Here is a 72,089-nt window from a genome sequence, read left to right on the forward strand (position 1 = left end):
TCAGGTCTAAATAACTGCCAGGCCCCAAAGCTGTGCTCTGTTGAGTGGAGTTCACCAAATACACAGACTATACAGACGTGTGTATGGAATCCATCATCTGGTCCTCCATCGTTCCAACTCCTGTAACAATCCTGCTGGGTCTAGTGAGCTTCTGAGGATGCCTCTCTGAGGCCTCTCCAGTACGACGGGATCTGCTTTTCACAGTTAGTAAGGGACTGGAGCCCAATGTTCATGTGTGTCACCTCCATGCTGAAAGTGTTCAAAATGGTACCAGGGCACAAGTGGGATTAAGCAAGCTTGACCCCTCTTCCCACAACTCCCTTGGCCATCTCAGAGGTATCCCAATATCTGCTATGAAAATTGTCCAGAATGCAGCAAGCCTAGAAGCAGTGCAAGGCATCCTGGGAGATCTACCTAGACTGCACACTGCTGTGTGAACACATGCTTTCTAGTGTGACAGGGGCTACACCAATGCAAGCACTACAGTGTGGACATACACAATCAGCGTATCTAAACAGGTATAATTAAACTGATTTAAAATACAACTGTGCAACTTTTTAATATAGACATGATGTTCGTCAGTGATCTAAGGACTAAAAAAAGAAAGTGTAATTTTGAGCCACAAGCATATGCCATAGATTTACTGTGGTGGGAAGCACCTCTTAGAGAGTTTTCTTTTGTTTTTCTCCAGCCATCCCAGGTTCCTTGAATATTTTCTCATCTCTTTGGAAGATACACTGTGTACTTCGCACCTTGTGTAAGAGCTGCCACCACTTCTCCCAATGTTTCCCTAAAAACTGAGTCCCAGCCAAAAGAAAGTGTTTCAACACAAGGTTACTCAAAGTTGTTACGGGCTGTTCTTTCCTCTGTTTGTTTTACAATCTCTTTGCACAGGGAAAAGTCAACATGCAGGAAATCCCACGTCTACTGGGTGGGAGCAGAGTGGATGGGGAAAGGCATGTGGGGAAGTATATAAGCCAGCAGCGCCACACAACAGCAATGAAACAGATCGCCCTGTGCTTCAGCTGTAAATCAGGTATGTGAGATATTTTATTCCTTGCTTAAACTAGCAGCATGAATAGAATGTGAAACTGAGCATTAGGCTCAGTCAGACTCCAATTTCATGTAACTCATTTTAAGCTAATCTGTGTTTGTGACCCCAGCCTGTGTTCCCTGGTTTTACTGAAGTTTGATTTCCCTCTAACTCTTCTCTAGAGCGGGGTTCACAAGTATGTTATTTAGCACCCACAACATGCTTGGTGCTGTACAGTGTGTATTAATAGATGAAGACTAATGCCAGGTTTTTTTAAAAGGTATTTAAGCACCTAAATATGCAGATAGACACCTAGTGCGACACCTGCTCTTTAGGCACCTAAATCCCTTTAAGAAATCTGGTCCATAGTCCCTGTTCCAAGGAGTTTTACAGACAAAACAGTTCCAGCTAACATTTTAGTTGTGTGTGGCCCCAAAGCTAAGCAATTAATTAAATGTGGCAATTTTTCAGAGATTCTGAGCCACTCCCAACTAATGCTGAATTCAGTAAGTGCTGTGCTCTGGGCGCTCAGCACCTTAGAAACTCACCCCACATGTATCAAAGTGCATTAATATGGACTTGGAGATCAACATTTTTAAAACACATTTTAAAATACAGGCCCTTATGCACTGGCTGAGGAAAATGATGATACAAAATGAATGGCTCTCAGAATGTATGTAAATATTTTAGTTGTTTTGGTGGATTCCCATTGAAAAACTGAGCAGGAGGAGTGAGTTTTTCAGAGGGATCAGACTGACAAGACAGTGATTTTTCTAGTACTTCCAGGGTAACAGTGTCCAAATTCAAAACTCTTCCACCCTTCCCAGACTTAGTCCTTCACAACCTCTTTGCCCCTTTCCTAAGCTCTGCAAAGTTCTTCCTCACTTTATTCCAAACTGCTGCCTTCCAGAACTTTCCCCATAGAAACCAAGATCCTTTCAAGCCACTGACCCTCACTACTTATTCTCTGGAGTTTTTCTTCTCCCAGGCCTCTTTAAGAAGTCTCCTCCCCCCAGCTGCCCTCTCCCTTCAGGGATAGTCCCAGGATACCAGATCTTTCCTATAGACACTTCCATGGTTTCTTTCCCCCAGAAAGAAAACTCCCACCTACCTGTCTCCTGAGTCTCCTCTCCCTAGTGCCCTACAGTCCTTTCTTTATAGGAACCATCCAGTTTGGTTCTACCCAGCAGGATCCACTCCAGAATTACCTGTCTCCCAGCTCCAGGTGCCACAGTATGGGCTAGTCGGGCTCCTCAGCTCCCCTTAAACCATCACTTGTAATGTGGAGTTTATAAACCCCATCACAGGGCAGTTAAAAAGAGGCTGAATAACTGCAGGGGATGTTTAGAGAATATCTGTGATTTTATTATGAGGGCCTGATCGTGCAAACCATTACTCAGCTCAGCATCCTTAATTGACAAAGTTCCACCAGTCTAGACCAGCCTTTTGATAATTTTCAAAATGGAGCACTTCCTCTTGTGTGACTTTAGCATGTCCTGTGTCCAAATACAAGAGTGCTTCATCATGGGTAGATTGTGGAACAATTCAGGCAATGTATCCTAGGGTCCCTCTAGGTTTAACCACCACCAGGACTGAATTGCATTGGCTCAGCTCTGTTATTCTGTGTGACAGACTGAGGTGGACTAAACCAACAGTGCCCTGTGCACTGCAAGAATGGCATCTACTCAGGTACCGAACCTCCAATGCCCTGGGGACAAAGCCCTTATAACCGTTATTTCCTTAAAACACAAGACAAATATGAACTAAAGCGTAGGATATTCAGCAGAACTTTCCCTCATCATGCCTCGTTATGTCCCTTTATGCTCCCTACAAAGTTACCTCCATGGTGTTTACACCTTCAGTTGTCTAAAGATTGTTACCATGTTCCTCACCCAGCCTTTGTCATCTCTAATCCCAGCTCTGTGTACTTAGCTCTTTTGAGCTTTCCTCAGTGGTCAGTCCCTCAGCCCCTAGTGGTTTTTGTGGGTCTTCTCTGAATTACTGGTACTGACTCAGATATCTTTCTGAATCTAAGGTGAACACAGGGTTCCAGAATGGCAGGCCAGAGCTGTCTAGTAAAGGAGTCCCACCTCCCTGCTCTGAGATGTGCTGACTCTCCATATGCAGCCCACTAATTATACTGCCTTTTTTAAAAAAAGAAAATTGCTCGTTCTCTTCCCCAGGTGTCTGTTTAAAGCCTTTCTACACAAAATGAGGAACCTGATTGTGTGTGTGCTCGCCCTAGCGCTGATGGCACAAGGTGAGTCCCCCGCTTGTAAAGCCTCAGTTGCTTCTCACCATCCTTCATGTTTTCCTAACTGACCCTTTTGTTCAATAAGAAACCTTAGAAAGGAAAAGTTAGACAAAGGTAGTTCTACACTTTCGGCGGGGTGTAGGGTACAGACACTGAACGCCCAGCTAGCTCAGCTATAAACAGCAGTGCAGGCAGTGAGACACTGCTTATGTGAGTAGAGTGCTCTACACACCTGAACCCTAGGGTGTGTACACTGCACAGCTCTCTCCTCGCCCAAGCCATGCCTCCCTCATCTGCACTGCCATTTTTAGACTTTATTGTCCCACTGCCTCCCGGCTGTGGAGCTTTTCCCTACCGCAGGGAAAGGCTCTGCTAGTGGGAAATGGCTCTTGTGCGGGGGATGCAGTGGGGAAAGGCTCCCGCAGCAAGGAGGTGCCAGAGCTTTTCCTCACTGCCTCCCTCCTGCCAGAGCTTTTCACTGCTGCCTGTAGCTATGCATACCCCACATGCTACCGCAAGTACAGACAAGCATAGACAAAGTCAGAGACTGATCCACCCTCCTCCTGCCCACCAAGTCTGCATGTTTCCATAGCTAGAGATCTATCTATGCTATTTATAATCACCCCATTATCATAGTATCTGATCACCTCACAATCCTTAATGATTTTACCTAAACAACACCCTTAGGAGGCAGGTAGTGCTATTATCCCCATTGTACAGATGGGGAACTGAGGCACAGAGTCGCTAAGTGACTTGCCTAAGGTCACTACAGTCTGTGACACACCAGGGAAATTAACCCACATCTCAAGTTCCAAGCTCGCACCCTACTTGCTGGGCCATCCTTCTGTTCACTCTACCCTGCCCCCACAAAGAAAAGTTGGTGGGGAGGCCTTGCATTTCAATCACTCCTAGGTGAAAGAAGGCACCTTAGCCATTGTCCTGTTGACCCTCCTTGTTTTGTCTCCTGTCTCCTTCAGCTGTTGTGTCTCTGGAGTGTTATCATTGCCCTAATGGAGGAAGATGCTTCACCACTCAGAAATGCAGGGATGACCAGGATCAATGTATTACCATGTTCTTTCCTCTCTCTGGTAAGGAGGATAGATGCAGGGGAACAGGCTGGGATCACAGACACATCAGATTAAAGTGATATGGAGCTAAGTGTACAGCAGCCATGATGGATCAGGCCTAAGTTTTTGACCAAGCTCCCCAGCCATGGGTGAGTGTGGGAGGGGCCTGAAGAGAATTAACTTTGAGTGTCCAGCCCAACCCTTCCCATTGTACCCATAAGGAGAGCTGCTAGATAAATACTATGGTACCATGAGAGGCAATGAGGTATGAAGATGGGAAACTGAGAGACAAAGCAAAAAGGGAAGAGGGAAAATAAATAGGGAGAAGTAGCAAGGAAATGGATAAGGAGGAAGGGAAGAAAAGAGGAACAGAGGAAGGGGTGAGAAGAAAGAAGAATGGTTGAGAAGCAGAAGGTGAAGAAGAGGAAATAAGTTGTGGCCTCACCCAAGTATGCCAAATCACAAAATTCCTGGAGTTATTCCATCTCCCCACCCCCCTCTCTTCCTGTCTCCTAGCTAAATACGCTAAGCGATGCTCCTCAACGTATGAGTGTGAAGTCATGAAGGCCATGGGGGGGTCTGCAGTGAAGGCCATTTGCTGCGGGTCAAACCGGTGCAACCGATAGACAGGAGCTCCTGTACTCTCAAGATCAACACCAGCAGGATGTCCCTCTCCCCCTGCAGTGTGACTGGAAATCCTCACTGAGGGGCCTTGCTGAAATCTCTCTCTCTCTCTCTCTTTCACACACACACACACACACACACACACACACACACACACACACACACACACACACACACACACACACACACACACTTCTTATTTTAGAGAAGAACACTCGTTTGCCATGGATGTTTTCAGCAGCTGTACTAGTAACTCCATGGAAAGCACTAATAATAAAGGATATTACAGTGGTTGCTTTGGCTTTATGTCCATTTACTAACATTTTTACAACATAACAATCTTTCTCATTTAACTGGTGCTCATAAAGATGAGGGCTGATAATGCAGGTTACAGACAGGTGGTGCAAGCTTTCCCCATACACAGCGCTGTCAATTCTGATATGTAGCACACCTGTCATTCCCCTCCTGGATTCGCTTGTATTTCTGTCATCTCAACCCTGCGCCACAGCATCTCCTGCTATTCAGTCCTCAATAACTTGCATACCCTCCCCCCCCACAGAACTTCTTATTCCCTTCAAGACCTGCCTTGCAGCCCCCCTGCTATTCCAGTGCTGGGCTCCCCACACAGCTCTGTCAATGCCCCTCAGTCGTTCCCTACAGACATTGCAGGCTACTGCACATCACCCACCCACTCCTGTAATAGGCTCATGACCTTTGGCTGAGGTACTGAAGTTCTCAATTCTTGATTTCAAAACACTTCAAGTTACAGAGAATCCATTTACTCTAGTTCAAACTAGCAAGTGACCCATGCCCCACGCTGCAGAGCAACGTGAATAACCCTCAGAGTCTCTGCCAACCTGACCTAGGGGATGACCTCATATGGCAATAAGTTAGACCAGGAGCATGTGGATGAGACCAACTATCCAGACACTTGCGAAAGAATTCTCTGTTATAACTCAGAGCTCTCCCAATCTAGTATCTCTGTTGCAGATATTTGCTAATAGCAGTCCCAGATGGACCATACGTCACTGTAGGCAATCTCAAACCATCCCCTACGGAAACAAGCTGGAATTTTTGCCCCCACTTCTCCCCTTGGGAAGATTGTGCCAGAACTTCAATCTGATGGTTAGAAAACTTCATCTGAACCTGGTTTGTGCCACCAAAATCAGGTCACCTTCTGAGGGAACATTAAGACCTTGGGGCCTCATCTGGATGTCAGAGGTTTCAGGACATTAAAGACACTGTCTGCTCATGAAACTGCTCATTCTATAGGGCTGGGTTGGTTCATTTGGTGGCTGCCCACCAGGGCTGGCAGGTGATTGTGATGGAGCTTAGTCCTGGGCATGGCCCAGCCCCTCCAAAATGTCGTGTTCAGTGAGAAGATCAGGGTTCATAATCTTAGCTGGATCTACATTTCACTCACATTGAAGTGGGATCCCATTGGGACAGGAAGCTTTGGTCAGCTATGGGAAAGGGGGACACTTCGGGGGTCTGTCCTCCTGTTATGTGTCTCATCCCTTTGTTTGTGTCCCAGTGAGAAAAACTCTGGTATCAAACAGAGGAAAGAGAAGAACCAGATCATAGCTCATTTTAGTGGTCACTACATCTCAGGTAGTTGCAACTTCTGACTTTACCTTTTTATTGTGTTGAAGGAGCTGAACACCCAAGCGGGCCCATAGCAGGCAGGGTGGGTGTGTTGCAGGAGGAGATGTGGGCAGTATCTGTACAGGGAGTAGAGAGAGAGCAGGTAGGGAGCATTCAAGAGCAGTGGGTTGCAGTGGCTACGTCTCTGGTACATTTCATTCCATAACTGAGCTCTGAAGCTTTTGCCTAGAGCCCTGCACACACACATACACCCATATGGACATAATACAGGACTGACTCCTTAACCAGCAGTATTTTGTGGAGCAGTAGACAATCCTCCAGGAATCAGGCCTTTCCTATGACGATCAGATCATTTGCCCACCAGGCTGAACTGGGGCCTCCTCCAGTCACATGCTGCTCAAGCCCCCACAGCCTCTCACCAGGTTTCTTGTAACTAAGGAGGAATGGTCCTTACAGGATTTGTGGGGATATTTACATTTTGGCTGAATCCACAATGATCTGAAACCCCAGAGCAAACAGGCCTTAACTAAAAAAAACAAAAACAAACAAATAAAAAAAACCTCAAGCTAACTAACTTGAGCTAAATCCTCTAGTAAAGCCTCATGGACAGGGCTGGCTCTGGCTTTTTTGCCGCCCCACCCCCCCGGGCGGGGAGCGCGGCAGGGGAGGGTGCTGAGCCCGGCCACGGGCCGGCTCTCCCCGACCGGCCGGAGCGCCGGGAGGCCGGGGGGAGGGCGGAGAGCCCGGCCGGGGCTCCACTCTCCCCGGCGGCCAGAGCGCTGTGGGGAGGGCGGCGAGTCCGCCGCAGCTCCGCTCTCCCCAGCGGCCAGAGCGCCGGGAGGAGGGCAGAGAGCCCGGCCGGGGCTCCGCTCTCGGGCCGGAGCGCCGCGCCGTGCCGCCCCCCTCCAGGTGCCGCCCCAAGCACATGCTTGGTGGGCTGGTGCCTGGAGCCGGCCCTGCTCATGGAGGAAGCATTTGTAATCAGGGCCGGCTCTAGGCACCAGCAAAACAAGCTGGTGCTTGGGGCGGCACATTTTTAGGGGTGGCATGGCTGGCGCCAGAATGCCGCCCCTAAAAATGTGCCCCGGCCGCCCTAGCTCACCTCCGCTGCTGCTGCCGCTCGCGCGCCGTGGCGCGCGAAACAGCTGATTCGCGCGCCACAGCCGCTCGGGGTCTCTCCCTCCCTCCCAGGCTCTCAAACCTTCCCTCCCTCCCTCCTAGGCTTGAGAGCCTGGGGGGAGGAGGCAGGGCTGGGGATTTGGGGAAGGGGCGGAGTTGAGGCGGGGCCGGGGGTGGGGTAATTAAAAAACGGGGGGTGGGGGCGGCCAAAATTGTTTTTGCTTTGGGCGGCAAAAATCCTAGAGCCGGCCCTGTTTGTAATAACGATTCACAAGGATGTTACCCTCAGGACCCCCTTCAGCACTCCTCAACTCAAATTTCTCAAAACAAACCATCTGGGCCTCATCAGCATAGGCTTTGGAAACAGGATGGGGGGAGAATATCCACCATCCACTAAAACCTCAATAGCTTCTAATCCCCTTTCCTCTGCTTAGCTCTCTGTTCCTGTTTAAATAGGTCAGTCCTGGGGTGGAGCAGGGAGCCCCACTGATTATAGCAGGGTTGTCCTTGGTGTGAGTTCCTGGCTGACCCTTAAAGGAATAGTCACTCCTTCACAATCCTCAGTCTATAATGAAAAATGTCTACCAATCACTTTATGCAAAAATCACAACAACTAATAGTGAAACATCTCTTTCAAGCATTAAATAAACTATCTAAAATATTACAACAAAACCAAAGATATATACTGCATTCCCGAATCTGTAACTGGACCTGGAGGTGATAAGTATAGCTTTATGGGCAAGGAAGGTATTTTCCTTGAAGCTTCGCATGCAATCTGACTCAGGCTCACGGGGCTCAGACTGCAGGGCTGTTGAACTGCAATGTAGACTTCTGAGCTCAGGCCGGAACCTGGGCTCAATGACCCTGTGAGGTGGGAGCGTCCCAGAGCTCGGGCTGCGGCCAGAGCCTGAATGTCTACATCACAATTAAACAGCCTCTTAGCCTGAGACTTACAAGCCTCAGTCAGCTGGAATGGGCCAGCGGGTGCGGGTTTTTAATTGCAGTGTAGACATACCCTCAGCATCCTAGCTCCCCAGGGGAAGTAAAGCAACAGTGAATCAGATTCAGGTGGTTATTTGATACACAACAGCTCCCTCCAGGGGCCTGAGAGAAGAAATGGACTTAGTGCAGGTGAGACATTCTGAAGGAGCTGCTTGTTGGGTTTTCATTGGGACAGCTGGGCACAGGGTGACCACTTATGTCAGTTTGCCTGATGTGACAAATATGCTCAACACGATACAGCCGTTGGGTTTGCAGGCTCTGAAAATTCTTTGGAGATCTTCCCATAAACTAAGCTTCTTCAATTGCCTCTTCCAATGAACTGTGGTCTCTTCTCTTCTTACAAGGCAATATTTGTTCATTCACGACCAACAGTTGTTGACACTCTTGCTGTGCCCTTTTGCTATCCATCCTCAGCACGTTGGGTACAAGATGAATGAGCCTGTGGAGCACCACATGTCATAGGAGAAGGAGAACGCCCTCTTTTTCCACTAACCCCTCTCCTTTTCATTAAACCTATTTATCATACTTATATGGCCCTCACTACCGTCTCTGAATCGTTAATGTATTTGTCCTGTCAATATCTCTGTAAGATAGGGAAGGTGTGGTATCCTCATTGGACAGGTGGGGAACGGAGGCACAGGGAACCTAAGTGACGTATGCACGGTTACACAGGAAGTCTGTGACCGAGGAGAATTGAACCTGATTGCCCAAGATACTGTCCCTAACTACTCCTGAACCATCCTTCCTCTCTACATTACACAGAAGGCTGAATTCTCTTCATTCAGGCATGGTGAGGCTCATACTGTGTTTGCTTTGCAACTTTAGAGGCTATATTTACTTGTGTCTAACACTTGCTCTGTCCCACCTCGTGACCAAAGACACACATGCAAACCTGTCTGAAGTGCCTGGCTCTCCCCTGGGATCCTGCCCACAGCCAGGGCAATGCTTTTTGTGTTGCCTCTGCAATGCTGGCTCTGCCCTGCTTTACATGACCTGTGGCTAAGCAGCGAGACTGTCACTGGTTTCTAAGCGAGGAACGCTTGCTGTTTCAGGTGACACCGTCATTTGATGATGTAGCCGTGTATTTCTCCGGCGCTGTGTGGGCTGTTCTGGCCAATGGCAGGGGGAGCTCTGTGGAGAGGTCATGAGGGAGAATTATGAGAATCATATCTTGGGGGTCAAATTTTGGTTACTCTCATTTTACTGGAGATTCTACAGTTCCCTCCAGTGCGGGGCTCAGGGACTGGGAAGATCCCTGAGGTTGTTGGTGGATCAAGCCTGTTAGCCTCCAGAACCTGTGTGTAAGAAGCCATCCTCTCCCCCTTTGTACAGAGATCCAGTGCTAAAACTTACAGGAAGGGATCAGGAAGAGTTTCCTAAAGGAGCAGAAAACTATTCATTTGTGCTTGTGCTCACAAGCCGTGCACATGCTGGTAATCCAGAAATGGGGGGAAATGGCCCATCCCCACATGCGGGTGGGGAATGCTGACTCTCCTGCTTGGAGAATACTACAGTTCCCACCCCAGTACTCCTGTTACCCACAGCATCGCACTGGGAGCTCATGTTCAGTTGATTATCCATCACAATCCCCAAGTCCTTTTCAAAGTCACTGCTTTCCAGGACAGAGTCCTCCACCTGTCAGTATGGCCTGTATTCTTTCTTCCTAGATGGATAACTTTGCATTTGGCTACAATAAAAAATGCACTTTGTTTGAATGGGCCCAGTTTACAAAGCAATCCAGATCGCTCTGTATGACTGTCCTGTCCTCACATTATTTATCACTGTGTCCATTTTTGTCATCTGCAAACTTTAGTATTAATGATCTCACCATTACTTCCAGATCACCAATGAAAATGTTGAACCCTGGATTGCTTTGATCTGCCAAAGTTAATGAAAAGAATCACTAGCTTTTAAAAAATTAAGAGGGAAATTTGCAATTTAGTCTACTTGTATCTCAGAATACCTTGTCAAGGTTTTGTGGCTCTACAACCTTCTTTTCCTACTTTGTTTAAAACAAAATTATCTTCCTGTTTGTATGAAAGACCCTTTCTATCATGCATCGTGAAATCTGTCCGTAGGTATCATAATTCCTACGGCTGGAGTGCAGCTAGGACTGGACAGCCTCCTCTCCCCAAATGCTGATGAGGTCCAGCAGCTCGGCATTGCTCCAAGCGGGGGATCGCCTGGTGCGTGGAGCAAGCATGGTCACCTGGAAAGATGTGCTGAGACCACTGCACATATCACCGAGCAAACAGGAAGGGGATTTCAAATTTGCAAAGGCATCTATGGGGTGGGGATGACGGTTGGTCACCTGAGGGCAGGGCAGTAGAGTTCAAACCAATGACCAGAGAGGCGAGAATAGGCATTATGGGACACCGCCCAGAGACCAACTGCAGTGCAGTAATCGCCACGGTGTCTACACTGGCACCGCAGCGCTGTAGCCCTGGTACAGAAAGCCGTACGCATCTCATCGAGGTGGTTTTTTTATAGTGCTGCAACTGCGCAGTTTCTGCACACTAAGTGGCTTGGCAGTGTGTGCATCTCAGGAGTTACAATGCTCAAAGCTGCTTTAGTGCTCAGAAACTTGCCAGTGTAGACGGGGCCTTATTTGTAACTTGATCCATAACTGAGCCTCATAGACACTCAGAAAATATAAGTAGGTGGTTACAAAAAATCATAAGTATGACTTTTAGAATAATGGAGCTCCCCCCCCCTTTTTTTTTTTTAAGGATGGGAATTTAATGTGGTCTTGACAGTCCTAGGGAATTTTATCTGCAGAGCAGTTGCATCATGGAAAGTGACAATGCAGACTTTCTCAGTCAATGTGCATCAGTCTTGACCTGGATGGCCAACTTTAGGTGGAGGGCCTCGCTAGCGGTCTAGCTGGGACTGCAACATTGGGGCCAGCTTGTGCCAGTCATAAAACGGTGGGGCTGGAAAGGACTTTGAGAGATCATCTAGTCTATCTCCATCATGCTGAGGCAGTATTAGAACATCCCTGATCAATGTTTGCCTAGCCTATTCATAAACTTCAGTAACAGGAATTCCACAACTTCCCTAGGTAACCTGCTCCAGTTGGTTTCCTCATTCCAGACATTCTGGTCACATTTCCCATTCCACTCACAGACTTTATGTAGCCTCTAACAAGCAGCAGTGACCACATGTTGATGGATTTTTTTTCTTCCTCTTGATGCTGTGTTGTGGCTTTGGTCTTCTTAGCTGTCAGATTGTTGCAGGCTGACCTGTAGAAATGTTGGCTTGAGGGTGTGATGAGAAGAACAAGCAGAACCAAGAGTGTATAAGAAAACATAAGAGTAAGAGAATAAGGCAAGTCTATACTAAAACCTTTTGCTGGTATAGTAATGTTGGTTAGTGGTGCAATTTATTTACAACAACATTTCTATACCAGCAGAAGTCCTAGTGTAAATGCAGATTTACCAGCAAAAAAATCTTTGATGTAGCTTTATAAAGTATGTCCACAGCAGCAAGGTGTGTATTATAGCTATACCATCAAGCCTTTACTAATGTAGATTAGGCCTAAAAGTGCACGGCTCAATTCAGAGGCATTTGTACTCTTTCTACAGTCTCACTGAAGTAGAAGATACACTTCTTTCATGGGCTTTGCCAGATAAAAATATCAGCCACTGTCACCTCTCACTGGCACAACACCTTCATAAGTTGGTCTTGGTAGTGTCTTCAGTTTATGAAGATGCTATTTGCTATGTAGAAAGGTTGTAATTTGCACACGTAGCAGGGTGTAATTTATGGTTATATTGCTTTTGCCTTTGTAGTGGGAAATCCACACAATGTCTTTAATATTAGATTTTTAACTTTATTTTATTCAGTTCATTTTCTGAGATTCTTTGAGTTCCATCAAGGTTTAATATTGAAGTCCTGTTTCAAATGAGTCCGTGGTATGCCCACTGAATACTGTGTGCAGATGTGGTCGCCCCATCTCAAAAAATATATATTGGAATTGGAAAAGGTTCAGAAAAGGGCAACAAAAATGATTAGGGGTATAGAACGGTTTCCATATGAGGAGAGATTAATAAGACTGTGACTTTTCAGCTTGGAAAAGAGGCAACTAAAGGGGGATATGATAGAGGTCTATAAAATCATGAGTGGTATAGAGAAAGTAAATAAGGAAGTGTTATTTACTCCTTCTCATAATACAAGAACACAAGAATACAAGGGGCCACCAAATGAAATTAATAGGTATCAGGTTTAAAACAAACACAAGAAAGTATTTTTTCATGCAATGCACTGTCAACCTCTGGAACTCCTTACCAGAGGGTGTTGTGAAGGCCAATATTATAACGGGGTTCAAAAGGGAGCTAGATAGATTCATGGAAGACAGGTCCATCAATGGCTATTAGCCAGGATGGGCAGGAATGGTGTCCCTAGCCTCTGTTTGCCAGAAGCTGGGATTGGTTTATCACTTGATGATAACCTGTCTGTTTATTCCCTTTGGGGCACCAGCCATTGGCCACTGTCAGAGGACAGGATACTGGGCTTGATGGACCTTTGGTCTGACACAGTATGGCTGTTCTTATGTTCAAACACTCCTATTTCCTATACAAAAGTCTTTCAGCCCTTAAACTAGCCTTTTTGCAATTTAAGTGATTTAGTCTTTAAACTTAAATGGTCATCAAATACAGTAGTGCATTTTCTTCTTAGCAAATCTTGGAGAGGCTCATCTTGTCTTTCTGAGTTTGGCAAGGGCTTCCTGAAGCACTGCCAGATATTTACTTAATTCCCTAATTAATATCAATATTTTTATATTCAAACAGCTTCTTATATTGTAACCGGTCATAGAATCAAATGACCTTGCTGTAATTGTACATTAAGCATCTTATTATTCATATAAAAATGGCATCAGGAACCTATTACATGGATTCTTGCATTTAGATACAAAACATTTACAAATAAATATCGCATAGGAAACTTATGCCACTATAAGCAGTTGAGAGACAACAAAGGTTTTCACATTTAAGAGAAAACGTGACTTAGAAGTAAGCAATATCTCCTGTAAAATGTTTCCCACCTATAAATGAAGAATTTAGAGTGCTTATAAAAGATCAGTTTCAATAGGGCTATATATAAAATTCCTTGTGGGTTTAAACAAGAGAGTTTTTTTCTTGCAAAGAGATGGCATAAAGAGACCCTAGCTCTCATAACACACCCTAAAGATCACTCTTCTTTGGAATATCGTGAATAAAGAATAGCCTTATAGTTTAGAAAGACTGTAAAATAATTTAACTATCTTACAGAGTTTGTCCTCTTGAGATAAAGATCATACCTGTACCAGGATGGTGTCTTGTACAAGGAGGATGCATCCTGTACTTTGATAAGGTGCTCTTATTGGTTGGTTTCCTTTTGATTGCATAGTTCCTAGATTTACAACCTACCAGGTCTCATATATTTACAACTTGCAGTTAAAGATTTCTATCAAACACTCTATACAAAGCATGAATCACAATAACTAACATTCATTTACATCTTTTAAAACTAGTATAGAAGAAAATTAAAGCAAAATGGAAGTTGTAAAGCTACATTCCATAGTCAGTGAACACACTTAGAGGTAATAAATATGGCTTTATGGTTATTCTCACATATTTGGTGCACATCACTAGTTGACACAAAGCAGAGGTTTCTTGAACATTTTGTTTAATTGAATAAGCACCAAAGTCATAAGCACATGAACTATCATGTTGTTCAAGCATCATGTATATGAAAGTAACTGGTAAGTATCTGCTAAAACCCAGTAAAGGCAATCTAGTAGTAACCTAACATTATTTTTGCATCCATACGGAGATTTATCCCCTGCACCATGGAAATGGAAATCTGGTCACTGCTGCAGTATGGATGTGCTGAAATCTAATTTGTTGTACTGGGGCGATGGCATGGAGGCAATTCACCACTGGAGCACCCTCTTGAGCCAGGACATGACATTGCAAGGATTCTTCCACTCTTGCACCCCCTTTTGTCTGCCATTCTTGGCTACCTTACTATCCTTTTCTGCTCAGTCCTAGAATGCTGACTCCAGGCTGCTCCCCTGGAGCCCCTCTGAGAAGTCTACTTTTCACTTGCTGAAGTTCCCTGTCCTTTGTGACTACTCCCAGGCTTTGCAAGTTGCTCTTTGCTCCTTCTAAATGAGCACTACCTCCCAGGGGTTTCTCCCTGGAGGCCCTCTTCCCTAACAGGTTCTACTGCCACCCCTCCCAGGAACTTCCCTGCTTCCTACTGTAGGGCCTCCCGTAGGAGCCTAACCTGTTTCCTATCACAGCTTCCCCTTGACATTGATTTCACATGCCTTTTTAGTATGAGTTCCAGGTGTCTGCCATGCTAACACCTGACCTTTAGCCCCGTTCCCTCTGGCTGCAAGGCAGTTAATTATGGCACAGGTATAGCTGGGCCCATTTCTCCTTAAAGGGGCCAGTCACCCTGTGACAGGTGAGATGAGTGTTGAAACATGGTGCTATACAAACATGATTCCAGGCATATAAGCAGACCCACAAGCTTTGTGTACCCTAGGAAAATTATCCATTGCTGACAAGGGGATACAACTGACCAGGATAACTGCAGAAAAGGCCAAACAGCTTTCAGCAACTATGGTTCAACCAGATTTTAAACATGGTTTCTGATATGCTGAATGCAACTTGTCCTTGGCTATGCTGGCAATTAAACCACATGCAGCATCAATTTAGTTGTCCCTATGACTAACAGCTGGTGTCAACAAGTAACTTTTCCTCATGTAAACAAGGCCTGGGCATCCAGGGCCGGCTCTGGCTTTTTTGCCGCCCCAGGCAAAAAAGCCTCCCGCCACCCCGCCCCCCCCAGGGGAGGGCGGCGAGCCCCGCTGGGGAGAGCGGAGCCCCGGCGGCCAGAGTGCCGGGGGGAGGGCAGCGAGCCCGGCCGGGGCTCTGCTCTCCGCGGCGGCCAGAGGCTGCGCCGGGGGGAGGGCGGAGAGCCCCGCCGGGGCTCCGCTCTCCGCGGCGGCCAGAGCGCCGGGGGGAGGGCGGCGAGCCCGGCCGGGGCTCCGCTCTCCGCGGCGGCCAGAGGCTGCGCCGGGGGGAGGGCGGCGAGCCCGGCCGGGGCTCCGCTCTCGGGCCAGAGCGCCACGCCGCCCCCCTCCAGGTGCCGCCCCAAGCACCAGCTTGGTGGGCTGGTGCCTGGAGCCGGCCTTGTGGGCATCTGTCTACAGTCCTGGAACCATGTTTCCTTAGTGCAGACAAGGTTTCAGGTCCAGGGAAGAGCTGTTTTGCTGAACCTGTGAAGTACTAGTCTGATTGGCTGGTCACATATGCCACTATCAGTGATCTGTTCCCTGATTTTGTTTCCAGGCCAAGGATGTAATTTTTCCATTGTGCAACTATCCTTTCATACCTTTATCATTTAAATAACCTAACACCACCAGGGTAAGGATCCTAAGGAGGCAAATGCAGTACAAACTCAAACTTGGCATGAACTAGACTGCCTGCCATTAAATGAAGATATTGATATAATAGTCATTAGGCATCTCAGAAATTTGGTGGAATGAGGATAATCTATGGAATGTGGTAATACCAGGGTACAAAATATATTGGAATGAGAGCCTAGGTCATGCTGGTGAGGGAGTGGCTCTGTATGTGAAAGACAGCACAGAGTCAAATAAAGTAAAAATTTTAAATGACTCAAATTGTACCAGAGAATCTCTACAGATAGAATTTCCATGCTTGAACAATAAGAGTATAGCATTAGGCATATACTACTGACCACCTCACCAGGATGGTGACAATGACTGTGAAATGCTCAGGGAAATTAGAGAGGTTACAAAAGCAGAAAACACAATAATAATCGGGGAATTCAACTATCCTCATATTGACTGGGTACCTGTCACCTCAGGATGGGATGCAGAGATAAAATTTCTAAACACATTAAATGACTGCTTCTTGGAGCAGCTAGTCCTGGAACCCCCAAGGAGAGAGGCAATTCTTGATTTAGTCCTAAGTGGAGCACAGAATCTGGTCCAAGAGGTGAATATAACTGAACCACTTGGTAATAGTGAACATATTATAATTAAATTTAACAACCTGGGGAGAGGGCGGGGGGCCAGAAATGCGAAAGAAACTCACCACATTTAACTTCTGTTGAAATTTTAATTTTTACAGGTGTTCACAGTGACAAACATTTGCACAGGGCAAACAAATACCAGCAATAAGAGTCAAGTATCAGTGGGTAGCCATGTTAGTCTGTATCCACAAAAAACAACAAGGAGTCTGGTGGCACCTTAAAGACTAACAGATTTATTTGGGCATAAGCTTTTGTGGGTAAAAAACCCACTTCTTCAGATGCATGGAGTGAAAATTACAGATGCAGGCATTATATACTGACACATGAAGAGAAGGGAGTTACCTCACAAGTGGAGAACCAGTGTTCACAGGGCCAATTCAATCAGGGTGGATGTAGTCCACTCCCAATAATAGATGAGGAGGTGTCAATTCCAGGAGAGGCAAAGCTGCTTCTGTAATGAGCCAGCCACTCCCAGGCCCTATTCAAGAATAAATGGACACAAATCGGGCATCAGGAATGGTAACATACAAAAGCCAGTAGGTGAACATTTCAATCTCCCTGGACATTCTATAACAGATTTAAAAGTCACTATTCTTGAACAAAAAAACTTCAGAAACAGACTTCAAAGAGAAACAGCAGAACTAAAATTCATTTGCAAATTTAACACCATTAATTTGGGCTTTGCCTCTCCTGGAATTGACACCTCCTCATCTATTATTGGGAGTGGACCACATCCACCCTGACTGAATTGGCCCTGTCAACACTGGTTCTCCACCTGTGAGGTACTCCCTTCTCTTCATGTGTCATTATATAATGGCTGCATCTGTAACTTTCACTCCATGCATCTGAAGAAGTGGGTTTTTCACCCACAAAAGCTTATGCCCAAATAAATCTGTTAGTCTTTAAGGTGCCACCGGACTCCTTGTTGTTTAGGCAATAAGAGTAATTATTACAAGAGCAATTACAGCTGATCCTATCAAATAACAAACCTAAAGCAGAAAATGAAGCAGTGATGAGCTGTCCATCTGACTCTCACCAACAAATCCAATTAGCCTCAAATCAACCCTGTGTATCAGGGGTGAGGGAACATGGAATCAACTTATTTAAACAAAGACATTTACTCATCACCATAACCAAAGAGAGGCAGGTAGCATGTGGCGAACAAACCTCTATTAAACTGTCCTTTACTGGAAATGCTTACTCTGTATTCCTGAAAAATTTACTGATGGGACAGTGTAGTGTTCAGCTTGTAAAACTGAAGAGAAAATGGGTATGAAGACTGTGTAGGAAAATCCTGTTCCAAGAAATGCTTGGAAAACACCTACAATCTGGAGCAATCCATTGGTCAATTCCAAAGGCTAACAACATTTTCTGCTTCCGTTCTCAGAAGTATTTTTATGAGCCCCAAGGATAAGTCTTTTCTGACAGGGATGGTTTGGAAGTATCTACAGAACAGGGGTAACTCCTCTGAAGGCAGGCAAATCACCCCAGCCTTCACTTCAAATTGGCTGCAGGCTTTTGACAAGGAGCTCCCAGAAGCCAACAAGTCACCGCTCCATTGCATTGCTGGTTAACAGATTAGATGAGTGTATAAAGATCAAGCTGAAAGCAGGGTGATTTCTCATCCACTGAAGGCCCCCTGAATATAAAAGGCAGGGTACAGATATCGTGTATAGTTCTCAACCAAGATCTTCAAAAATAAGAGGCCAGTGCAAGTAGTTTATTGATTTCAATGGGAGCTCAACATTTTTGAAAATCAGGCCACTTATTTACAAGGCTGACGTTGTAAAAAAAAAAAAAAAAAAAAAAACCTTGGTTCTGATTTTGACAGGTACTGAACACCCAGCTTTCCAAGTGAAGTCAATGGGAGCTGTAGGTCCTGGTCACCTCTGAATAACACATCCTTTATAACAGTGGTTCTCAAACTTTTGTACTGGTGACCCCTTTCACATAGCAAGCCTCTGAGTGCGACCGCCTCCCCCTTATACATTAAAAACACTTTTTAATATATTTAATAACATTATAAATGCTGGATGCAAAGCAGGGTTTGTGGTGGAGGCTGACAGCTTGCGACCCCCCCATATAATAACCTTGCAACCCCCAGTGTGAGAACCCCTGCTTTATAACATCTCTGTTTGCATTTCCTTAGTTTCCCTTCTACCACAGAATCTTCAAGCTCCCCCCGAGTGGTCTACACAAGATCAATTTTCATCCAGTCTTCGGTTCCAGTTTGTCCTCACTGACTGCCAACTTAAATACACACAACGATAACTACCTATGGTACATGTGTCCGTCACCCTCCTGTTTATGTGCCCATATCCTCCCATAATTCAGAGCATACATTCTTCCATACCAATAATGTGCTCCCCAAAATGTTATAGTCTCTACCTGAGATAATCTCTATCGTGTAATGTTCTAGCAACAGAAGTCTTGCTCTTCTTTGGAAACCTCTGAAGAATATGTTTTCCTGGTGATCCCAATTTCCCTGCTTCCTAGAGTCAATACCAAGTCATCTGTTGGTTGAGATAAATAAGCTATCTCAGAGCACTTCTCTTGCCCCAATCTTTAACTGTGTGTTGAACATTCCATTTTTGTCCAGTGCAGTTCTGCATTACAAGTCTGTAAGGCGAAGACGGATTGTCCTTTACAATTTCAAGGCATCTCTTAGTTTTCTTGTTCATCACGGATGATCCCTGCAAAACGAAAGAAGCATGAGACAAGATGCAGTCTGCATTTCGGAACTGAGTGCCCAGGCAGTAAACAATTCTCTTGATTTCTGTAATATGTCAGGTCAGTGAAAATGTTCTCTGCACACAGACAGAATATATTTTTGTCACTGCATCTAGCTTGACTGTGGTCATAAGTGGGAAAGAAAGTTTCTCGGTTTGACTGAGTGAACCAAACTGTGCAGCTTCAGAAGGTGGAAAGTTATTACTCTGGAGTAAAGTTAGCATCAGGCTGCCAGCTAGTAATAAATTAGTAACAGAAAGAATACTTTGGTCTCATTTCAGTTGTTGGATTAGTGTGCAGGTGCTGGGTGGGGTCCGTGGCCTGTTCTATACAGGAGGTCACATTAGATGATCTAGGCGCCCTTCTGCGTTTTAAAATCTATGACTCTGTAAGTCGGCAAAGAAGAGGACAAACCAGTGAGACACAGCAGAATGATAAAGTTATTCAAGTATTCAAAGACTAGACAATATTTACAGATGTGATCCCTATAAATTAATCAGAGATACAAAAACAAGTCTTTTCTGGTAAACAGAAGAGTCTCCATATGTGCTGACAAAGAGAGATCAGTAAGTTACAGGGAAATCTGTAAAGCCTATTCAAATACAGTTACCTTCTTTAGAGTTCAAATAAATCACAGGATATATCTTTAGGCTGGCACTAATGCACATGTTGCACAAGGACAACCCTAACATCAAAGGGAACTCACTCAAGGCAGCTGGTTTTTCCCAAGTCAATACTAGAATGTGAAATGTTTTGTGTAGGGTGGGGTAATTTAAAGAGGTGAAATCATAATGATATCAATACGCTGCCAAAGCTTTACACTTTAGTATAGTTTTCCTTTTAAATACGGTTGGTCCACCCAGCTTCAATGGGCCCCACTACAAAACTCAGTTTTTTGTGTTTCACAGCATAGCCTTATATATGACTTATATGAATGATAGGTTTGCTTTTAAAATGAATGATAGGTTTGCTTTCAAAGGTATCTGTTCTCTGCTTTAAATTGTCTCCAGACATGTGGTCACAAGCCAGATTAAGGACAAAAGAAATCTGTCAGAACCCCACCCTTCACGCCAAATCAGTAATATTTCTGAAGTGGGTGATCCACAATGTTTCAAAACATTTTGCCCTGGGGGCAGGCTAACTTGAGGGGGGGGGAGAGGATGGCAACTAGGGGATACTTGGTTGAGAATTCTGGTTTTTATACCACCCCACCACAGTAGTATCTGAGTATCTTAGACCAGATCCCAAAGAAGCAGAGGGAGGCCCTGTGCCCAGACCTTGAGTCGGTCTATCTAATGATTTGATGCCAGCTATCACTGCGGTGTTTAAGTACTGCACAAAATTGAGGAACTCAGATCTCAAATCAAAAGGTATTTTTCTGGGGCAGAGGAGTATGGCTTTGTTTGGGTCGAACTGTTTTGCCTTTGTAAAGATTGTCTGTCCTGGGCGAAGGCTTTATCAGATCACTTTGTACTGAACAGACATCAGCCCACTCTGATCTCTTCTGACAAGTAGTTCCACAGCCAAGCTCCTGCTGCTGAGAATGGCCTGATCCCAGTGCATGATGGCCAGAATCCGTGTTGTTGCTAAGGAGGCTGGGTGGCTTGTTGGGAGAGTGGAGGATAAAACGGAGTTTGAGGTATCCAGGTCCTGATCCATTAGGTGTGGAGTATCTGCTGTTCCCAGGGACATCAGCTTGGCTCCTTGAATTGCATGTGCAAATCCTACAGCTGGGGCTTCCCCATATGAAAATTTGTCCTCGTGTGTATAAAGCATTTTAGGCTCTTTCAGGATGAAACATGCCATTGAAATGTAGGGACATGGAAATTCACCTACCTGCTTAAAATCCCAATGCATGTTCAGTCCCTTTTTCACAGCCTCATTACATTGCTCTATAAATGGCAGGTCTCCTGTGCCAGGGTCAGTTAGGCACCGATCTACTGCAGTCTGTCGAGATCGTAGGCCTCCTATATACATTTCTCCAGTGCTGAGATAAAACAAGTGCTGAAAGGCAATGTTACATTGGAGTAGGTGAGCTAGGACACTGACGAAATCCCAAAGGAGGATACCAGACATTTGTGAAACTGACTAACATTAGATACATGGGGCCAAATTCATTGATATCATTGAAGTTCAACCAGGATGAATTTGACCCACTAGAGCTATGACATCAGTCTTGTTCTCCTCTGTTCATAAAAAACAGGTCGATTATTACGGTGGAACTGTAATCACTAGTGTCCCTCCTAGTGACAGAACAAGAAGTGAAGAGTGAGGAGTTCAGTCTGCATCCCATTCAATCCTTCACCTCTCTGCTGGAACCACCATCAGCAAGAACAATGGTTGTCAATATGTGTGTGGGGAGGGAAGGTGGTAAGTGAGGTCACCTCCCCATAAAAATGGAACCAACTTAATGTACTTAGACCATGATGGTATCTGCCTTGGCCTGCAATGAGCAGGAGGTCAGATAGATGAGCATGATGGTCTCTTCTGACCTTAAAGTCTATGAGACTACTGCCATTCATTTTTGATTTGGGATTTTACTTGTTTACTTACAAAATAAAATTAATCTTCCCTGCATGACAGCACATGAAGAACAATTTTCAGGAGTCTATTTCATTGTCTAGCAAAGAATCCAAAGCAAAGGCTAACAAACGATTTCTGGTTGCAGTTAAATAGCTTGTTTTTAATACCTGTGATGAGTAAGCATGACAGCCATACATTATTGGAGTGTTTCCAGGGACAGGGCCATGATCTATGCAGATGTTCTCATTCAGAGTGTTTTTCATCTACAGAGATAAAACAGGCATATTAATGCATGGAATAACTACCACATCTTCCTGTTCCCACCACTGTTTTTGTAAGCTCTGCTGAGAGCTATGCTGGTTTGCAGTTTTGCTTCAGAGCTCTGAAGTAACAGGAGAACACAGGATGGATTTAGAAAAAGAAACCGCAAAACAACTTTTCAGAGTTGACTTCATCTCAGAAAACATGAGAAGCAAATCTAAAGGCTTTTCTAGTGTCTGTACATCAGAGAAACAATGGGGCTTGGTCAGGGCCGGCTCTGGCTTTTTGGCCGCCCCAAGCAAAAAAAAAAAAAAACTGCGGCGCGGCCGGAGCCAGGGTGCAGGGGGACTCCCTGCGCTGCAGACGTGCCCCAGCTAGCGGGGGGGGAGGGGGAGGGAGCGGGGGAGATAGAGAGAGAAGGGGGGCGGCCAGGGCTTCAGCGGGGCGCTACCATGTGGCCCCGACCGGTGCGCCGCCTGACGGGAGGCTCCGCGCCGCTCCGGTCATCTGGGAGGGAAGGACGCGGACTGCCCTGCCGGGCTTGCTGCAGGGCGCTCCCATCCTCCGCGTCGCCGCCCCCTACAGGGCGGCCGGAGCGGCACAACAAACAAACAAAAAAACAAACAAACAAACAAAAAAAAGCGGCCGTGCTGCCCTAGGATTGGGCGGAATGCTGCCTCGAACAATCTGCCGCCCCAAGCACCAGCTTGCTCGGCTGGTGCCTGGAGCCGGCCCTGGGCTTGGTCTACACTACAAAATTTAGCTATAAGTACAAAAATATCACATCCACTGGCCAATGTAGCTATGCCAGCAAACTGCCCCCTCCCCCCACGTGTAGACGCAACTATGCTGACCGAACAGTGCTTAGCTTAGCTAATGTCACTGAGGGAAGTGTTTTATGTACACTGGTGGAAGAATTCATTCTATTAACATATGGTGCATCTCCACTAGGGGTTCTGGCAAAGGCTTTATAGTGTAGACAACTCCTCAGGTTGGGGAACCCTACTATAACACAATTGTTCACTGATACAGTATAATCACAGAGCAGTCCCATAAAAAACACATCACTACAAGTATCACCAATAGAAAAGGCTGAATTTTTTCCATTGAAACTTTTTGGAAATGTCTTTTTAACCAAAACAAAAAATTCTCATTTGATTGAATCTTTAAAAACAATTGTGTTCTGTTTCATTGTGCGCAAAACAAAGGCTTGCATGTATCTGAGTTTGCACACGTTTGAGTTTGCACTTGGCACAACCTGCGTGTGCCCAGTTCAGCCAGAGGAGTTTTGAAAATGTGGTCCATTGTTTTTAAATTGACAATTGTTTCTTTCACATTCTGTATATTTTACTCTTCTTTAGCTATAATTTTTCCCTCTATCATGATCTTCATGATTATTGTTCCAGTCCAAATTTAAAAAGCAACTTAACAACTCTGAAATGAGTGACCAGAAGATACTGTCCTCCCTTGATTTATAGCTGTACAGCAGGCAAGGATTACTTTGTTGAACTTTTCATTTCTGTGATGCGTCTCCATAATATTCTATTGAACATTGCAGACAATTATAGGGAGAGATTTCATCCATTGTTGTTCCCTGCTCTATGAGCATTCTTATGTTGCACAAAAATGTGTCCTTCTAAATACCTTCCTATGCTATTTTATGTTTATGCTGGTAGACATGCAGTGGGCACAGTTTAGATATGCAACAGGTACAGAAAGTTTTACAAAAAGATGGCACACACTTTAAATATCTCTAAAACCTCTACTAAAACCAATACTATCGTTATAATATGACCAATTTACAAGAGCAACCCGGGTTAGACTGATCAGGAACACAGAAGAAATTGCCTTCAACAACCTTTATAATATTGGAGATATCTAACTGTTGCATCTATTCAGTAGACATGCACAGTACTTACTGTTCCGTAGCCAACAACAGTGGTCAAAGGTATTAAATTAGGATAAACGTTCTTTATGTACCAGTCAAAGCTTTTACAGTTCAGTTTCTTTCTTAGCTCCTTTCTGGAAGAAACATCTCCATAGTCTATTCCAGGATTCTGAAAAACCACCACATTGTTCAGACATTAATTTTAAAAGTGACCTGCAAAAATGGAGGGAAAATTGACTTATACCTCCCCCTTTTTGTTGCTTCTTCATAATATATAAAGAATATCTAAAATCTGCTCTTAAAAAATCCCTGATTACTTTTACATTAGAAATTCAGATTGTGTTTTGCCTGTCTATGAAATCACAGATACAATGGAGATTAAGAACTGATTCATTGGAATAACAAGTGCTTTTTTATTCAGGTATTTTGTTTTCATTAACATCTAGTTAACTAAACCACTGGCAAAAAAAATCTCCTTTTTTTAAAAACTCAAAACACCACTCCAGGTAAGGTCAATACACCTTTGATCTACAACTTCTTCCATTAAAAAATGACTTGACATTCCTGATATCTTTAAATGGGAGGAAATAAAAATTAAAAACAGCATGCAGAGCTTCTTACATCAAGAAAGAAAGAAAATAGGCACACAAAACCTCCCCCCACCACCACCTTTGCCAGGTCACCTTTAAAGGAAAATGGCAGTGTACAAAAATGTGATCTGTTACTAGTTATGAAGAACAATAAATCACTACGCATTTTAAATGTGTGCAATAGAACCGAAAGTATCTCAAAGTATCAAAGAGGAAGCTGCCATTTTGCCATGCTCATGAGGTGTGCAGAGCTTTGTTGAACTCTATGAGATTTACAAATCTAGCCAATCTTGAAGAATGTATACACCGCACTGGGATTTGCTAACATAACGATGTACAAGAAATTCCAGTTTGCATTATATATGGTATTAATTGGCATAACTTACAATGATATGTAGAGAGACTATAGTTGAAGGCATGAGCACAACAATGGAGGAAAGTTAAGGTTGAGCTTTCAACCCTCTCTCTGAATTTCCTTAATTCTGAGTGCTTGATTTCCCAACATGAATGTTTCTCAGCCTGCAGAGCATGCTGTAAGGCCCACTCTTTCTTTATCCCTGGCCTGTGAGAAATGGGTGTCGGATAGTGGGGATGTGGGACTCTGCAGCATTTTGGGCATGGCGGTCAATTAGTGTAGGGTGTTGCTGGGTCATTTGATTAAAAGTAACTGACTTGCCTATTATTTATTAGAGCATTTTTAAAAGATATTCAAGGATGCCCAGTTCATTTGCTCTATTATCACAACTTGCAAAAATCCAAACAACATACTTTTTATTTTAAAAAAGTTAGAAATTATTACATTGTTTGGGGCAGAACCCATCTTTTTGTTCTATGTAGAGTGCCTAGCACAATGGGGTCCTGGTCCATGACTCAGGCCCCTAGGCACTATAATAATAATAGTCACGTTTTTAAAGGGACAAATCTCACAAACACCTGTTTGCTACGTCTGGCCTCATTGTGATTTCTTGGCTACTTAGACCACTATTAGTCATTTGCTCCCATACGAATGACCATCTCAATTTAAAGAAACCAATTCTAAACAACCAAGCAAGCATATACACCTCAATAGGAAGATTCCATGCGAAATAAACCATGTATTTATAGTCGTCCATCCACACTTCGGCCACTCTCAGGGCATTGCGTCTCATAGCAACACTCAAGTCCAGCACATAGGGTTTGTGCGCTCTTTCCAGGTGAGCAACTCTTGCACAAGGCAAAACTTCTATCTGACCCCCACACTGCCAGACCTGTATGGATGAAGCAGGAGTTCCAGTGAATACGCATTTGGAGTTGGCTTTTTTCACCAGCGGTTAACACGATTTTGTTCTACATAAGTGACTAAAAATTGCACCTCCTTACTCAACAGATCTGCTCACTCTCAGTATCTGAATGAGTTCTCCTGACTTTAGTGATTAAGGGAAATTTTCAGTACTTCTCTATTAGGATCTGCAGAGCCAACACAGGTACAGGAGAGTGAGGTGGAGGCTATTTAGTCTTTTGCATCATTATTAATTTCCAGTTACAGGACTAAGCAGTTACTCCCGTGTAAATCCTTTGCATGAGGTTATACAGGTGTCACAAAGAGCAGAACTGGCCCTACAGAATCTTAATTATGATTAAGGTTGCAGGAGAAGGAAAGAGACCAGTCTGACTCTCATACCCCAGGCTGTTTACAGGGCTGGCACCTAGAAACCCCCTCTCCCCCATCAATCTGCTTACAAACTGAGCGCATTTGATACAAGAAATCATTGAGGGACAATGCAAAAGGAGCCCTACAATGTTATTTTTGAAGTCACTTCTCTGAGCAGAAATGTATTTAATGGGCCTGATTCTCCATTCCCCTGCATTTTGTGCAGTCAGATATACCAGCACAGAGAAGAGGTATCATGGTACCATTCTGATATGGTGATGCTTTACACCCACCTTGCACTGGTGTAAATGAATATACATGTATCAGGGCAATGAAGAATGAGGCCTCCGTGTATTTTAATGTATTAAAAGTGGAAAGGAGTTCATCCCCTGTCAATCCCACCTTTTCCCTAGGTGGATCCTGAGTACTCTGAATCTACCATATTTATTCCTCCCACACTTCACGCATGAGTCCTTGAGATGCAGTCACCACCCTTCTAGCCACAGAAAACTACCTAGGATTCTCTTCACAGGATATCAATGCTGTCACTTCAGTCACTGCAGTAGTTGCTGTTGAATAAGACAAAATACATTCTAGATACTGAATGGCCCCTATTGCCGTAGTAACGGTCGGCACCTCACAATCTCTAATGTATATATCCTCACCAGGCCCGCCGACAGCTATTCCGGGCCCCAGGGCAGAACAGTCAATGGGCCCCCAGGCATGCACAAGCCGCGTCCGCACAGACATGGTCTGCTTGACATTTAGGTGGTGCTCTTCCAGCACAGCCAGGGCTTCCACATGCCCGCCTGGTAGGGTTGCCAACTGTCTAATTGCACAAACCCAAAGATGCTTGCCCTGCCCCCCAGCCCACCCCTTCCCTGAGACCACACCCCTGCCCTGCCCCTTCTCCAAGGCCCCGCCCCTGCTTGCTCCATCCCCCCTCCCTCTGTCGCTCACTCCCCGCAACCCTCACTCACTTTCACCAGGCTGGGGCAAGGGGTTGGGGTATAGGAGGGGGTGCAGGGGTCAGACTCTGGGAGGGAGTTTGGGTGCAGGGGGGGTGAGGGGTCGGGCTCTGGGAGGGAGTTTGGGTGCAGGAGGGAAGGGGTGTGGGCTCTGGGAGGGGGTTTGGGTGCAGGGGGGTGAGGGTCAGACTCTGGAAGGGAGTTTGGGTGCAGGAGGGGGTGCGGGGTCAGGCTCTGGGAGGGAGTTTGGGTGCTGGCTGTAGGCTGGGGCAGGGGGTTGGGGTGCAGGAGCAGGTCAGCACTTACCTTGGGCGGCTACCGAAAGCAACTGGCACACCCCTCTGGCAGCAGTTCCTAGGCGGGGGGGCCTGGGGGTCTCCGCAAGCTGCTGCCTGCAGGCACTGCTCCTGCAGTTCCCATTGGCTGCAGTTCTCAGTCAATGGGAGCTGCGGAGTCAGCGCTCGGATGGGATTAGCGCACAGAGACCCCCTCCCCAGGGGCCGCTAGGACGTGCCGGCCGCTTCCCGGAGCAGCGCGGAGTGAGGGCGGGCAGGAAGCCTGCCTTAGCCCCACTGTGCTGCTGGCGGTGGCAGCAGCCAGGGGGCCCCAGGCCCTTTTAAATCACCCGGGCCCCTGGGCAATTGCCACTTTTGTTGTCCTCCCCCCCCCCCCCCCCGTCGGAGGGCCTGATCCTCACAAAATCTCTGAAAGGCAAGGCATTGCTGGTATCCCTAGTTTACAGATGGGGAACTGAGTCAAAGAGAGGCTAAGGGACTTGCCCAAGGTCACACAGGAAGTCTGCGGCAGAGCAGGGAATTAACCTGAGGTCTCCCAAATCCCAGGCTAGCAAACTGACTGGACCATCCTTCTTCTAGTTTAATCACTATATGCAACATGTTCCCACTGCTGCGGCTAAACCTTAATTAGCCATCATCAAATGGTTTACAAATCCTTTATCAGTATTTATCTGAGAAGAGGAGACACCAAATATGAGGAAAGGGACAATTTTCTTTGGCGGCTCGCAGCTTGAAGGGAAATAAATGTGTCTGAAATTCTATCAGTGAAAAACCTACATGCTGCAACAGGTAGTGCTGGTGATTTAAGACTCAACTGTCTTCCCTTTAAATCAGTACTGAGGCAACATGGCTGCGGCAAGGCGTTAGTGAGCACTGTGCAGTTGTAAGTGCTGAATTTTAAATGAAAGGTAAAACCAAGAGCCTGACCTCTGTGTCTTCAAAGATCCCCCTGGCACTTTGGGCTGAGGTGGTAGCCCTGGGGTCCTAGCTAAATTCCTACCTGAGTAATTACCTTCTGCCTTTCTAAATCCTCCCCGCCCCCAGCAGTGTAAAGTTTATACGGGATTCCAGCTGCTATCTCACGCTCAGGAACTGGGTCCAGAGCAGGGTCATTTCCTCCTTTGGTTTCATCTCATGTACTACATCATGTTACCTGAAGAGAGGCTTCTGAGGTTTACTGATGAACATTGGGGGGGGGTCCCCTTCTGGGGTGTTGCCTTTCTAATGCCTTGGCCCCTTCTTACAGCACTTCCTATGTTGAATCAGACTGGTGTCCTACTGGGTCAATATATAATGCTCCTGAGGAGTACACTGCAAGACCTTGTACCCCATAGTATCACTCTCCAATTGGTTATTTCACAAGATGGATTTCCCTCCTGCCTCCAGCTTGTAAACTTCATGAAGTTTACATTTGTTAGCTTAGCTTGTACATTTATCTATGTTATCAATGGACATAAAACTATACAATCTTAGCAATGTTCTTTATGACTTACTGTGGCAGGGAAGACAACAGGCTGAGTACACTTTGTGTGAAATTCTTCCCTTCCTGGTTCCCACCATTTACTGAGCTGTGCCCATTGTCACGGGCATACATGTCTTAGTATCCTCATAGAGTCTGCCAGTGCTATTACCGTGCTTTGTCGACAATAAACCTGGCCTGGCGCCTTCATACCTTAACAGATCTTGTGGTCATTCGGCGGTGCGTTCAAGGTCTGCTGTGCCAGCTGTCTGTGCAGAGCTGGGACAGCACACAGGAAAAACACACACAGGCAGCCGAATATCTAACCACAATAGCTGCTAGGTGCTCAGCACTTTTGAAAATCTGCCCATTTCATTTCAGTACTGAAATGGGAGCTGAACTCTTTTGAAAAACTGAGCCCAATTGTCTGTGTTGAGCACTTAGAAATCTGGCCCTGAGTTCTTTTGAAAATCAGGTCCCCACACTTACATTATTTATTTTATAAGAGAAGCAGAATTAAACGTACCCGCAGGCCAAGTTCCACATTTTCCCCTCCGTATATATGCATTCCGCCATCCAGTACCCCAATCTCACCCAGAAAAACTCTATGTGCAGCAAGTATCCCCATAATAGAAGGACTCCTGGGAAAGAGAATAGATACAGTTGGAGAGAAGAAATAACTATGAAATAAACAGGAAGAGGAATAAACAATCATTTGAGAATTAATTATGCTCTTTTGAATTTCCTGTTCAGTGAGAGACTGAGTATTGGGCTCATTTGGGACAATTCTTATTTTGTTTGTGCTAGTTTGGGGGTCCCTAATAAATTGCTCTTTAGCTAGATTTGGTTTCTTCCCATCCCATTTCTACCACCACCCTGTATTTACAGTGGACATTTCCATAAATGCATTTAGTGCCAAATTCTGCCCATCCTTATCTATCTAGGTATTTACCCAATTACCAGTGTCTGAGTGTGTAATAAATTTATTCAGGGTGGAGTTATGTTAGCACCATGCAAATACAGGATGCATTAATCCTTTCTGTTGAATATGGACGTTAAATGCCTCATAATAGTTTATTTATTTTGCATACCTTGTACATAATGACTTTCATCTCCAAAATCCACTACTTTAACAAGGGAATGTTCACACCACCATATGTGAAGTAGGTAGGGTTGCCAGGTGTCCGGTTTTTGACCGGAATGCCCGGTCGAAAAGGGACCCTGGCGGCTCTGGTCAGCACTGCCAATCAGGCTGTTAAAAGTCTGGTCAGTGGTGCTGAGGGGCTAAGGCAGGTTAGTCCCTACCTGCCCTAGCACGGCGCTGCGCCCCGGAAGTGGCCAGCAGGTCCGGCCGCTAAGCAGGGGGGCCACGGGGCTCCGTGCACTGTCCCCGCCCTAAGCACTGGCTCCTCACTCCCATTGTCCGGGAACCATGGACAATGGGAGCTGGAGGAGGCGGTGCCTGTGGGCGAGACCAGTGCACTGAGCCTCCTGCCCCTCCCCTCCCCCACCGGGTGCAGCATGGTGCCAGGACAGATAGGGAGCCTGCCTTAGACCCACAGCGCCACTGACTGGGAGCTGCCTGAGGTAAGCTTGCGCCCCAACCCTAAGCCCCAACCCGCTGCCCCAGCCAAGACCCCCCCCAACCCAGAGCCCCTTCCTGCACCCCAAACCCCTCATCCCCGGCCCCACCCCAAAGCCCGCACCCCCAGCTGGAGCCCTCACCCACTCTTGCACCTCAACTCCCCACCCCAGCTTGGAGACCCCTCCCACACCCTGAACCCCTCATTTCTGGCACCACCCCAGAGCCCACGCCCCCAGTTAGAGCCCTCACCCCCTCGTGCACCCCAACCCCCTGTCTCAGCTCAGTGAAAGTGAGTGAGGGTGGGGGAGAGAAGTCACCGAGGGAGGGGGAATGTAGTAAGTGGGAGGGTGGGGCCTTGGGGAAGGGGCGGGGCTAGGGTGTTCGGTTTTGTGCGGTGAGAACAGGGGTTCTCAAACTGGGGGTCGGGACCCCTCAGGGGGTTGCAAGGCTATTACATGGGGGGTCACGAACTGTCAGCCTCTACCCCACACCCCGCTTTGCCTTCAGCATTTATAATGGTGTTAAATATATTTAAAAGTGTTTTTAATGTATAAGGGGGGGTCACACTCAGAGGCTTGCTATGTGAAAGGGGTCAGCAGTATAAAAGTATGAGAACCACTGGGTTAGAAAGTTGGCAACCCTAGAGGTAGGTGTGAAGGACTTGGAAGATGCCTGTCATATCTCATGAATGATCTATATCTTTGTTATGATATTGTTTGCTACATGGTTATAAGGGGCTAGATCCCAGGAAAGGCCCAGATAAAAGTTCCTCAGCAAACACCAAGAGCTATTAACTATGATGTTACCTCAGAGCAACCCAGTAAGTTAAATTTGGTCAAAACAGTTTATATATGAGAGACACAGGGACTGTGGAGAAGCAGACTGAACCCCAGCCCCAGAAGTGGGGGTGTTTGGGTAAGCCAGACCTATCTAAGTTGTAGGTAAGACAGTTATGCATGTAGACTGTTGTGTCAAAATCCTTTTCTTGTTACGCTGTGTTACTGCTGTTAAGATTAAACAATTTTTTTGTGTTGAAAAGGCTGTTTCACATCGCTCTAGTAATATACTGGTCACAGCTTCCCAAGGGAAGAATTGCAGGCCTTGAACCCAGTCGGGTCTGCTGAGGAGTCAGTGGGTCTGCAGAGGCCTGTAATCTGGTACTCCTGTCAGAGTGGGGAAATTGTGAGATTCCACCACAAGGAGGTAAAGAAAAGGCACAGGGCCTGTCACTTGGAGAGGTTGCACTCAGGCAGACATAGGGTATGTCTACACTGCAATTAAAAACCCATGGCTGGCCTGTGCTGGCTGGCCCATGCCAGCTGATCTAGGCTAAGGGGCTTGGGCTCAGGGGCTGTTTAATTGTGGTGTAGATGTTCAGGTTTGGGCTGGACCATGGGCTCTAGGACCCGGCAAAGTGGGAGGGTACTAGAGCTCAGGCTGCCGCCCAAGCCGTAATGTCTACACCACAACTAAACAGCCCCTTAGCCTAAGCCCCATAATCCCAAACCAGCTGGAATGGGCCAGTCATGGGTGTCTGACTGCAGTGCAGACATACCCCTAGAGAAGGGTCAGAGGTACAGCTAACTCTCAACTGTGACAGTAGGTAAGTATTATTATCCATTTATAGATGGGAAGCTTTGACAGATAGATTAAATGATTTGCCCAAGATTGCAGAGGGAGAAATATTTAGGACCAGACTTAGAATGCAGGAGAGCCTGGATCCGTCTTTTACACAGACCACATGGGACAACATGAGATCTCTAATGTTACTACACGACTCTCAGATCCAAACTGACAATTTCAACTCACCTGCATTTTGCAGATATCTTACCCACCCATGTGAGAAAACCCTATCCTTGTTAGTTTTAGAGGTGAGTCTGAAAACATCTCAGATGTCTGGGGTCTTTGTTCCCTCAAGAATACTATTCAGACTTACCGGACTGGAGCCGTTTCATCTTTGAGCGCATACCATTCTTTTGGTAATGGTTCATATTGGCACCATAGTGCCCACTCAAATCCATCTGCAAACACAGCATATTCAAGAAGTTCAAAGTCATCAAAGCGAATATTGTCAAATACTGGTGATATTATAACAGTACGATCTTCCTTGATTCGAGACAGAATAGGTTCAGCCCTAATATAATGAACAAAAACATTATTTTCACCTTGCAGCAAGTATGGACCTGATGAACCAAAGTGCATAGCACCGTAATACTGAAATGGGCAGCCCATTTCTTAGAATTGAGACCAAAAAGATGACTGAACCCTTGGCTCCTGTCTCAGCTCTACCAAATAATGACAGGTTGTGACACATGGCCAGAAAGGGTTAAACATGCTGCAAATTAAACAACCCTCAAAAGACATGTGGGGAGATAATGTTTGTGTTTTTGTGTATTTACATATGTATGAGTAGGGTCAACAATGTAATCAACAGTCCCTGTCTATGTTGTATTCTGTTAATTCAGAAGATCAAAATAACATCCTGACATTTAAATGAATTGTAAACACGGGATATCTCTGTATTCATCTCTCTTTGAAATGCACTGTGAATGGTGGAGGAACAAGTAAATTGCCTTATGTTAATTCATATAGCTAAGTACTGGTGAGGGACCTCCTTCAAAGTCATCCTAATTACTTTTTGTTCCCAGAGGAACTCCAACTTGTCAAAAAGGACATGAAATTGTATAAAATATCCTTGGGTCCTGATCCTGTTCATCTCGGATCTGCTTAAGGCTTCATACAGGGGAAACTTAGGCCATAAGGACTGAGATTCGAGTTCTAACTGGATCGCTCTGAAATATAAACATTGGACTATAACAGAGGTCGGCAACCTCTGGCACGCGGCTCGCCAGGGTAAGCATCCTGGCAGGCCGGGCCAGTTTATTTACTTGCTGACGCGGCAGGTTCGGCCGATTGTGGCCCCCACTGGCCGCGGTTCGCCGTCCCAGGCCAATGGGGGCGACGGGAAGCGGCGCTGGCGAGGGATGTGCTGGCCACGGCTTCCCGCCGCCCCCATTGGCCTGAGACAGCGAACCGCGGCCAGTGGGGGCCGCGATCGGCCGAACCTGCCGAGTCAGCAAGTAAATAAACTGGCCCGGCCCGCCAGGGTGCTTACCCTGGCGAGCCACGTGCCAGAGGTTGCCGACCCCTGGACTATAACCTACAGACTATTTCTGAAAGAACTCTTTGCAACTACAAAGCTCACCATCTCTGCTATGAATTAAAATCTTAAGAACTGAACTCATGTCTGTGTGTATATTGATCTTTTAACCATACTCTCTTGTTTTTTAATACATTTTAGTATAGTTAATAAGAATTGGCTGTATGCAATGTATTTGGGTAAGTTCTGAAACATTCATTAACCTGGGAGGTAATGTGTCCCATCCTTTGGGATTGGTAGAACCCTTTCTTTTATATGATGAGATAAGATTTTCAGAAATCATATTTAACGTAGGTACCGGGGTGGAAGTTTGAGGCTGGATCGCTTTAAGGAAACTGTGTTGTTTGAACTTCTGAGTAACCACTAAGGTATAAAAGAAGCTGTTTTATGCTGGCTTGGTAAATATAAGTACTGGAATGTTCACCAGCTTTTGGGGGATTGTCTGCCCCATTCTTTGCAGTTCACCCTAATTGAGTGACCACAGCTGGCCCCCACTGGGACCCCAGTCATACAGGTTTTCTGTACTACTAATCCATCTTTCTCTCTAGTAGCCTTACGCTTTCTCCCAGGCCATTCCAGCAGTTCATGCACCATAACCATTGCTAATTACACTAGCCATAATCACCTCTCTGTTAGCTTGCCTGTCTGTTATACCCCTCTGTTGCCTCTCACCACAGATTTATATTGTAAACTGTTGGGGGCAGGGGCCTTCTTTTCATTGTGTATGCACAGCACCTAGCACACTGGGGCTCTGATCCCTGACTGGGGCCTCTAGGTGCTATTGCAATAAAAATAACAACAACAAATGGGAGGAGTCCCTGGTTGTGCTATCTGTGATGAATAAGGCCATCATAGCCCGGGGTAGGGTGAGATTAGAGATGCAACACAGTCTCAGAGGTGAAACGCTGTCTGCTAGGGAAGTGAAACAATGTGAGGAGTGGTCAAGCACTGAACCCAACCAACCAGGATAGACATATGTTAGAGAGATATGGTACAGAAAGGGAGGGTAAATACACTGATCTAAACTATATTATAAGTACCTGTTAACAGGGACCTTGTCTTGGTTCTTTTTGTAATGAGCCATGAACATCTATAATTCTATATGCAATCATTAATTGGTAATAATAATTAACAATGATAGATAGACAAGAGGTACGCATTAGTTTGGTTTAACTCCTATTTAACAGTCGATGGATGCTATTGCTCTTTACAAGTACCTAGAAAGGAATAGACCAGGACGTTGGTATTTAAAGAAAACAATCTGCATATGTTCTGATTGAGTGTCCTTTTGTATGTGTATGCACAAGGGAGACAATCTCCTGCCCACAAATACAGATACAAAGAAGCTGGGCGCTGCTTGCCTGCACTTCTCTAAACAGCCTATTCTGTTATTTGACTGCTTCCCTAATCTGAATGTGCCCAGTTCTTTTTCAAACCATGCATCCCTTCGCCAATCAAAAGTAAACATCCAGCTGGTGGCCTCTACTTGCCATACACAATCAGGGCTGACCTTCAGGGTGGGCGATGTGGGTGACTGCCCAGGGCACCATGGGCAGGGGGGCGCTGTGGCCCAGCTTGATGGAGGGAGTGGGCAGGTCAAACTGGTTCCCAGCCAGGGAAGGAGATGAAGTTGCAGGGGGTTCACCCACGGCATCATTTTCCCTAAGGCCAGCCCTGTACACAATGGCATTGTTTGGTGAGGCAGAAGCAAAGCCATGCACCTCAGCTCCACAGTTAGACTCCTCCCTCCCAGAAAACAATTCCCTCATAATCTTACCAGCCAACATTCACTTCAATATGGGCATCCAAAATTGCGACAACATCGGCAGTAGACGCTTCCCAGCCGGAAATCCGAGCTTGTGTTAGGCCTTCTCTCTTCTGATGCCTCACAATTTTTAGCAATCCAGGATGTTTTGCATTGTAATTTTTTATCTGTTCATCCAAATATCCTTTTAGATCCTCTAAAAATAGTATGGCACATTTTAGCGTGGTTTTTTTTCCAGTTAATGGAAATTGTTGAGATTGGGAAACAGAAAAGAGCAATTAGATAACACCTTTTCCATCTTTTCCCAGCCCCAACATCAATGTAAATTTCTTCCTTCAAAAATAATGGCTAAATTATTTGGTTACTCAGAAGAACTCCTCAGGAAGTAAACCTTGACCTAGGGTAACAGCTCATCCAGGACTTAATAGACCTGATTTTTAAACCCAGCTTCTATTTTGGGGGACACAATTTTGTGCCCAAACTTAATTGCACCCACAATAACTATGGGCACATATATCAGACATTAGACCTCCAACTTCCTTATTGTGTCCAAAGAGCAGGCAATTAGATGTCTAACTGCTAGCATTTGTATCTACAGTTAACTGCACGTATATTCTTTTTCAGGTGCAGTTAACTGTAGATACAAATGCTAGCAGTTAGACATCTAATTGCCTGCTCTTTGGACACAATAAGAAAGTTGGAGGTCTAATGTCTGATATATGAAAATGCTAAACACACATCTATGTAATATGAGTAGGGATGTGCTCTCCTGGGACATAGGGCCACCATTTCCTTCTCCACAGGCAGAAACAAGAAGGATCTACCTAGAGAATTATAGAAATTCAAAATGGAAAAGATCTATGGATGAACCAGTCCATCTCTCTGTGGACAGTAGATTTCCTAATACTTTGTCCAGTCAAATTTTAAGAGCAATGAAGCTTCCATTACTTCTCTAGGGAGCCTATTCCTCAGCCTGAAATATCACTGTCAGGAAGTTTATCCTGATAATCAGTTTAAATGTTCACTTTGTTGGTTTCATCTCATAGCTATATCCCAGTACACCATGTGGTATTGGGAACTGTACCGTTAAGTGGCTTAGCCTCAAAGACAGGCAGCTTGCAGGGTGCTGCAGAACCCATGTTCTGTTATGCAGAGGCAATTGGGAACTGTGTCACTGAATACAGAGGATCTCTTTCAAACACATTGGGTTCAGAGCAATTCCTGAACATCACATGGCCCCAGGAGTAAATAGAAATTAAAGAAAATAACCTGGGTGGAAGATTGGAGCAGTTAAAAGCTTCACCAGAGCTAAAACTCTCTGGGCACATGGAAGTCAATCAGAAGAGAATTAAGAAGCACTTCACTGTGCATCTGCAAGCAATGAAGGCCTGTGAAAAGCAAAATAGAATGTAGCCTTATTTCTGACAATAGCAGGTTGTGATGCACTTGATGCATTCAACGGTGTTCAGTTCAGGCACACGGGACCAGCTATGAAGGTGCAGTACAGAAATTTGAGGCGTTCTGCACTCCATGTAAAAATGAGACCTAGGGGAAAGATGTTTTTAACCTGAGGGTACAAAAAGAAAGTAAAACTATAAAGAGCTTGCAACTGAACTAACGCTGAAGAGACAATCTTGCAATTTTAGAGGCAGAAGCTCCCACCTAAGCCTCTAACAAAAGACCTGATTGTGGTTGACATCTGGAACAAAACACTCAGAGAGAGAGAGACTACTGGGAAACACAGAATTAAACCTTGACTAAGCAACTGGAATTTTGCAAGCAAAGGAAGTCACCCAGTCCAGAATGAGGATGGACAGTGCTCTGACACTGTGGACATGATAGAGAATCCAAAATACCACACTGTAACGTGGTGTTTCACCCCACACTTGCCCTGAAGGTTTTGGGGGGGGATAGCTCAGTGGTTTGAGCATTAGCCTGCTAAACCCAGGGTTGTGAGATCAATCCTTGAGAGGGCCACTTAGGGATCTGGGGCAAAAATCAGTACTTGGTCCTGCTAGTGAAGGCAGGGGGCTGGACTCAATGACCTTTCAAGGTCCCTTCCAGTTCTAGGAGATAGGATATCTCCATTATTATTTTTTTTTAATGGAGGCCAGATAGGCCAATTAACCTATTAGGTTTCAAGGTGGGGGAATTAAGGCTGAGAGGAAGGCCCTAGTTAGGGAAACATGACTTGTGCAGGAACAGGTGGGGCTTCCATATACCAGGGAACTGATAGCAGTAAAGGGCTGCAAGGAAGTAGTCGCCAGTCACTCCCTAGGAGAAGGGAGGTATGTTTGGAGCTATAGAGTCAAGTAACCTATAGCTACTCCCTGGAAGGTGGGGCTGGCAAACCCAGGGAAAGAGGAAAAGCCAGAAAATAAGGAAAGGCTCAGGGAACAGGCAGTAATGTCCAGGATGGAACAGTCCTTGGGTGCTGGCTAGAGGGTCCCTGTGCTGGAACCTGGAGCAGAGGGCAGGCCCGGGTTCCCTTACCAGCCACTGGGGAAATGGCATAAACCAGGCAGTGGAAAGCAGACTGCCTGGAACAGTTCACTCTGGAAGAGTTTGATACCCTGGAAGGGGAAGACACATGTGACTTGAATGGAAGGCTAAGCAACGAAGACCAAGCATCTTGCCTCGCTGAGAGCAAGGAAGAGAAGGCAGGGTGCATGGCAAGAAGCAGAAAGGAGGCGTCAGACCTGGAATCAGCTAATCCCCAGAGCGGCCAGGAGGAGGCGCCACCTTTGGTGAGTGGACCCTGTGACACACACAAAAAGACACTTGAGGCAGAAAGTCACATGGCACTCAGAGTCAGAGTCCAGCAAAAACAGCACATGGAGCTGCACACGCTGTGACAACCAGCACAAGCCAAAACAGTGCCCAGCATATGAGAAAAGATGCAGGAACCGCAATAGATCACATCATTTTGCAAGAGTTTGCAAATGCCAGCAGATGGTGCATAGTGTGGACAAGGAGGACATTGACAGCACCACTAGCTCAGCTGAATTCTTCCTAGGAGTAATGGACAACATTGCAGCACAAGTTTCTTGGCCTGCCAACCTGAAAGCAAATGGGACACTTATTAATTTTAAGTTAGATACTTTTGCACAAGCCATGTTGCCAGAAAGTGTTACTAGCACACACAAAAAAAGTCACAGGTATGAAAGATAAACAGGTAAAACACAGAAGTTCGCAGTGTTGTAGCCATGTCCAATCCAAGACATGAGAAATAAGGTAAGTAAGGTAATATCTTTTATTGGACTTACTCCTGTTTGTGGAAGGGATAAACTTTTGAGCTTGTAAAACACAGGTTTTACAATGATGAACTAATCCTCACTAGCAGAATATACAAGCTTGATGTATGGATAAATAAACTGGAAGAGATACAGCATGCAATATTACCAGGGGGAAAAAGAACCTGTTATTGGGTAAAAACATGTCAAAGCCTTGGTCCCATCAAGAGGGTGCACTCACTGGAGAGACGAGGGACCAAAACAATTAAGGCAGAGTTTGAGGATGCTTTCTAGGGGATAGGGAAGCTCTCAGAGTACAGAATAGAACTGAAAGAGCCCAACCCATGCCACAATTCACACCTCTAGGAAACTTCTCATCACCCCACAGGCAGAGGCTAAAAAAGGAGCAGGGTAGGCTCATTGTTCTGGGGATCGTAGAGCCAGTAGGGGCCCCTGGAATGGGTACATTCGTTAGTAAGGGTAGAGAAAAAGATGGACCCCTTCGCTTATGTGGATCGGACACAGACTGTGGATCGGACACAGACTTCTCTTAGGGGAGAGTCTGATGATAGAGAATCTCCAGGTTATAGTCAGGAGCAGAGGACTGAAAAGTATAATGTAAGGGCCGGATCAGATGATAAACAGCCACATAAAAAAGAATCTGGCACATCAGAAAAAGGCAGGCTAATAAACAGGGACAAGTTTTTAAAGTGCTTGTACACAAATGCCAGAAGTCTAAATAATAAGATGGGTGAACTAGAGTGCCTTGTGATAAAGGAGGATATAGATATAATAGGCATCACAGAAACCTGGTGGACTGAGAGCAATCAATGGGACACAATCATTCCGGGGTACAAAATATATCGGAAGGACAGAACAGGCCGTGCAGGGGGAGGAGTGGCACTATATGTTAAAGAAAGTGTAGATTCAAATGAAGTAAAAATCTTAAGCGAATCCACAGGTTCCATAGAGTCTCTATGGATAGAAATTTCATGCTCTAGTAAAAATATAACATTAGGGATCTATTATCGACCACCTGACCAGGACAGTAATAGTGATGATGAAATGCTAAGGGAAATTAGAGAGGCTATCAAAATTAAGAACCCAATAATAGTGGGGGATTTCAATTATCCCCATATTGACTGGGAACATTTCACTTCAGGACGAAATGCAGAGATAAAATTTCTCGATACTTTAAATGACTGCTTCATGGAGCAGCTGGTACGGGAACCCACAAGGGGAGAGGCGACTCTAGATTTAATCCTGAGTGGAGCACAGGAGCTGGTCCAAGAGGTAACTATAGCGGGACCGCTTGGAAATAGTGACCATAATACAATAGCATTCAACATCCCTGTGGTGGGAAGAACACCTCAACTGCCCAACACTGTGGCCTTTAATTTCAAAAGGGGGAACTATACAAAAATGAGGGGGTTAGTTAGACAAAAGTTAAAAGGTTCAGTGACTAAAGTGAAATCCCTGCAAGTTGCGTGGGCCCTTTTAAAAGACACCATAATAGAGGCTCAACTTCAATGTATACCCCAAATTAAGAAAAACAGTAAAAGAACTAAAAAAGAGCCACCGTGGCTTAACAACCATGTAAAAGAAGCAGTGAGAGATAAAAAGACTTCCTTTAAAAAGTGGAAGTCAAATCCTAGTGAGGCAAATAGAAAGGAGCACAAACACTGCCAACTTAAGTGCAAGAGTGTAATAAGAAAAGCCAAAGAGGAGTTTGAAGAAAGGCTAGCCAAAAACTCCAAAGGTAATAACAAAATGTTTTTTAAGTACATCAGAAGCAGGAAGCCTGCTAAACAACCAGTGGGGCCCCTTGACGATGAAAATACAAAAGGAGCGCTTAAAGATGATAAAGTCATTGCGGAGAAACTAAATGGATTCTTTGCTTCAGTCTTCACGGCTGAGGATGTTAGGGAGATTCCCAAACCTGAGCTGGCTTTTGTAGGTGACAAATCTGAGGAACTGTCACAGATTGAAGTATCACTAGAGGAGGTTTTGGAATTAATTGATAAACTCAACATTAACAAGTCACCGGGACCAGATGGCATTCACCCAAGAGTTCTGAAAGAACTCAAATGTGAAGTTGCGGAACTATTAACTAAGGTTTGTAACCTGTCCTTTAAATCGGCTTCAGTACCCAATGACTGGAAGTTAGCTAATGTAACGCCAATATTTAAAAAGGGCTCTAGGGGTGATCTCGGCAATTACAGACCGGTAAGTCTAACGTCGGTACCGGGCAAATTAGTTGAAACAATAGTAAAGAACAAAATTGTCAGACACATAGAAAAACATAAACTCTTGAGCAATAGTCAACATGGTTTCTGTAAAGGGAAATCGTGTCTTACTAATCTATTAGAGTTCTTTGAAGGGGTCAACAAACATGTGGACAAGGGGGATCCGGTGGACATAGTGTACTTAGATTTCCAGAAAGCCTTTGACAAGGTCCCTCACCAAAGGTTCTTACGTAAATTAAGCTGTCATGGGATAAAAGGGAAGGTCCTTTCATGGATTGAGAACTGGTTAAAGGACAGGGAACAAAGGGTAGGAATTAATGGTAAATTCTCACAATGGAGAGGGGTAACTAGTGGTGTTCCCCAAGGGTCAGTCCTAGGACCTATCCTATTCAATTTATTCATAAATGATCTGGAGAAAGGGGTAAACAGTGAGGTGGCAAAGTTTGCAGATGATACTAAACTACTCAAGATAGTTAAGACCAAAGCAGATTGTGAAGAACTTCAAAAAGATCTCACAAAACTAAGTGATTGGGCAACAAAATGGCAAATGAAATTTAATGTGGATAAATGTAAAGTAATGCACATTGGAAAAAATAACCCTGACTATACATACAACATGATGGGGGCTAATTTAGCTACAACGAGTCAGGAAAAAGATCTTGGCGTCATCGTGGATAGTTCTCTAAAGATGTCCACGCAGTGTGCAGAGGCGGTCAAAAAAGCAAACAGGATGTTAGGAATCATTAAAAAGGGGATAGAGAATAAGACTGAGAATATATTATTGCCCTTATATAAATCCATGGTTCGCCCACATCTCGAATACTGTGTACAGATGTGGTCTCCTCACCTCAAAAAAGATATTCTAGCACTAGAAAAGGTTCAGAAAAGAGCAACTAAAATGATTAAGGGTTTAGAGAGGGTCCCATATGAGGAAAGATTAAAGAGGCTAGGACTCTTCAGTTTGGAAAAGAGAAGACTAAGGGGGGACATGATAGAGGTATATAAAATCATGAGTGATGTTGAGAAAGTGGATAAGGAAAAGTTATTTACTTATTCCCATAATACAAGAACTAGGGGTCACCAAAAGAAATTAATAGGCAGCAGGTTTAAAACAAATAAAAGGAAGTTCTTCTTCACGCAGCGCACAGTCAACTTGTGGAACTCCTTACCTGAGGAGGTTGTGAAGGCTAGGACTATAACAATGTTTAAAAGGGGACTGGATAAATTCATGGTGGCTAAGTCCATAAATGGCTATTAGCCAGGATGGGTAAGAATGGTGTCCCTAGCCTCTGTTCGTCAGAGGATGGAGATGGATGGCAGGAGAGAGATCACTTGATCATTGCCTGTTAGGTTCACTCCCTCTGGGGCACCTGGCATTGGCCACTGTCGGTAGACAGATACTGGGCTAGATGGACCTTTGGTCTGACCCAGTACGGCCTTTCTTATGTTCTTATGTTATGTTCTTATGTACAGACCCAAAATAATTTTAAAATATATGTGAAAAGGGAACATTTTCCACTACCTACAAAGGAAGACATTTTTGGAGAGATGGCTGTTGCCAAATATTCTTCTATGCTTGACGTGTCAGCAGAATTCTATCAGGTTCCCTTAGAAAAACAGAGCACATGATTGTGCAGTCAACACTCGCTTTGGCAGACACAATATCTGTAGAATGCTATTTGGTTTGTGTTTGATACCTGGAAAATACAACTTTTTGATGGTCTAGAGGGTACTAAGGTTTGCATACATGACATTTTGATCTGGGGGGGGAAAGTTGGGGCAAGATCCATAAAGAGATTTAAACATCTAACTGCCACTTTAGGTGTCTAAATCCAAACTTTAGATCCTCCAAACCCCTGCTCAGATGTCACCTAAGCCTATAGGCTCCTAAATTCCCTAGGCACCTAAGTTTCTGCAAGTGAAATCCCCTAGATGCCTACATTTCTGACAATGGACACTTGCAAAGCCACCCAAGTCCTGATGCCACTGAGCTGCTCAGCACCTAAACCCCAGTGGGATCATCAAAATGGGCATTCCTACATCTATCTGGCCTGCAAAGCCCAATCCAACAGGAGTTCTCAGAAATTACCTACTGCACAAAACTGAGAAGGATGTCCCTTTATATCCTATATCCTAATGGTTAGAGCACTCATTGGACTTAATTCAGGTCTCCCACCTCCCAGGAGAGTGCCCTAATGACTGGGCTATAGGGTATTCTGGGGTAGACCTGTCTCAATCTCACCTGTTGAAGGTGTGTATAAAATACTTAAATATTAATTGGGCCCGGAAGAGAGTAACAATGACTCTATAGCCTAGTGGCTCAGTCACCCACCTGTGAGATCCGGGTTCCAATGATTAAGAATTTCGTACAAAGAGAAACAGCTTCAACAGGACTGACACAGAGAGACCTACCTCAGACAACAGACAAGAAAGGGATACAATGATTCCTTGGAACAGTGAACAACATAGGGAAATTTGTCCTTAATCTATCTGATCAAGCCAGCAAACTGAGAACATTGTTGTGCATAGATGTTCAATGGACACAGGGTGCAAATCTTAATAAAGAGTTTGAGAAACTGAAGGCATTCATTAAAGAGGCCCCAGTCCTGAGGTAATAGAACACTAAGCACAAAACTAAGTTATCCGCAGACACCTCCAAGGAGAGTAAGAGTGCAGTCCTCCTACAGCAGTATGGTCAAAATTGGAGAGCAGTGGCTTGTGTGTCATGAGCACTTACAAAAACTGAGTATCAGTATACCCAAATAGAGAAAGAGGCTTTGACTTTAATCCATGAGTTTGAAACGTTTCATGTCTTTATTTATGGGACACAGGTGTTAGCTGAAACTGACCATATACCACTTATTGCCATTACCAAAAGGGGCCTGGCAAACAACTCACTGAGAATACAGAGATTGCTTTTTTCAGCTACAAATGTCTGATTTGTAAATTAAGTACAAAACTGGGAGAGATTTGGTCTCTGCAGACATACACACTCTAGAGCATTTGACAAAAAATGCAGTGGAGCAAGTCCAGAGCTAGACATTATATAGGTCAATCTGATTGGGAAAAAAAGCAACCCTGTGCAATTTCACATGAAATGTGGATTGTGATTGCCAGAGCTACTGCTCAGGATAAGACCCTACAGAAAATAATTAAGGCTATTGGAACAGAATGGCTAGGACAGCATGTTCCCAGCCCCTTTCACTGATTCAGGGGAAGTTTTCAGTCCTAGATGGGATTAGTAAATGGTTACAGAAAAATCAGTTTAAAAGGATACATGATGGTCTTTTAATAATTGAAAAAATCTAAGAGAAGGGTGAGAGACAATTTATACTGGCCTCAAATGAACAGCAATATTGAGGAATCTGTCAAGGCTTGTTGCATATGCCAAAAATACAGGCCAAGTCAAGCAAAAGAGCCATGTTTTTAGCACAAGAAAAACTAGCCCCCTAGAGCACAGTAGGCATAGATTTGTTTATGTTGACTGGAAAAAACTGTGTACTTGTCCTAGATTATTTCTCTCACTTCCCAGAGATCGCCTTACTGGAAGATACTACAGCTAAACAGGTGATTGTCAAATCTATTTTTGCTAGACGTGGTATATCTAATATAGTAATGCCTGACAATGGGCTGCAGTTCAATGAGCATGAGTTTAAGTAATTTCCAGTGCAGTTTGGGTTTAGACATGTAACAACAAGTTCTCATTATCCCCAATCCAGTGGGTTGGTGGGAAATGATGGTAAAATAATAAAACAGCTACTGAAAAAGGCTGCAGAGTCAGACTCAGTACTTTGCACTGTTAAAACATGGTTTGTCACCTGCAAGGGGCAAATGAAGATGTCTCTGCCTTAACTGTGTCACTTACCATTTGAGCTGTAATCATCTACCAGGACAATTTCTTTCAGCAAATGAGAAGGTGTTCGGTTAATTATACTGGTAATTGCACGTAAGATGATTGACATTGCCTCATTCATGAATATGAGAATGACACTAAGCGTTGGGAGGTCGTGGGGATATTTTTTCTCTTTACAGCTGTAAGAGAGTGAGAAGAATATTAGCAGGATTCCTGAAAAGACCCAATAGAGACCAGACTGTGCCTCCTTCTTCTAAATCCACAAGCCAACGCAGTATGTTCACTTTGTAAGCAAGCCTGGCAACTGACAATCTTCTCCCTCACAAAACAGAGCATTATCTGATGCCTCTATATCCTTGAAGCTGGCACCATGTAAGATGCTCACCTACAGTACAACAGAACGCCTTGTTCCTTATAGTGTTTACACATTCTTTGTTCCATTACTTTTTTGGAGAAAGATTTCAAGTGACGGGAGCATCTTCATATTCAGGGTTAAGCACAACTAGCACAAAGCGGGAAATAATTTGTTCTGAACACTGGCTACCCATTCAGAGTAATTCCATTTTACTTTAATTCTACATTTCTTCTTAAGTGATTGCACAAATCCCACTTAGGTATGCGTGCGCCAGACGGACTTGAGCGACAAGTTGGGATGGAGCACGGGCCCTGCACTTCCTCATGCCTCCAACAAAGGGTCTCTTATAAGTAAGGCTTTAGTAGAACTAAAATAGGATTACATAAGCCCACACCCCCAGCTGGAGCCTGCAACCCCTCCTGCACCCCAACCCCCTGCCCCAGCCCTGAGCTCCCTCCCGCACCCAAACTCCCTGATGGAACCCGCACGCCGCATGCCCCCTGCACCCCAACCCACTGCTTCATCCTGGAGCCCCTCCCACACTCTGAACCCCTCGGCTGCACCCCCTCATTTCTGGCCCTGCCCTGGAGCCCACATCCCCAGCCCGAGCCCGAGCCCCCTCCCACAGGCCAAGCCCCTGCCCCAGCCTGGTGAAAATGCGCGAGTGAGGGTGGGGGAGAGCCAGCAACAGAGGGAGGGGGGATAGAGGTGTGGGGTCTTGGAGAAGGGGCAGGGCAGGGGCAGGGCCTCAGGCAAGGGTGTTCGGTTTTGTGCAATTAGAAAGTTGCCAATCCTAGTGTAGCTGCACATACCCTACATGCTGCCGCCATGTGCAGCTACACTAGGATTGTGTAGTACAGGGATTGGCAACATTTGGCACGCGGCCCGCCCATTTGGCACGTAAGCCCCCTGGCGGGCCGGGCCGGTTTGTTTACCAACCGCGTCCGCAGGTTCAGCCGATGGTGGCTCCCACTGGCCGCGGTTCACCGCTCCAGGCCAATGGGGGCTGCGGGAAGTGGCGCGGGCTGAGGGATGTGCTGGCCGCTGTGAGCCAAACGTTGCCGGTCCCTGGTGTAGTATGTACATAGCCTAAGATGTGCCCAGTGACACCTAGATCTTTTGCCTAACAAGTTGTAACCAGAGGCGCTGTAGTCTGTTGTGTCTAGATTTGAGCATCTTTGAGGGTGCTATAACCTCTTTCAGCACCTACTGATTTGGAGGAAGATTTTCAAAGGCCCAGTGGGCAGTCATGCAACCGACTCATATTGTGTCTATGAAAATCTCCCCTTTATCCTTTCTGTGTAATTTCATCATGTTCATTACATTTCTTAGTTCTGTCTCCAACTTGCTTTCTTTAAGTCTAATACCCTTGTCACATCTTAAATTATCCTGCATCTTCTATATATGGCCCATAGTCTGATCTCAGATATGCCAGTGCAAATTCAGATTAACTCTACTGGGCTCAAAATAGTTACTCCAGATTTGCACTGGTGTAACTGAAACAAGAATCTGGCCCTATCAATTTATACCATGCTCCTCAGGGACAGGGACTGGGATTTCCACTGTAGGCATTAGGTGTACATACTGTGACTTTAAGAGCAGAGCACATGTTAGAGAGAAGGGGATTGGGCTAGGAAGACCGGTTGGAAGCAGTCCAGAGTCAGCTTCACTAGATACACAACTAGGAGCACACTGCTGTCCTTTGGCTTATGTAATCCTATTTTAGTTCTACTAAAGCCTTACTTATAAGAGACCAGACTGTGCCTCCTTCTTCTAAATCCACAAGCCAACACTTTGTAAGCAAGCCTGGCAACTGACAATCTTCTCCCTCATAAAACAGAGCATTATCTGATGCCTCTATATCCTTGAAGCTGGCACCATGTAAGATGCTCACCTACAGTACAACAGAACGCCTTGTTCCTTATAGTGTTTACACATTCTTTGTTCCATTACTTTTTTGGAGAAAGCTTTCAGTTGCTTGCTGTACCCACTACAGCTGGCACAATCTACTTCTCAGGATACAAATCTTTCCCAGCTGGCCAAAGCGGTGAAGTAAGAGAGTTATAATGAATGAGAAGGGTTGGGTGGGTAGCTGGAGGATTTCCTAACCAGATAAGAATGAATTTATCTTTTTTCCTCAGGTCCACATGACCAGTTTGCAGAGAGATTAATAGTTTCTTTTCTTTTTGCTGCTGTTCAGTATTGTTTTGTTTTGGCCCATTATTGAGGTAGGAACTGAGTGTCAATATTTTCATTCAGCTCTGAATCTGAACTCTCCCAAAGTTCAAGAGAGTTGGTTCTGAGTCATCTTTAAAACAGCCCTTTTGCAGCTTCAGGGACCTCTGGGGAGCAAATCAGAGGAGAGTCAGAATTGCTCAGATATTATGGTGAGGGGGGACACCTCCATAGATTGATAGATCTTATTCTGATCCCATTTACACTTGTGTAAATCAGGAGTAACACTGCTGAAGTCAATGAACGTACACTTAGAGCTGATCAAAAAATGGGAACATTTTTCACAAAACAGTTTGCAAATAATGTGTCCCTGGTTTTCATTTAAAAAAAAAATCAAAATTTGTTGACCAGCTCTAGTTACAGCTGTAGAAGAGTGATGTTTATGACTGGAGCATCACGTCTATGAGCTTGAACAGTGCACTAGGGAAAGAGAGAAAGTACTCAAGAGGCTTGTAGCACACTGCCGCTGATAATATAAGCCCTGAATAACTGTTTTTTAGCCAGACTTTTGTCCTGGCTCCTTACATGTATTGCCACATGATCAGTCTCTCCGTCTTCATAAATCTCAGCTCCCAGCTCAACCTGCCATTTATCATAATACTTGCATAGGATACTGGGCTTACTGTCCTCTACCATTAATAATACCTAGGTAGTTACATAGACCTTTTTATCCAAGCACATTACACAGATATGTATGTATCAATATTCCTTTTTTTTTTTTTTTTTACAGATGGAAAAAGTGAAGAACAGAATGGTTGAGTGACTTGCACAATGTCCCACAGTGAATCACTGGCATGGAATTCATGTCTCCTAACAGCCCCACAGTGACCTCTCCTTTTGACTACACGGTCTGCTGTGTATAAACACAATACAGCTTCCTTGTCGTTTCTAGCTTTCTTCTTCCTTGAGCAGGCCCTGTGCACAGGGGACAATTTCACTCTTGGAGCTCAAGTGGAGCTTAAATATAGCATAGAGTAGAAGGTCTTTTGAATGTTGCTTTTATTTTTCCCCTATGCTAGCATATATCATTGGTAACAAGATCCTATTTTATTTAAAACTTCCCCATTATATCTTTTGCCTACGTCTCCTATAAGCTCTGACCTCCTGACTTGCATTTTACCCACTGCTCTTTGTAAAATACAGAAGGAAGCAAATGGGAAAAAAACAACACATCAAACTAAATGCAGCACAAATCCAGATCTGCTCATGGATCCCTTATAACCTTCCATTCCAAATCAGCTTGGGGCCTTGAATAGCACCTCTTTACATTCATACATCTGCCTATGAATGTATACAGAGTTCATACTGCACCTGGGATATCTGGTGTCTGGAATAGGCCGATCCAGGGGCAGACGGTCACTGAGATAAACATTATACCCATATTTAGTGAATAGATCCTGGGCTGTGGTTTGTTGCTCTTCTGTTAAATGTGCACCCCAGCGCTTGAACAGATGTGAATCTGGAAACAGCTTTCTGTGCACAACCTTCTTTTCCATCTTGTCTTCCTCCTTTGCTTTCTCAGCCTGGTGCATTTCACCCTTTGACTCCTCTGGCAGCTTTATGTCATCTTCTTTCTGTTTCATTCTTTCATTATGAGAGGGCTTTTTCATGGAATTTGCTGCTTAAAAATAAAGTGTGTTTAGGGTCTAATGACAAGAGAGAATAATGTGTAATAAAGATAATGGGCCAGATTCTCCTCACACTGGTTTAAATCAGGAATAAATCAATGCAGTTACAATTACCATGAAACTAGCATGAGAGGAGAATCAGTTTCTAGCTTCTTTATAAAAAGGAATCTGTAAAGGCAGGATTCCAAAAGTTAGTCTTAACAATGTCAATATATTGGTCACATAAGGTGCCACAAGGACTCCTCCTTGTTTTTGCTGATACAGACTAACACAGCTACCCCCTGAAACCATTCTGCTCTCAGTTTCCCTGGTGTAAATAAAGAGAAACTCCACTGGGATCAATGGAGAGATGCAGAAAGAAAACCAGCGTACAAGTGGTATTAGAAACAGGACTCAAGGAGTTCAATAGAGTTTGTGCTGATACACTGAAATAACTAAGATCAGCATCTGGCCTTATCTGAACCATGTTGCTTATGCGATATGGGCTATGAGAATAGTTCTAAGCATAAAGCACAAACGACCTCCCCACCCTATCCCCATTACATGGCTGCTTAATAATATCTCCCTTGCCTAGATAAATTTCTGGGGGAACTGGCAAATTAGGCTGTATCAAAAAGACAGGGGATTCACAGAAACTGTCTATAGGTATATATCTCAGGAATTTATATTTATTTTTGCACTTCGCTAAACAGGAGTGCTATCAGTGTGTGCAGGGTTGTTGTTACATATTAACTTTTTAATATTAACATTTTAACTTTATTTCTCCTGATGATTATTTTATTGGATTGTAAATTCCTGTATTTATTTCAAAAGGAAAATGTCCCTTAAAGACTCGTATGCCGCAGAGCCCTTGTAAGAGATATTTTGCCTTTTGATTTAGAATAACAAAAGCAGTGTCTTTTTCAAATACTGAACCGAACACACCTGTTACTTTTCATAGATATTAAAAGCAATTGGCATAGATATGCAAAGCAGCAGGTGCTCAGGTGAATTGGAGTCATACTCTGTCACTAAGGATGGTGTGGTCATTGGGCTGGGGTACTTATTACTAGAGCTGGAGAAGTAAACCCACATATTCTGAGCCACTTCCGGGGCTTCCTAAGAGACATTTGAAAGGGCTGCTTTCATCTCTGGCTGATCACTGTGCTGTATATCCCTGCTCTATATCCCCTTTCCCTGGTATTCACAAGCCTATCTAACGGCAAAGTCTAGACCAGGGGTTCTCACAACAAACTTTTTGGTGGCCTCAGAGTGCGGCTACCAACTCTTGCTGGTGGCCGCTCTGACAATTTTTCCTAAAATACGCAATTAACTTTAGGGAAAAACAGATAATTTATTTATGTAGTAGGAAGGCAGTGGAAAGTAGAGCTCCCCATTCAGCATACATGGACTTTGCTCCTATTCTTGTTCTCAGAGCGTGTCACAGAGCGGGAGCCCCTCACCCTGTCAGGGAGCTACCAAGCACTGCAACAGCCCAGAGCTGTTAAGCTGTTGAGCAACTGTAAAGAGTGAGTGTGGCCCCACCTGGGGGAAACGCCAACCCATCTCTCTGTCTCTGCCGCCAATGGACCTTGAGTGAAACCCGCCCCGGGGAAGGTGGGTTGGGAACTCACTGGCCGCCTGCAGAATCCCAGACTCCCAGACTCCCCGTGCCATGGCCAGGCAGGAGTGGGGGAGCTGCCCTGGGGAACACCCCAGTGACCAAACGCTGCAGCCACTGACAAGAGTCGCCTCCGGCACTGCGCACACTGGCCCCAAGTGACTCCAGAGGTGCTGCCCAGAGCCCCCAAGGAGGCTGTGCATTCCGCAGGGCGCCGATCCCTGCTGGCTGCATTTGAGAAACGCTGCTCAAGACAACATGTTGATTCTAAAACCATGGCAGCTGGCAGTGCCTTGGCTACACTATCCCTCCCACCATTGCTACCAGTCTGGTGGAACAGAAAAGGCCTAGCGATGATGGGGGAAAAAATCCTAATGACAGCACGGCCTGAAGGCCTGATACTGAAGCACTTATTTGGGTGATTTCAGTGGGACAACTCGCTTTAGTAAGGCTGCAGGACTACACCCATTTGTCACCAGGCCAGGTTTCTCCCTAGCTCCAAAGCCTGTGCTGCCACACTCAATCTTTCACATGGATGTTTATTTCCTTAATGGAGGTTATCAAACAAACAGTCTTCACCAGGGCCGGCCCACAACATTTTGGCACCTGAGGCAGGGAGCTCAAATGACGCCCTCATGCCCCCTCGCTTGGGCCAAAACTTTGAAAGGTCTCAATTCTGCCTTCTTCCTCTTCTACTCCTCTCATGGTACTGCTCTGCTACCTACCCCAATAAAGGAGAACTAACAACTTAAAATGCCTTGTTCAAAAATTTTAAGTAACACTTAACTTTCAAACGCCTGAACAGCAAATGTAACTTTTCTTGTCCACATAGTAAACACTGGCATTTTTATCTGTTTTAATAATCAAAGTGGTGCTTTCCGTGCCTTCTTGGTTGCAAAGATTTGAACTGCTTCCTGAAAGTCCACAGTCTGGGCCAGCTCATGCTCTATTGAGATGGTTGCAAGGCCGACCAGCCTCTCCACAGCTCATTGTGGAGCGTAGATGTGTTTTTATTAACTTCAGCTTGGAGAAGCTGCGTTCTCCACTGGCAACTATTACAGGAAGTGTTAGAAGTATGCGCAGAGCAACAAAAGCATTTGGAAAGAGGGTGGTCATCTCATTTGTGCACATATATTCCAGAACAGCCTTTGGAGTTGATCCTGCTGAAATGTATCTTGAAAGGGCTTTCAGTTCATCACCTAAATCACTCGCATCAATATTGTGCATGTCATCATGTGTCAACACTGTCTCTAGTGCCCTGAATTGCTGGTGTAGGTCTTTTTCAGGTATAGTGAGGAGTTTTGGAATATCATACAACATCCCAAATATACTGCTGTGTTCCTTGAGCTGCATGAAAAGTTCTTCAACTGACTGTATTGCACAATCTAGCACCTGGTTAAAGAATTCAACTTTGAATTGTTTGGGGTCTCTTATGGGATTATCCCGTGCCTCATAATCAAAATGTCTTTTTCTTCTGTGACTCTTGTATTCTTGAATGGGTGGGAAAATAGCTTCAGTGTGAAGTTCCTCTGCCAACTTCTGTGCACTCTTCAGAACATTTTGAAATCCCTCATCTGACCAGTAAGACTGTAGGTATGACTTTGCTTTGTCCAGTTGTTCCATTGCTCCAGATATATCAAGGTCAACACCTTGGAGTCTCTTGCTTACAACATTTATTTCAAACAGTATGTCATGCCACAACACTAAGCCTTACAGAAATTTGAAGTTATGTATGTTTCTGGTGATTCCATTTCCCTCTGCCACTGTTCTCCCACAAACAGTTCCTGTCATAGCATTATCCTCCAGAATGGCAACTATGGCATCATTTATCTTCCCAATTTGGCATTTGATAGGCTTTATCGCCTCCACTCGACTTTACCATCGTGTGGCACTCAGTGGTTTCAGTGTCAGAGAGGATGTTCCCAGATGTTGCTTCAAAATTTGCCATCGATGAGTTGATGCAGAGAAAAATACATAGATGCTTTGAATTACATTAAAAAATTCAGCAGCCTCACTAGAAGCTGATGCTGCATCACTGACCACCAAGTTCAATGAATGAGAACTGCATGGGACAAAAAAAGCTTGAGGGTTTAACTCTCGGATCCATGTCTGCACTCCTCTGTTCTTTCCTCTCATGTTGGCACCATTATCGTAGCCCTCACCTCTCATGTCAGCTATCGCAATTCCCATATCTTCCAGCTTTTTAAGAAGCACATTTATCATACCAGCTCCTATAGTATCATCAATGTCAATAAATTCTAGAAAATGCTCTCTGACAGTCACCATTGCAGGGACATTTTCACTAGGTTCTGTTGTTGTTACAAAACGCACCATTAAAATCATTTGTTCTGTATGGCTGATATCGGGTGTGCAGTCCAGAATAACAGAGTAATATCTTGCTGACTTCAGATCTGCCACAATCTTCTGTTTGACTTTTGTTGCCAGTAACTGTATGATCTCATTTTGAATTGTTTTTCCAAGGTAGTGGTGTGTGTACATTTCTTAGGTGGTGACTCTTCTTAGATGCTCCTGGAGTACAGCATCAAACTCAGCCATCAGCTCCACAATTTTAAGGATGTTTCCATTGTTTGGCACATACAGCTGATCTGAAGTGCCACGCAGTGCTAGGTTTTGGGTAGCAAGCATTCTCACAATGGCAATAAGCCTTTTCAGAACACTTTGCCAGTAAAGAGACTCTGATGCAATCTTCTCTTGGTGCTGATCATCTATGGGGGCCTTAAACCTTAGTCTCATCTCAAGCTCTTTCCACCTATGGAATGCTCTCTGGTGATTTGCTGCCTTCTCATGGCATGCCAGATTTCTAGCCAGATTTTTCCAGCCCTTTGTTCCTGTAGAACCCAATGTGGCTGGAACATTAAACTGGAAGAGTTTGCAACAAAAACAGTATACAGCATTCTGGGTTTTGAGTACATAAGCCATGGCCTCTCCACTTTGTCACCATTGGGGATTTCACGCCAGTAATGTGTTGGATGGAATCTTCTATTTTCATTGTCTTTGGGGAACATGAAGTTTTTCACTTGCTGTGGCCCATGCAGTACAAGGAAGTCCCTCAGGCTACTGCTCAAGTGGATCCACAGTCCTGGATCATCTAGACTTAAGGAACTAAACGCCGCAGCAGCTGTTTCTTGCGCCTCCACCACACTCTTCTCTGATCTACACTTTTCTTCAGGAATGTGCATGGTTACATCCATTTGAGATGGAGATATGGATGCTGCAGTAACTGCCAGGTCACCTGCACTCTGACTAACTGGAAGATCAGACATCTCCTCACCACTCACATCCTCACTGGGGCCGGAAGGCTCACCGTGAACATTTGTGTCTATGTATCGCAGGAGAGCTCCTTCCTGCTTAGATAGAAAAGCTTCCTTTGCTTGCTTTCTTTTTCTGAATGCTGCCCCAGAGGGGCGTTTTCTTCTTTCACTCATGACTGCTGTTCTGTGCCAGCTATAGTGGCTCTCAACACTCAATTGAAGGGGACAAATAAGCAGGCTGATAGCGGGGCCTGAGTGAGGGAAGATATCAGTGTCTTCTGGCTCCTACTACTTCAGTTGACTGCCTGTTCTCCTCAAGTGGGTTCAGGGAAGCAGCAGGAAACAGGAAGCTACCTGAGAAGCTGGTGTTAATCAGTCCAGGCTCCTGGGGGTGCTAGAGAGGTACATAAGAGGCTCCTCCTCCTCTCTCTCCCTGCAGATCCTGCTGCTTTCTGTTATTCCCTCTCACCTTTTCTCCTGCCTGCCTGTTATGTCTCTTGTGCCCTCCTTCCTCCAGCACAGCACTCCGCCATCTCTGTGCATCTAGAGCAGAGAGAATACATATGCACCAGCAGCAGACACAATTTTCTACACTCTGGGTCCTAGTGGTGCCCCCCCACACACACACAGTCTGGCACCTGAGGCGGCCGCCTCAGTTCGCCTCAGGGTAAGGCTAGCCCTGGTCTTCACTCATTTCTTAGCCTCTAGCTTCAGGTCCAGTGGTCTCTGGCACTCTTGCTCCTTGGCAGCTTCCCAGTTTCAGTCAGCTCTGCTCCCTTCTTGGAGCAACACAGCCCCAGGGCTGCTTCCCTGAGCCCTTGGCCCCTTGCAGGGACCCACCACAAAAGCTAGCTCCACTCCAGAGTGGGTTTCTTTCCCCAAGGCACAGCCTGTCTTCATCCCTCTCCCAACAGCCCTTTATAGCAGCCCAGCTCTCTTTAATTGGCTGGATTGGATTCACCTGCTCTGGTTCAGGGGCACTGGGTTTAGTCTATCCACAGGGACCAGCTACCCTGTGACATACCCTCACCCCAGTTTTCCAGGAATAAAAAAATGCATATATTTTCCTTCTTGTGAGGTGGCCTCCCGGGGCTACTCTCACCCCTCGCGGTGCAAAAACACTGTTCTGCCCCAACATTCTGCAACATCATTCATTATACAATATTTCAGGGCCTGAAAGTTTTTTCTTAATCCAACCCAAATATTCCCCTCAGTGGTTTAACATAATACCAACATTTCAACTATCATTTCCCACAAGTCCCATCCAGTCACGGAGTGTTCTCTGAATCCTAGAGGTCCTGCCCCCAAGCACGAACTCTCAGTCCCAGTCACCTTGAATATTACGCAGTGGGGCCAGGGTCACATACCCAGTCTCACTGGGCATGGTTCCTACATAGTCTTATCTCCATCACCTGGACTTTGGAGTCGCTGCGTGAATAGGCTTTTCTGTCTCTGCGCCCAGAGTCTCCACTTCAGTCTCAAGTTCGTGAACCACAGAGAGTAAACGTTCTCTATTCTCCTCAGTGAATTGGAGATCTGTGGCTAGTTGTTCTTTCTTGAACTTGAGATTCTGTAATTTGCTTTCCGCTGACTCCAGCTGTTCTATAAACTCACCAGGCCTTCGCAGGGGAGCTATAAAACAGATCGGTTCTATCTCTTTCCCTGCACTGGAGCCCTGTTTCTTCCCCTGGCTCCCTGTTTAGGACTCTACTTGTTGGAGTAGTCCTGTCTGAATCCCCGCGCTGGCTTGTTTTACAGGTAGTTCAGCCTGGGTCCCCATGGTACCCTGTTGAATTTGGAATTTTGTTTGGGTTCCCACAGTATCCTGTGGGATTTGAGATTTCATTTGGGCCTCCCCAGTGTCCCACCAAACCAGGGACCATGTCTAGGTCTCTACAGCAGCCTGCTGAGCCTGGGACTCGATCTGGGTCTCTCAAGTACCCTGCTGAGTGTTCCTTATCTGGGCCTGGGTCAATTCCTCCTACAGAACCAAGTATTGCTGTTTCTCCTTCTTAACCTCCACCTGAACCCAGGCCAGCGCTTGTTCTAACCTGGCCAGTTGACTGATGATTTTTCCCCATGAGGTGCTTATATTGTCCAACTCTTGTTGGTACTTTCTAAGCTGATCCCTCAGTCATTAGGGAAGGTTGTGACACCCCCCCCCCATCTCCCTTTGCCATCTTGCCTCTAGCCCTCTTATTTATTTTCCTAGACGATCTCGAACCCTCCACGTCCTGGGCTCTTGTTCTAGCCCCGTTGTACAAGAGCTGGGAAATCCACCCGGTCTCACCACTGGACTGTGGACCAAGGCAGACACTTGACCATGCTGTGTGCAGTTGAGCTCTTCGATCCTGAACCTCCAGCTCAACTTCTGTGGTGGGATAGATGCGGTTCTTACCATGGGTATAGGAGATGTGTACTCAGAGGTGCTTGTCCAGGCTACATACCTTCACCTGATCTTCCTGAACCAGCATGCACCCACAACCTGAGTCGACAAGTCCCCAACTACTGTTCTCCCACCCTAACTTCTACTATCTGCAGTGGGGCTCCTGTGGGCCCCTAAATGATTAAGCCCTGTCCAACTCTAAGAGAGTTTTGGAGTGGGAGTGGTCTCCCACTGCATGGTCCCACTCTACTAACAGTTTTACTATGCCTGGACTGGTCACACCTGAAGCAAACCATAGGGCCCCTCTGGTTCCCTCTCACCAGTATTTACAATAAATGGTGGGGCTACCTGAGTCCCTTGTAGATTCTTCATGTCCCTGAGTTTTGGTCACTCAAGGTCTTTCCCCCTTGTGAGTTTTCCCAGGTCATCCTCTAGTGAATTCACCACAGTTTATCATAGTGCCCTGGCCACTTGTCTCCTTTCTCTTAAAAGAAGGCTTCAGTTCATTCCACCGCTTCCCCCACTAAGGCCAGCTCTTTGATCCCCTCGGTAGAACTTTCAGGAATTGCTCTAACATGACTTTCTCCACTGAACTGGTCTCAGGGCAGAGCCACTGTGTCACAAGGTCCCATAATTTCTGGGCCACTACTACCATCACACCCCTTGTGGGAACAGTTCTACCCACAACCTATGTCTATATGCCTCAGGACTCAGCCCTATTCAGTCCAGGATGGCAGCCTTCATCACTGGATAGGAGTTCACCATCTCTTCTCTTACTGCCAGGTAAGCTGCCTGCTCCTCACCCACTAGGAAGGTGCTATGCGGCCACCCCTGTCAACACCTACCAGTCTGCCACCTTTGCCACCCACTCAAACGTTCAGAGGAGGGCCTCAGCATCATCTTCCAGTCCAAGCTTCTCTAGGCCTGGGACCAACCAGCCGCTAGTCCCAACACCAGCTTTGTAACCAGGTGTGGTTCAGCCTAACCTTTTCTGTATTCACTCCTGTTGTTTGGAGTGAACTTCTTGTTACCTCTGTTGTGCAGCAAAAGTGGCCTCCTGCTGTTTCTGTTGGTTTTCCATCAATTGTATCAGCAGGGCCAGGGTCTGCTATTGCTGTCCTGCCACTAACAGGCAGATTACCGCCTCCATCTTTCCCCTTATTCCAGGGCAGGCTGGCAACCCCACTTCTAGTACCATGTGTCACTGGGCCAGGCATCTACCCAGTCCAAAGCATGTGCTGCCACATCCAGTCTTTTACAAGGAGGTTTATTTCCTTAACGGAGGTTAGCAAACAAACAGAAAACCAGTTTTAGCTTATTCCTTAGCCTCTGGCTTCAGGGCGACCCCTCTGGAGATCTCTGGCACTGTTACTCCCAGCAGTTTCCCAGTTTCAGCGGGCTCTGCTCCCTTCTTGGAGCAACAGCCCCAGGGCTGCTTCCCTGAGTCTATGGACCCTTGATCCAGGGACCCACCACAGGAGCTAGCTGCATCCGGTGCGGCTTTCCCTCCCCAGGGCACAATCTGTCTCCATCCATCTCTCTCTTTAATTGACTGGATTGGACTCACCGGCTCTGGTCCAGGGGAGCTGGACTTATTCTATCCACAGGGGCCAGCTACCCTGTGACACTATTCCAAACAAAATCCCTCTCAGAATGAATTCCTGACACAGGGATTTCCTGCATCTTCAGTCATAAAGCCCTGATCTCTTCTTACATAAATATTCCATCCCATTCAAGGTATGTCTGCACTGCAGCCAGGGGGTGTAATTCCCAGCTCAGGCAAACATACACATGCTAAAACAGATTGAGCACTAAAAATAGGTGTAGCGGCCTGAGCAGCAGGAGGGGTTAGCCCCCCAAGTATGTATCTAGGGTTTCAGATGGGATCATACTCAGAGCAGCTCCACTGCTTTGTTTAGCGTGCTAGGTCAATCAGAGCTAGTGCAAGTATGTCTACCCGAGCTGGAAATTACACCTCCAGCTCTAGTGTAGACATACCCTTAGAAGTTTTTTGCCTCATTCTGTATTCTGAGGGTTGAACAATCTTCCCTTCAGCTCTCAGTGCTGCTTTTGAACACAGGTCAGTCAGCAGCTATCACCAATCTCAGAAACCCCCTTTCCCAATAGCACATCTGCCGGGCCTTCTAGCTCAGGGAATGAGAAGAACAAAAACAGGATCTGGTCATGGCTTCCCAAGTTCAAATCCTTTGCTCACAACAACAGCAAAGGCCAGGTGAAATGAGCAAGGGGATTCCCAAGGCCTCTCTTCCTTTCAAAACAGATTCATTTCTCACAATAGATTTCTTACAGCAACAACAAAATCTAAGAAATTATTTTCCCTTGTGATTAATCTGCTGGTGTGATCAGCTCTGCCAAGTGTTTCACATTTGATCTTAATCTCTTCCATCTAACACTGCAAATCTTGCTGTTTCCAACATCTATAGATATGGGCCCCTAAATGATTAAGACCTGTCCCAACTCCAAGAGAGTTTAGGGTGATACCAGCCTAGAAAGCAAAGCAGGTAAGGGCAAGTGGCATTTCCTTGTAGATATGACAGAGAAATCCTCAAATCTTTTCTAAATCAGAATATTGCAGAGAAAATGTGTTCAGACAAATCCCAAGAAACACATACAAACATAAATTACTTCTAAAATGCTACAACAGTACCCATAGGGCAAAAGAATTCAGAGACCTAATTCTAGTGAAGTTAGATGTTCTAAATATGCTGCTGAACAGCAATGTGTTTTACTTACAGATGTTGTGAATATACATCTCCAAATGGTCCAGCCGTTCAATTACTGCATTTTCTTGGCGGAAAGATCGGGGGTGAACTGCTAAGTATCCGTGGCTTTCCTTTTTCAGTTCTTGTATTACATTCTTCACATAAAACACAAGGAAGATATTTGCAGTGGATACAAGAAACAGCACTGTTGGAAAGAGACCTGGTAATCTTCTCAGTGACACCATTCTCTCTCTCTCTAAATATATATCTGTCCTGGTAGTGATTCTTATTCAGTTGCAGAGCCGTGTATGTCGTTGCTGCCCCAAATTAGTTCCAAAAAGACCTCTTTGGAGCAGACATCAAGACTGCTCAGGTGGAGCGATCTCTTTGAACTTGAATGTGTCAGAGAGCAGGCAGCAATTATTTACAGTACCTGGAAGGGATGGGCGTTTTCAGCCTTTTACCTACACTATGTGCTATACAGTTTACCTTTTAATGGGAAGGTACACAGCTCTAACAGACTTGCCTAGTGAATTAAAGGATTTGATTGTTCTCATGTGGCACATGTTGCCGGAGGTCTAATATTGCTGGATGGTTGTCAGAAAAAAACACACACACAATAAATCTGCAAGTGATTCCTTTGCCACTGATCAGGATCATCTGATGAGATTTTTATATGTCTGCATGTGAAACAGAACAGGTGAAGATAGTATCCTGTAGAGTGGGGTCATTGTGTATCCCCTGAGGATTGATGGCTCCAAAGAACTGCAGAAGAGCAAATAGCTTAAGGACCTAGGGAGTTTAACAAAATGGAGTGCACGTCTCAAGACAATCAGGGATGGGGCTGTGCCAGTGAATTTGTCCTGGTTCACTCCACTGTCTGTACAGTGGGAGATCCTCAGACATTATAAGTAGCTGCATTTGGAGCCGCTTACGTTCAGCCAAGAGTTGTGGGTGGTTTCCTCCCTGACTGGAGAACTGGCAAGGATTATAGCGCTGTCCTTGATTTCTATTTGAGAGACAGGTTCATAATTTAATGGTCTTTTTAGACTGGAGGCTGAAACTGGCAGCTCAGGTAGCTGCCAAATGAAGAGATTTTTTCCATTTGTACTCAGAAAGGGAAATTTCACTAGAGCTAGGAAATAAACTGTTTTCCCATCCTGATAACATTTTAAAGATTCACTAGAATTTTAAACTTCACTAGAATTAGGTCTTTTAATTCTTCTGGAGAAGCCTGCTTGAATCACAGCTCAACCCCAAGAAGGAGGGCTGTCAGGACCCAGAACAAGGGGACAAAGTGTGAGAGTCCAAGGACCAGGGGAGGGGAGGGCTCCAGGGAATGGGGCAAGAACATGGATACTGGTGGCCTGGGGAAGCCTGCTTGACTTACAGCACAGCCCTATGGTGGGGGGTTGTGGAATCCCTTAACTAAGAGGAAGGATTTGGAAGTGTGGGGCCAGAAAGAGCTGACCTGTGGAGAAGTTACACACATATGCTCCTGCAAAGTTTTCTCTGTGGACTAGTCTAAGATCTTATAATTAACCAAATGTGTTTTTATCTGTTGATAGAAAGCATCTCCTTGTACCTTTGCATTACTGTTAACACTTCTGCTTTCCCAACTGATGTTAACTCAGTGTAGATATTAATGTTTTCCAGTATGTAGGTATCTTGGCATCCAGCCATCAAAGGCTTATGGTTTCCCTATTGTGACAAACTTTAAGTCTGTTTACAGGTAATAACTGGGAGGCAGCATTACCATAAGGTTTCTTAACACTACAGGTGTTCCCAATTACCATTCCTACCAGTCCTAGGATGTATGTTATCACAAGGTTTAACATTATTATCAAAATCCTTATCGCAAGATTGAAACTTAGTACCAAACTTTTTATCACAAATGGCCATTTACAAATATCTTTATCATGCCACTCCTTCTGTTCAGACATTCAGGTTTTGAGACTGGTTTGTTCATGACCCATTGTGTCATTTAACTCCCTCCAGAAATTCTGCATGTAACACTGCTCTACAGCCATAATGCTTCTGAAATAAATGTAGTCAAACTTTACTAATTCTGGGTCACTGAGAACGAAAATGATGCTTAAATTTGTTGATTGGCTCTAGTTTTCAAGATATGCTATTGGGTCAGTATATACGACCCTTGACTTGGGAATGGCGGAGGATAAGTGAGTTATAAAGGGAAGGGATCTCAATTTAAACCAGAAATGACTAAAATACATCTTTGACTGGATCTATGAATAAATCTATGACTGGGTTTGGACAGTACTTGCTTTTTAGGCAAAACAATGAAAGATGCAATCTGAAGCTGGTATTGCATCATACATGATATGAATTGCATCATGTTATTCCTAGAAGTCATGGATGATGCAATCATAACAAAGCTTACATCACTCTGCTGAACAAATTGCCCTATATCAGCTCTAGAAATCATACAGTGTTGTGCTCTCTTATTTGTCAGTGTTTGATTTTGCAAAGGGACACATTTCTGTTTAGCCAAAGTGAGCAGACATGCCTCGTACTTGTGTGAACAGTGCAGATAACTTCTGCTATGTTTGTGGTGAAGTGACTTTTGCATCACAAAAGCGCAGTATAAACTCTATGGTTAAGAAAGCCTATCACCTTTATTTTGGCTGCAAAATTGGAGATCAGGACGAGAGGTGGGCCCCACACATATGCTGCAACACTTGTGCAACAAATCTTCGCCAGTGGTTGAACAGGAAAAGGAAATCTATGCCTTTTGCAGTGCCAATGATTTGGAGAGAGCCAACAGATCATGCCAGCAATTGTTACTTCTGCATGGTGCCTCCAGTTGGGAAAGGTGTGTCAAAGAAGAAAAAGTGGACTGTGCATTATCCAAACATTCCATCAGCTATACGCCCTGTCATAACTATAAAGGGAAGGGTGACAGCTCTCCTGTGTACAGTGCTATGGAATCCCTCCTAGCCAGAGACTCCAAATCCTTTTACCTGTAAAGGGTTAAGAAGCTCGGGTAACCTGGCTAACACCTGACCCCAAGGACCAATAAGGGGACAAGATACTTTCAAATCTTGGGGGGGGGAAAGGCTTTTGTGTGTGTCCTTTGTTTAAGGGGTTGTTCGCTCTTGGGACTGAGAGGGACCAGACATCAATCCAGGTTCTCCCCATCTTTCTAAACAAGTCTCTCTTATTTCAAAATTGTAAGTAAAAGCCAGGCAAGGCGTCTTAGATTTACTTTGTTTTCTCAACTTGTAAATGTACCTTTTACTAGAGTGGTTATCTTTGTTTGCTACACTCTGAACCTAAGACAGAGGGGAGTCCTCTGAGCTCTTTAAGTTTGATTACCCTGTAAGTTATTTTCCATACTGATTTTACAGAGATAATTTTTACCTTTTTCTTTAATTAAAAGCCTTCTTTTTAAGAACCTGATTAATTTCTCCTTGTTTTAAGATCCAAAGGGGGTTTGGATCTGTATTCACCAGGAGTTGGTGAAAGGAAGGAGGGGGGAAGGGTCAATTTCTCCTTGTTTAAGATCCAAGGAGTTTGGATCTGTATTCACCAGGGAATTGGTGAAAGGTTTCTCAAGGCTTCCCAGGGAGGGAATTCTTAAGATGGTGGCAGCGAACCAGAGCTAAGCTGGTAGATAAGCTTAGAAGTTTTCATGCAGGCCCCTACATTTGTACCCTAAAGTTCAAAGTGGGGATACAGCCTTAATACGCCCAGTACCCCACGGAGAAGGACTGCCAGTTCCTGATGCACCAGAATCATTCTCACTTGAGTCAGACAAGGAAGAGGAAGAGGATGAAACTTCTGGTCCTGAACCATCAATGTCACAGGACCCACATTTTCTCCCATCCTCCTCCTCTGAACCACACCTCATAACACAAGGTGAACTGAATGACCTTGTCAGGGATTTGGAACTACCCAAGAGTAAGGCAGAGCTGTTGGGCTCCAGACTACAGCAGTGGAATCTCCTGGCAGGTGATGTTAGGGTTTCCATGTTCCGTGACCGTCAAAAGGATCTTGTCCCATTCTTCTTCATGGAAGGTGATCTTGTAGCCTGCAACAACATCGATGGTGTGATGGCAGCCCTCAACATCATTCACGATCCAGATGGGTGGAGACTGTTCATTGATTTATCGAAGATGAGTCTTAAAGCTGTTTTACTGCATAATGGCAATGTTTTGCCATCAATTTCAGTTGGTCATGCAGTCCATATGAAGGAAACCTATGACAACATGAAACAACTTTTGAGGTGCATAAACTATGACCAACATCAGTGGCAGCTTTGTGGCGATTTGAAGATTGTTGCTCTCTTGCTTGGTCTGCAGACTGGATACACAAAGTACTGCTGTTTTCTCTGCGAATGGGATAGTTGTGCAAGAGATTCCCACTACATCAAGAAAGATTGGCCACTCCGACAGTCATTGGAGCCTGGGAGGAAAGGTGTTCAGCATCCACCACTTGTTGAATCAAGGAAGATTTTGTTACCACCCTTACACATCAAGCTGGGTCTGATGAAGGACTTTGTCAAGGCCATTGACAAAACACAAGCAGCTTTCAAGTACCTCCGTGGAAAATTTCCAAGGTTAAGTGAAGCTAAGATAAAGGAAGGTGTCTTTGTTGGTCCTCAGATTCGTGAACTTCTTCGAGATGGTGCATTTGACCATGCACTGCGTGGCAAGGAAAAGACGGCATGGAAAGCCTTCCAGTTAGTGGCAATACATTTTCTCGGAAACAACAAGGCAGACAACTACAGGTTGTTGGTGGAAAACCTCCTCAAGGCATACAAAAGCCTTGGTTGCAACATGTCACTAAAGATACATTTTTTGCACTCTCATCTAGATTTTTTTCCACCGAACTGCGGAGCAGTGAGCGACGAGCACGGCGAGCGATTTCACCAGGACATTGCAACAATGGAGAAACGCTATCAGGGCAAATGGAGCCCATCAATGCTTGCAGACTATTGCTGGACAGTGACAAGAGATGCTCCATTTAATGAATACAAGAGACAAGCCAAGAAGCGCCGAGTAGACACTGAATAGGACTAAACTATGTACAGAATAGTTTTTTGCCTTTTGTTTCATAATAAATTTTATTTATATAACCCTTTTGCTGATTTTTAAAGTGTTACATAAACAGGACAGGTGAAATATTATCATGTAAAGCAACCATAAACACATGAAAAGACCTAGGTTTACAATTTATGATTAAAACTCTACTATCTACACAATATACATAGACATAAAATGTAAAAACTTAAATATCTTAGAAACAGTAGCCAATCAGTTGTTTTAATTGTCATATTTGAATTCAGCACATCAAAAAACATACTAAATAGTACATTTTATCTCTGAAGCAGACGACTTCACAAAAATTGTAGACCAGTGTAATCAGTCACCAGCTTTTCTTTCCCTCCAGTGTTCCTTTCTGCCTGGGTTTTTAATCTAATCATATTTCTGGGATTTTTGTACCTCAGGGTCCAGTGAGGTAAGGGTTCGGGGGATCCTGCATATTATCTGGCTCATTGTGGGGCTGTCTCCCAACCCCAGGACTCTACATATGCAAAAAATCCATCTCCCCTCTTGAGGCTACCCTGTGTTCCCCACTCCCAGCACTGGGACAGTCCCTGCCCCCTTTTCCTAGTGTGTTATGAGTAGTTTTCTCTGGGTTAGAAGTGTCTACTCTTCGATAAGATGTTCCTGTTTCCATCAACGTTTCTTCAGTTGCTCTTTCTCTTCCCAGCCCACAGGAAGCCCCCGTCCCCTCTGCCAGCAAAGTCAATTGCATGCTCACAAACACCTTCTTCCTCAGTAGAATCTGCATCCTGTCTTAAAGAGAGAGAGTCAGTTTCCACAAGTATTTCAAGACTGATGCCCTGGAAAACTGGGACTTGGATTGGGGTACCACCCATCATCCCCTTTTCTGTCCCCGAGAGGTCAGCAGTGTGACTGCTGTCCTCAGGAAAGTCAGTTTCACAGTGCCCTCTTTGAACCTGAGTTACAGGTTGCTTGTCTGGGTGGACAGATGCTGAGCCAGCCCCTCTGTCATGGGCATTCTCTCCCAAGAGTATCTCAGTGTGGAGACAATCATATGCCTCCACTATTCCTTCCCCATGATGCTGGCTAGGCAAAGCCAGTCACTTATAGGGTTGCTTATCTCCTACAGAAACCTTTTCCCTGTTTTCTCTTTCTGGGGTCCCCTCTAGGACACATCTTTCTATGCTCGCTAGAGAGGGATCTATCCCTTGTTCAGCTGCAAAACTCTGCCAGCTGACAACTGGGAAAGTTTTCTCAGTTAATGACAACACTTCTCTTGCCCCTGATCCTGAGGGAGTGTTGCCTTCTGTTGGAAAGGAGCTAGTCTTGGCCCCTCCCAGATTTGGGAGCACGCTGCTTCCTTGTGATGCAGAGTTAGAGGTCCAAGGTGATCCCCATCTCGCTGGGAACTGTTATACTGGGGGCTGGAGGTCCAAGGTGATCTCTGCCTCACCAGGAACTGGGAAAAATGGGAGCCGGTGGGTCCAAAGGGACCACCGCCTTGCCAAAAGGCACACCTGCATACTATATGTACACAAATTACAGTCCTTTCAGTTGAAAGTTTCTGAACAAATGGAATTGGTATACAAGAGATGATCCAAAATTTGCAGTTTCCCCTACAGGGAAGTTTCAACCTTGACAAGATTGTGCACCTCAGAGGCACACTTCTGGCCAATAAAGTCAGACAAGGTCAGTTTGATGTATATTTTGATTGGTATGGAGAACCAGAAAAAACGACGCCATGAATCTCAAATGAGGAGTCTCAAGGACTCCCAAGAAAAACTCAAAACACAATTAAAGAAGACAAAAGAGAAATTGGGTTTTCCCAAACCCCTGCTGGCCAGCAGATACCTCTCTACCCTTCAAGGCCTATTTGGGGTACCCCCTCAGCCCATTCCCTCCCGGGAGCATGTTCAGCTCAAGTCGCAGAACTTGTCGCCCTTACCCGTGCCTGTACCTTGGCCAAGGACAAATCTGTTACCATCTACACAGACTCCTGATATGCCTTTGGGGTGGTCCATGACTATGGGCAACTATGGAAACACTGAGGATTTCTCACGTCGGGGGGGCACAAATTTGTAATGAGCCTTTTGTTAATGCTCTTCTCTCTACTTTTCAGCTTCCTTCTGCTATTGCCATTGTGCATTGTATTGCTCACCCGAAACCCTTGTGATGATGTTACAAGAGGAAATGCTTTGGCGGATGTTATTGCCGAACAGGCGGCCCTTTCCGGGTCTCCAGCTCCATTTAATCCTGTTTTCTTTATTTTACAGTCCCCCTCCATGCCTAACACCCTCCAAGATTTAGCTCTCATGCAAGATTTGACCTCCGAGCATAAGAAGGACCAATGGAGGCGGGATGATTCTTCTTTACATCCTGATGCCTTGTGGCGCTCCCCAGACAGCTGCTTGGTGGCGCCCAAGGTCTTGCTCCACTATCTTGCTTGCGTGTCCCATGGAATGGAACACGTGAGCAAAGGAGGGATAATAGCATCAGTACTGCAACATTGATATGCCCCCAATTTTTCCATAATGGCGCAGCAATACTGTAACTCTTGCCCTATCTGCCTAGCCCACAACAGTTGCAGACCGGTCTGAACAAAACCAGCTGCGCACCCCACCCCGTGGGGACCCTTTGTGAATATCCAGATTGATTTTATCAATATGCCAAAATGTTGTTCTTATGAGTATGTTCTTGTTTGTGTTTGTATGTATTCTGGATGGATAGAGGCCTACCCTTGTGTCAGGGCCGATTCCATCACAGTGGCTAAAAGATTGTTAAAAGACTTTATCCCCTGGTTTGGTCTACCTGTCTCTATCAACAGTGACCGAGACACCCATTTCACAGGCCGGATTATGCAACAGGTTTGCAAGGCCCTTAACATCACCCAACACCAGGCACTAATGAAATGTGTCAGGTCTCTTTATACACAGGTAAAAGAAGCAGTACCCAAGGATCCTGAGCAACCCTGCCATTCGCTGGAACCAGGAGACTGGGTCTACATAAAGTTCCATCAGCGAAAGACCGCCCTGGCCCCGTGCTGGAAAGGCCCGTACCAAGTTCTGTTAACTACCAACACCACTGTAAAGTGCCAAGGACTGACTGCCTGGAACAGTGCTTCGCACGGCAAAAAGGCTCCTTCGCCATGAGATGGCTCTCCGATTGATAAGTGAGCTATCACTCCTTCTGGTGCTGCTGTTCCTTCTGGACAGCAGAAGCAAAGGACAAGGTGAAGTGCTATTAACCTCTCCCTTGTCCACTGACAGAACTACCATGCATTTGAATTTTGCTGAAAGATCCAAATCATTACAGGGTGATGTGCTAATAACCTCTCCCCTGTATAATGCTAAACCACGACTGTTCCAAAAAAGAAGAAGGAGCACTCGCACTGCTGAAACCCCCAAGATCCAGGAATTCCTGATGAGAAAGGACATTAAAAATTGGCCCTGGTGGAGGAAACGGAGTATTGTACATTGGCAGGGAGGGTCTTGTGGGAGCCGTGCTTGGGGATGTGGTATTAATTGGGTTTTGGGGTTCATTCCACAGGCTGCGCCCTGTGTTTTTGGGCAAGTACCGTCAGGATGTACTACCCTCCCTAATTGGCTTCTGGAGGATGAATACCAAAAAACGCCTTGCTACCACAAACATTAACCCCACCATCCCCTCCACCCCTGCCACCACCCCTGAAATTTACCCAAATACAGATAATACTGTATATTCTACTGAAACCCAATGGCCCAGACCTTCACATCTTAGTAATTTATTAGAATTTTTTTTAGAAAAAATATTTTCCAAAGTTCAGAATAGTTCATATGAGCGAACAATTGAGTGGAAAACAAACGGGTCGGTGGAAATAGAAATATATGATATCACTATAAATAAGCCCCAGGAATCAGAAATTGAGATTAATGGGTTCTATGATGGGGTAAATATGATGGCCGTTCCTGGAATTTGCAGTATGCTAAATGAAAGAGGCCCTTATTGTTATTTGGTCACCCAATTAGTAAATAATCAAACGTACACCCAAAAAGTTTGTTCTGCCACCGGAACTTTTACCTGTACTGAAATAATTCCAGTAACTTATAATTTAACCTGCACCATATTGCAATATACCCCTTCCTATGCTATTAATGTTAATGCCTCTTGGAAGTACCTAAAAATGTTTAGCCAACAAATGTGGTATGGTACTTCACCAAAGAGGGATGTGTTAGGTTATCATTGGACTCTAATTAATACTACTCTAGGAACTATAAAATTCACACTGCCCTTATCCAGCTTCCAAGTCACCTCTACATACCCTAATTGCCTGAAATAAGCAAACAGAAAATAACAAACTTGTTATTTTGACTTCTCTTTGACTGTTTTCAGCCAACACACTTAAAATCTCTACACCAGTGTATGAAGTGCAAATCTCACTCAGAACAGCAAGCTGTGCATTTCACCCAGCTCGCTATGTCACTGTGATGGAACTCCTGGGGTACAACCTGGAACTGCGGAACCACTATGTCCCCTTAACTTTCAAGCCTGGGGTGTCTCTCACAACGCTTTGCCAGTGACAAGCAGCAAACCCCTCCAGGTGCTGTTATCACTCAGCCACCAGCAAGCAGAGGCACACCCAGCTAAGTAGCATGAATTCTCTCCAAGCCATTTATGAACTATACACAGGGAAACACCAGCAAATCTCTCAACCCCCCAGCCTTGCACCCCACAAATATACCATCTTGCACTGCTCAACACCTATTCTTGAACAGTGCAAACTTACCAATTAGTTCACCACTTCATCAAAGGGATGTGGACATGCACCAGCCTTTGTAACCTGAACAGATTACCTAAGCACTTTAGACAAACTCACTGGTAAGGATAAAATATTAAAATAAGTTTATTAACTACAGAAAGATAGATTGTAAGTGATTATAAGTGGTAAGCATAAAGGTCAGAGATAGATGCCAAAGAAAATAAAGAATAAACACACAGTCTAAATCCTAAACCTTATTAAACTATGGCTATGTCTACAATTCAGACCATACAGTGACACAGCTGTCCCGCTGCAGCCACACCGCTGTAAGGTCTCCCATGTAGCTGCTTTATGCCAACAGGGGAGAACTCTCCTGCCGGCATAATTAAAAGTGTGGTGGCATCTCTCGCTGACATAGCACTGTCCACACCAGCGTGTTTGTCTGTTCAATTTATGTTGGCCAGGGGGTGTTTTTTCACATCCCCTGTGACCCGGGGTGCCTGGGACAGCCCTCACTGAAAATGCCACGGTCATGACAGGCTGCAAAAGGGAGAGCAGACACTCCCAAAACTGGTGGTTAACATTGAAGTTAAACTCACCCACCAGTCACAAACTGTGCTTCTGATCCCCCACGCTGGTTATCAAGAAGCTAAAAAAGGAAATCACATAGCCCTCTTTATTGCATTCCAGTTCTCTGGCTCCCAATCTGCACCTAGGTCCAGAACAGTGAGAAGTATTTAAAAACTCTGCTCACTTACAAAATGTTTTTCTGACCCCAAAGGACCAGCCACATTACCAGATCAGTATTAGTTTGGATCTTACCCAAAATACCATGCTGCCAGCCAATCCTTTAGTGTCTAAAACTAAAGGATTATTATAAGGAAAAAAGAAAGAACAAGGAGAGAGTGGTAAAATGATAAAGCACTCAGATACATATAGAGACTTCAAAGTCCATATATCAGCTTCATAGTAGTATTGGTGAGGTTGCTGGCTTGAAAGTCCCTCTGGAACACATCCACAGCTTGGATGGGTCATTCAGTTCTTTGTTCAGAGCTTCAGTTTGTAGAAAAGTTACTCCAGACTTAAGAAGCAGGAATTAAGACAAAATGGAGAAGGTGCAACTGCCTTTTATATTCTTTTTGCCATGTGGCCTGTACTTCCTTTGACCTAAACAGAAGCCGCACAGCACATGGCATGGAAAAGCCTTAGAGTTCTGTCCATAGACATGCCCCTACATGTCTTGCTGACTCATAAGGTGTAGCCCCTGTTTTTTCAATGGGTGTATTGTACAGCTGATGACCCTTGATGGGCCATTGAACAGGTCAGGCAGTGCTGATGCCAATCTGTCTGAGGGTGTCACCCAGAAACACGGCACAAGTTTGGAAATACAGATATATCCTACATATCTATAACTCACAATACAAAGGTGATACAAACCTATAAACAAGATTATCATACTTGGCAAATCATAACATTTTCACAGATAGTTTACACAGCATATCTGGTCAGATTCCTTGCAATTTTATAGTATTGGTGTTAACAAAATCAAAACGTGTCTCCTATATATCATACAGAGTCACAGCCCTGACCAACAAAAGTTTTGCCAACAAAAGTGCTAATGTAGATACAGCATTTGGATCAAGCAGTTTGTCTCACTCCAATGGATGTTGCAGGTAGGTTACAGTCCTTAATGCACAGGCTTTCCTTTTCAGACTGGGACTAGTCTCCTCAGTTCAAGTCATCTTCTTCCCAGAGTTCTTGTTGCCTTCAGCATAGGGGGAGGAGAAAGGTCATTGCATGATGCCACTGTCTCTTAGGTCTTGTCTACACTACACAGTTTGTCAGCAAAAGGGGGCTTTTTTGACAAAACAATGGAGGTGTACACACTGCAATGTAACTTTTGGCGACAAAACTGGCTGTTTTGGCAACAAAATAAAACCACTTCTACTAAAGATGGATTTTTCCGGTAAAGTTTTGGTGACAAAGTGCAAGTGTAGACACCACGCTTGGTTTTGTTGCTGTAAATGGCCTCCAGGAGGTATCCCACAAAGCCCATCCTGACCACTTTGGTCAGCAGTTCGAACCCCACTGCCCTGCAGCCAGGTAAACAACCACACGCCCCTCCCCCGTTAAAGGCCTGGGAATTTTTAAAATTCTACTTCTTGTTTGCATAGTGTGGCGACTTCCCAGTGAACCATGGCAGTTCCACACACATGCAAATACTCTCCCACTTGGACCAATGTGGAGCTGTTGGTTCTGCTCAGTATATGAAAAGAGGAGGCTGGCCACTCCCAGCTGCATTTTACGAGCAGATTTCTTGTGCGAAAAGGGCTATGATTTGGACACAGTGTAGTGCAGAGCAAAGATAAAGAAGCTGAGGTAGGTGTACCAGAAGGCAAGGAAGGCAAACCGTTGCTCCAGTACTGCAATAAAGACCTGCCAATTCTATAGGAAGCTGGATGCTATCCTCGGCAGCAACCCCACCTCCACAGGCAAGAGCCCGTGGATACTTCGGCAGGACTGGAGATGGCAGAAAGTGGACCTAACCCAGGGGACAAGGTCATGGACGAGGAGTGGGAGTTGGATGATGATATGGAGGCCACGGTGCGGTCACCAGGTGGGGTGGCCAGTCAGGAACTCTTCTCCACTCCAGAGGTGTCTAGCCAGTCTCAGCAGTCCCACTCCTGCAAGCAAGAAGCAGGAGAGGAGACCCCTGGTTAGTGATTTTTTTGAGTTGATGCTGCTTGGTTATACAATGTCCAGCTTTCCTGTGCTTTGTGTAGTGCAGAAGTGGGTGAAAGGATAGAAATGTACAAGACTAGCTGTGTTTCTGTGTGCTGCACATTCGCCTGGGCAGCTAGGCAGTGCAGCAGAACAGTGTGTTGATGCACACCGAGATTTCATGGGACTCCTCCAAAGAGATCTCTAGGAAATTTTTCTGGAGATACTCATCAATCCTCTGCCGAAGGTTCCTTGGCAGAGATGCTTTGTTCTGTCCCCCATTGTAGGAAACTTTCCCGCACCACCCTGCAATCACTTGGGCAGGGACCAAAGCGGTACACAGACGAACAGCATAAGGATTGTGTCTGAAGTTGCACACGTGCAGTAGATGTACCCTTACATCCTTGCTTACCCTCAGGAGTGATATATCTGTTTCAATAACACCCACCTTTGGAGAATGG

The 72,089-nt window shown here is 45.1% G+C and overlaps 1 protein-coding gene across 2 annotated transcripts; it reads right to left on the minus strand.

The window, feature by feature from the left end:
• Positions 1 to 19,290: 19,290 nt before the first annotated feature.
• Positions 19,291 to 59,387, minus strand: GALNT8 (polypeptide N-acetylgalactosaminyltransferase 8). 2 transcript variants are annotated; one of them, XM_065421062.1, is made up of 11 exons: positions 59,174 to 59,387; positions 48,845 to 49,151; positions 44,956 to 45,122; positions 35,624 to 35,807; positions 32,623 to 32,820; positions 29,628 to 29,742; positions 25,810 to 25,995; positions 24,190 to 24,327; positions 22,177 to 22,272; positions 21,323 to 21,490; positions 19,291 to 19,449 (listed from the first exon to the last, which is right to left on the minus strand). In XM_065421062.1, exons 1-11 carry the CDS (start codon positions 59,385 to 59,387, stop codon positions 19,291 to 19,293), a joined length of 1,932 nt encoding a protein of 643 aa, XP_065277134.1. The 2 variants fall into 2 exon arrangements, with proteins under 2 accessions (XP_065277134.1, XP_065277127.1); XM_065421055.1 differs by having other exon boundaries at positions 48,845 to 49,154.
• Positions 59,388 to 72,089: the final 12,702 nt, after the last annotated feature.

The sequence above is a fragment of the Emys orbicularis genome, chromosome 1, assembly GCF_028017835.1.
Source record: "Emys orbicularis isolate rEmyOrb1 chromosome 1, rEmyOrb1.hap1, whole genome shotgun sequence".
NCBI classification, from domain to species: domain Eukaryota; kingdom Metazoa; phylum Chordata; order Testudines; family Emydidae; genus Emys; species Emys orbicularis.

What these genes read in the sequence shown, in the direction of transcription:
- GALNT8 (XM_065421055.1), bottom strand. Translation starts at nt 59,387, where the DNA reads ATGGTGTCACTGAGAAGATTACCAGGTCTCTTTCCAACAGTGCTGTTT. An exon ending in GATGTATATTCACAACATCT is followed by an intron (nt 49,155 to 59,173) that starts GTAAGTAAAACA and finishes TTTATTTTTAAG; the next exon opens with CAGCAAATTCCATGAAAAAG. An exon ending in CCAGACACCAGATATCCCAG is followed by an intron (nt 45,123 to 48,844) that starts GTGCAGTATGAA and finishes ACTCTCTTACAG; the next exon opens with CTGTAAAGAGAAAAAATATC.